General features: G+C 39.4%; 1 protein-coding gene across 2 annotated transcripts; it reads right to left on the bottom strand.

Annotated features, from left to right (window-relative positions):
- Window positions 1-27,531: 27,531 nt before the first annotated feature.
- LOC131241315 (RNA polymerase sigma factor sigE, chloroplastic/mitochondrial) lies at window positions 27,532-50,523 on the bottom strand. Of its 2 annotated transcripts, XM_058240111.1 has the most exons (6): window positions 50,338-50,520; window positions 39,982-40,747; window positions 39,290-39,436; window positions 36,829-37,065; window positions 35,373-35,636; window positions 27,532-27,924 (listed from the first exon to the last, which is right to left on the bottom strand). In XM_058240111.1, exons 2-6 carry the CDS (start codon window positions 40,684-40,686, stop codon window positions 27,727-27,729), a joined length of 1,551 nt encoding a protein of 516 aa, XP_058096094.1. In that variant the 5' UTR covers window positions 40,687-40,747; window positions 50,338-50,520; the 3' UTR covers window positions 27,532-27,726. The 2 variants fall into 2 exon arrangements, with proteins under 2 accessions (XP_058096094.1, XP_058096095.1); XM_058240112.1 differs by lacking the exon at window positions 36,829-37,065 and having other exon boundaries at window positions 50,338-50,523.
- Between the last annotated feature and the right edge of the window lie 21,566 nt (window positions 50,524-72,089).

Raw genomic sequence — 72,089 nt, 5'->3', positions numbered from 1 at the left:
TTGCTTCGTACCAGTCCTCTACCTCTTTTACCTCAAGTGCGGATAGTATCCTGAAAGGATCCATCTATAGAGGAAATGGTATCGGAGAAGTTGCAAAAGCTGTTACTTGCTCGGGTTCGAGAACCGCCGCAGGGGTTGTATCGAATGCAGATAGGGACAAGTACGGAGAAATCTTATAATATGACGGCTTCGGTATCCTTTTAGTTTTCCTTTCATAAACAAGATGAGAAGTGGATGCATTCAATATATTAGCTTTGACATTACTATACAATTGCACATCTAGGTCCCCATGTCCAAGTTCTTTATCTTCAATATCATTTACTTCCCCTCTCTTCCTCAACTCCTCACCCTCCTCCATCATAAAACATCCCCTCCGTGTATGACTATATTCCTTCTTCTTAATAAACTCCTCCCTCTTATTCACTAACTTTTCCTTGTCCTCAAAAAAAAATCCTTCTCCCTCTTCAATTGTTCTTTCTCATTCAGCAACCCCTCTCTCTCATCAAACATTGCTTCTTTCCTTTTCATCTCTTCCCTCTCTTTTCTCAATTCGTCCCTCTCCTTCTTTAATTCCTCTCTCTCCTTCTTCAACTCTTCCCTCTCAATTCGAAATTCCTCCATAAAAACAACATTCTTCATAATACTCCCCCTTAATCCCTCTCCCTCCACGCCTTTCTCATCGTTATCATCTGACTCATCCTCCTCATGATCAGTCTCATTACCCTCATCATCATTATCTTCCTGAGTCTCGGAAAGCTACAAGATGTATAGATGGATATGTAAGAGTAAGGATAACTTTACATTGACAGAAAATTATAGTTCATTTTTCATGACATCTCACCTGGAAACTGTCACACACCGAGCGAACGGCATCCGTTTCCCATTCTCGTAGAGTTGGTTCTAATTTCATTACTACTAATGTCTGAAAAAGAACAAAGAGTAATGTTAAATAATTAAGCGTATACGTCAACTTAAGCAAAGTAAATGCCGAAGATATATAAACTTACAGCTTTACTCTCGAAAATAGCATTTATTCTGTTGTACCTCCAACATTTCCAACCTCGGTATTGAATGAACCGTGGAATTTGATAGGGAACATATGAAACAATACACACTTGTAGGGCCGGAAATGTCTCTACTGCCCATACCTGTTAGAATGAAATTGTATATGATTAAAAATCCATAATTGAATATAGAAGGAAAACGTATAGAAAATAAAAGGTGTTCTTACTTGTAAGGGAAGGACGCAACCACATACAGTGTACCGAGGGGACCTTGATGCGGCAACAGCAAATTCGATTCCTTGCAACATTGTATAGTATCCCAGACTACCCCAGGGATACATATACAAATCATCTAACGAGTCCACCAGGTGAATATAATCCAAGTTGCACATGGTTTTTGGTTCGGTTCCCCTAAGAAAGCACTCTACAACTAGAAGTAGGGCAACCTTCACGACATCCTCATGCTTATTGGTGTCAACTAATCTCTCAAACACATCCATTAGGTGCTTCTTTAAGACTGGATATTCTTTGAAGTATTTATCTCTTAGTGTACTCGTAGTGCAATGATTCTTCGGTACAGTAAGATCTCCAATCTTAAGACCGGTAATGAGGGCGAAGTCCATCTCCGAAAACTATAATCGCCTCCCCCTGATCTCAAATACTGAATCACCTTTATATCTTAATAAAAGAACGTGAAATATAGCCCCTATAAATCTAAAGGATGTAACATGCAATAGAAACGAGAAGGGGGATTGCCTAAACAGATTTAGGCTACTATTGTGCTTTTCCGCTCCACCCTTCACCTTGTCAAACCACCATGTCAGTGTACACCTAGATGTTGGGTTGGAGATTACGGCAGGATATTTGTCGCCTGCAGAAATGAATTGAAAAATGTATCAAACATAAAATTCACAAGATAAACATAGAGTACAAAATTGGAATCATTTCTGAAAATAATGTAGTATTTCATTAATTTGAACAAGCTTCATATGAAATATAAATAGAAAATGAGCAAGGAAATACCAAAAATTGTACAGAGACAAACCATCAACATAAGCTATACATTGATCGGAGCTAACAAGAAATTGGAAATTGAACAGGGCAAGTTGGACATTTTACCAAGTTCAACGTTGGCCAGATTAGTGAACATTTATAGTGGTAGTATTAACAAGAAGATGTTATTTGCAACTAGTTTTATAGTTGGTTAATTGGTCATTAGCGGGGCAAACTGGAAAATCAGCGGGGAAAACTAGAAGATCAGCGGGGCAAACTAGGAAATCAGCAGGGCAAACTGAAAAATTAGCGAGGCAAACATGAAAATGAGTGGGGCAAACATGAAATTGAACAGGACAAATATGAAATTGAACGGGACAAACATGAAATTTAGCGGGGGAGACATTAAAGTCAGCGGGGAAAACATGAAATTCAGTAGGGAAAACATGAAATTGAGGAGGGCAAACTAGATAATCAGCGGGGCAAACTACAGATTCAGCAGGGCAAATCATTAAAATCAGCGGGGCAAACTGAAAAATCAGCGGGGGAAACTAGAAGATCAGCGGGTTAAACTAGGAAATCAGCGGGGCAAACTGAAAAATTAGTGGGGTAAACATGAAAATGAGCGGGGCAAACTTAACAAATAATTTCGTAGCTTGAGCCGAAAAATCTAAACATATCCAATGTTCAAATGGACCACACCACATGAAATTTTGAATTGAACTTCTAATGTTGATCATTTCCTAGGAGCCATAGAAGTTTTGGTTTAAGCTTATAATTGTGTTTTCTATTAATCCATATCTGTATGATCTTATGAAATGGTTTGATAACAAACAAACATCACTGTTGGGCCGACTATGGTTTCGGCGGTAGAAATCATTATGCCCACTGTTTCCCGTGGTATGATCCACTTGATCTTTTGATATGCTTCAATTTGGGGGCTAAACCCCTTAAAATAAATGAAAAAACGGATGGACGGTGTGGATATATTACATACATTCATTGTGGGCCCAACTGAGTTTACATAGTACAATGGGAACGTACTGACTAACTCAATACGCAATCCGATTACGCCTGCTACGACCCATAATGGTGTTTTATTTGTAATACATCATGTTCATTGGATTATGTAATACCCATCCGTTTTCATCGCAATATGTATACACCAAAACCCCATATGTGGAAGGGAACCTAGACATTGAGGGAGGAAACCTAGACATTTAGCGGGACAAACATGAAATTGAACGGGACAAACATGACATTCAGCGTGGGAGACATTAAAGTCAGAGGGGAAAACATGAAATTCAGTGGGGAAAACATGAAATTGAGGAGGGCAAACTAGATAATCAGCGGGGCAAACTACAGATTCAGCAGGACAAATCATTAAAATCAGCGGGGCAAACTGGAAATCAGCGGGGGAAACTAGAAGATCAACGGGGCAAACTAGGAAATCAGCGGGGCAAACTGAAAAATCAGCGAGGAAAACTGGAAAATCAGCGGGGCAAACTGAAAAATCAGTGGGGGAATTAGAAAATCAGCGGGGTAAACCGAAAAATCAGCTGGCAAACATGAAAATCAGTGGGGCAAACTTAACAAATAAGTAAACTCAGCGGGGGAGACATTAAAGTCAATGGGGAAAACATGAAATTCAGTGGGGAAAACATGAAATTGATCGAGGCAAACTTGATATTCAACGAGGGAAACATGAGATTCAGCAGGGCAAATCATTAAATTCAGCGGGGCAAACTGAAAAATCAGCGGGGGAAACTAGAAGATCAACGGGGCAAACTAGAAAATCAGTGGGGCAAACTGAAAAATCAGTAGGGCAGACTAGAAAATCAACGGGGCAAACTGAAAAATCAGTGGGGAAAATTAGAAAATCAGTGGGGCAAACTGAAAAATCAGCGGGGCAAACATGAAAATTAGCGAGGCAAACTTAACAAATAATTTCGTGGCTTGAGCTGAAAAATCTAAACATATCCAATGTTGAAATGGACTACACCACATGAAATTTTGAATTGAACTTCTAATGTTGATCATTTCTTAGGGGCCACAGAAGTTTTGGATCAAGCTTATAATTGTGTTTTCTATTAATCCATATATATATGATCTTATAAATAGGTTTGATAACAAACAAACATCACTGTTGGGCCGACTATGGTTTTGGCGGTGGAAATCATTATGCCCACTGTTTCCCGTGGTATGATCCATTTGATTTTTTGATATGCTTCAATTTGGGGCTCAACCCCTTAAAATAGATAGAAAAACAGATGGATGGTGTGGATAGTAAATTCAATGTGGGCCCAACTGAGTTTAAAATATAAAAGGTGGGGTCCTTACTCTTGCTCGGGTGGTAAACTCTCAGGAGTTTCAACTCCCGGTCAAGAGTTCGAGTGCCATAGGTGGTGAAATTCCACCAGCATGAGTGTGTGGGGTGTGTGTGCAGCGTGAGTGTGTGCGATGTGTGTCTGTGTGTAATAATAATTAAATAATATATATATACCTGTCTTGTGTGCTTTCTTCGCTGGACCCACCATTTCAAGAAGAAAAGACAAAATGCTGATATGGGGCTGACAAAAAGGGTGTTTTTTTGGGTTTTTCTACCGGAAATGCTGTGAGGAAATGGGGGTGAAAACAATGGCAGGGAAAGTGGCAGTAGAAAGGGAGAGGAAAAGCAGAGAGAGGAAATGGAGAGGAAGAGCCGTTTCCGTCATGAGGAGGGGTATTTTTGTCCTGATATTCCGATTCCGTACGAGGAGGTCCAATTGTGTATTCTAGGTTTGTATTGCTTCAAAAAAACCGTTGTATAAAAGGTGGGGTCCACAGTCATAAATTTCTCAAATAAGCTTGATCCAAAACTTCTAATTGTCCCTGTGGTAGAAATGAATGGTAAGTTTTCAATTCCCCCTATTTAATGTGATGTGGTCCACCTAAGTTTTGGATTTGCCTCATTTTTTTGGCTCATGACCTAAAATAAGAGGGAAAAATGAATGGACGGCATAGATCAAGCACACATAAAAGTGGGCCCACTAAAATATCATCACTTCCTTAGTTTCAACCCACTGTCAACGTACACCAAGATCCATAGCAGACTGAACGGAGATACCTCGTTTCAACACTTGACGTCTTGGTATCGATCCCTAGTGGGGGTGGTACGTGGGTGTGTACTAACATGCTAACATGGAGCGTGTGTACTGACATGGGTGTGTACTAACATGCGCACCCTAAAAAAAAGAGTCGGGATCCTCTGTTATCTGGTCAACAGGGATTCCCTGTTACCCTAATGGTTTGGCGTCCGAAGCTTTTTTATTTATTTTTATTTTTTTAGTGAGTGGTGACGTGGACCAATGAGCATTAGGGTATCAGGAAATCTCTGTTGACCAGATAACAGAGGATCCGGACTCAAAAAAAAAACCCACGGTCAACGTTGAGTCACTGTCAAAGGGCAGCCGCGGAAGGTAAATACAAGGGTAAGTAATAATTACCCATTTACACACCGGACGCGGATTTCAAGTTCCTGCGCTGGGAACTCATATGGGGCCCACCATGATGTTTGTATGGAATCCACCCTGTCCATCCGTTTTTTGAGCTTGTTTTAGGCTGTGAGACCAAAATTGAGAAGGATCCACGACTCAAGTGGGCCGTACTAAAGGAAAAGGTGGTTAGGGAAATTCCTACCGTTGAAACCTCCCTGGGTTCTACAGTGATGTTTACACGCCATCCATACCGTTAATAGCGTCATTCCTACTGGGTTGAGCTCAAAAAAAACAAATATTAGAATGATTTAAAACTTCTGTGGCCCACGAATATTTCAACTGTCGAAATTCAATTCTTACATTTTCGGCCCACTTGAGAATTGGGTACGGTTCATTTTTGGCCTCAAGTCCTAAAATGAACTCACAAAATGGATGGACGGAGAGGATTTCTCAAAATCATCACAGTGAGCTCCACCTGGGTTCCCTGCAGGAACTTCCTGCGAAAGGCTTACACACCCATTTACCCCGTTATTCAAAAAACAAACAGGCGGTGACCCAGTTGTAACTGTCCATCTAGAACTGCGTACCATTACTTCAACCTACCCACACAAGCCATGACTTCAACCCACACAGGCGCTCGTGGACACTAGAACCCATGGCTTGAGTTTTAAAATGCATTGCGTCTACAGCTGGATACCGAGCCCAACCGAGTTGAGCTCGGCTCAGTTCGACCACTACCTCAGCTTGAGTTCGGCTCAGCTCGATTTGGTCAGACAGCTCAGGCCGAGCCGAGTTCAATTTTGAGTTTTCAAGCTAAATTTGAGTTCAAGTTTTTGAGCCAAAATATAGAGAGAGAGAGAGAGTTATCGACTCAAGTGCTTAGAGAGGGATGGACGGCCAGACAGGAAAGCTTGAATGCTTGTTCGAGTGCTCAGATAGGGACGGCCAAGCGCTCGGACGGGGAAGAATCAGAGACTGGCCAAACAAGGAAGCAGAGAGAGAGAGAGAGAGAGAGAGAGAGAGAGAGAGAGAGAGAGAGGAGGGGCCAATTGGGTCAATTAGGGTTTTTTTTTTTTTAAAAAAAAGAAGAAGAAAGAAATGGGATCCAGGGCTATACATATTTATATTTAATTTTAAATATATAAAGGTTGAGCTGAGTCGATTTCAAGTAGAGCTTTAAGTCAAATTAAGTCAAGCTTGGCTTAAAATTTTTTTGAACTTTAAAAAAAAAGAAAAAAAAGAAGCTCGACCCAGCTCGAAACCAGCTTTCAATCCAAGGCGGATCAAGCTGACCCAGCCACGTCGAGTGAGTTAACTGAGTTAGCTCGGTTCATGTTCAACTCTAATTAATTGTATCTATGTTGAGCCAGGCATTGAGACAATCATATACCCTATTTTAACTTTACCATTGTGAATATTGACCAATATTTACCTTTGTTTACTTTTGTGTCATTGAATGCCGTTAATAGATCAATGTTCTCATCATTTAGTACTTTTGCTCGAGTGGCAGACTCTCAAGAGTTTCAACACAAGGTCAAGGGTTCGAGTATCCATAGGTGGTGAAATCCCACTATGGCATGAGTGCGTGGGGTGTGTGTGCTTGTGTAAAATAATAATTATTATAATAATAATAATAAATAAAATAAAAAGTATATTTATGTTTTTCAATAAAGTAATTCTTTATCCAATGAGAGAAATTAGATGAACGGTCCTCGATTGATCTGTAACCCTTGCCACTGAGTTGTTGAGAGATGACCTCACCATATTATAGGTACAATGTATGGGTGAGAAATATGAAATTGTATTGCATACTAACTCAGTATGCTTATATTGTACTGAGTAAACTCTATTGAGCCTCCCATGCATATATGTGATTTATCCACACCATACATCCATTTTTCTAGCTCATTTTTAGAGCTAGTGTGTTGAGAATTTTGTATTTGGTTAAATCAAGTAATTTATTTATTTTTTGAAAATCAAAATCAAAATTTAAATATTAGTTTCGCTCCAAAATTATTTTGAAAAATTAGATTTTACTTTGTCCCACATTGCTTAGAGATTGATGGAAAATCTTTTGGGTTTATAAATAGTTTTTGAGAATCACTTGAAAAAGAGGAAGAGAGAGCTAAGTGTGCCACCAGAACTTTGCACATATGCATTAAGATGCTCCCTCACGACCTAACGTGAACAATCATGAGATAATATGAAAGATGGAGAGAGGAGGCGAATTATGCTTTAAGGACAACATATCTAATATGTGTCTTTTCCTTATTCAAAATAATTTTGTAATTTATTTTTCAGTATCCAAATTCTTTATTTATATTTTTTTTTCCAACATTGAGCTCAAAATTGAAGCATACCTACGCTCAAGTGGACCACACCACAGGAAATAACGGGAATAATAATTTCTACGATTAAAACCTTCCTGGGGCCCACAATGATGTTTATTTGTCATCCAACATTTTCATAAGATCACACGGACATGGATATATGAAGTGAAAACACAAATATGATTTTGTGGCCCCTAGGAGACTTTCAATGATAAACATTCAATTCACACTATTTCCTGTCGTGTGGTCTACTTGAGCTTTAAATATGATTCATTTTTTGGCTTAAGCCCTAAAATTTCCTGATAAAATTGATGGACGGAGTGGATAAAATACATAAATCACGGTGGGCCCCATGGGTATTGACGTAAGGAAGGGTGTGATGAGGACAATCACCGTCTTCCTCGAACGATAAACACATTGACTTTGCAAGGTTCTCTTGAATCCACGAGAAAAATAAGGAAATTTTAATTTTAAGATTTTTTATTAAAAATCTTAAAAAAAAAATAAACGAAATTACATGCTTAAATACTCTCAACCCTAAGATGCAATTAAAAAAGACCTAAACAAATAAGGAAACATAAAAATTGAAAAACGTGTAAATTTTTGCATTCTTTCAATCGGATCGTCAATCGATCAAAATGGCGCAAAAACATATAGAGACTAAAACCTATAAAATTGTATTGTTTTGATTGATCGACCCGATCAAACTGAGCAAACAAATGTCCAGTAAGCTTTTGTCTAAATTTGAATTTCCATCAATCGATTGACCTGATTGATCCATCAACTTGTTCATTATGCTCGATCTACTCAATTGACTTCAATCGATTAAAATATGTTGAAATTTTGTTGATTTTCTTTTGGACTTCTTCCCATCCATTTGTGATAGGAATATGCTTGCTCCACATCATACGTAAGTTACTTGGTACGTAATCTGCATCCGAGAAATGTCGGGAAGTAGATAGGTATTGAACAAAGGTAACAATAATAAATTAATAAATAAAATTGACAAGTGGGACTCTCGGACATATGCGGATTGCATACTTAGCCTATTGGTAGCGAATATGAAGCTCTGTGGGCTACCATAATGTGTGTATTTTATCCACGCTGCTGTTGGCAATTTCAAATAGCAGGTGGACCAAATCAAAGGAAATTGTGGTGATTGAATGCTCACCGTTAAAAACTTCCTAAGGCTGTTACTGTGTTTATTTGTCATCCAACCAGTTGATTAGTGCACACAACCTGGATGAAAGGAAAACATAAATATAAGCTTGATCCAAAACTTTTGTGGCTCTTCAATTCTTAGTAGTTGGCGTTCTATGGTATGGTCCACCTGTTATTTGGATCTACCTCATTCTTGGGTACATGCCTTAAAATAATAGTCCAAAATTGATGAATGGAATGGATAAAACACATACATTATCTTGGTGCCCATGGAGCACCGTTTAGTCAAACTAGCAAGGTAACTATAGGATGTGTCAACACCACCTGGCTAAATCATATGATGGGCCACCATGCAATCAACCACTTTTTTTTTTGGTCACACACGCTCTATCTACCGCTGGGACTTGGGTTGGATCCCAATCCACTACCACTTCAAAAATGCTTTGGTAATCCTGTCACTTATGGGTGATGCATGTATTTTATCCACGTTATCCATCAGTTTTTCTAGCTCATTTTAATTTAGAAGCCAAAAATTGAACCATATCCAAAATTCAAGTAGACTATGCCATTGGAAATAATAAGGATTCAACAGCTTAAACATCACTATGGAACCTCGGAAGGGTTTCAATGGTGGACGTCATTATCCTCATTATTTCTTATGGTGTGGTTAACTTAAGCTTCTAATATGCTTTAATATTGAGATCATGGCCTGAAACGAGCAGTTAAGCCGGACACGGTGGGGCTTACATAACTTTGCCACATCAATACACGCCCCCACCATGCAATCCGCCTATTTCAAACGGAAGCGGATTAGGTGCCGCGCGGCCTTACCCAAGATGATGGCCCAGTGGGGTCCAGCTTAATGTATGTATTCTATATCTATCCGGTCCATCCGTTTTGCCGGATCATTTTTGGGCACCAACCCTAAAATGAAGCACATCAAAATCTCAGGTGACCATGCTACAGGGAATAACTGTGATTGAACGCCACACCATTAAAATCTTCCCGATGCCAGCTTGATTGAAAAACTTTTATGGCCCGTCAGATATTTTTAATGGTCAATCACTTATTTCCGATGGAATGGTCCACCAAAGACTTGGATCTGTTTCTTTTTTGGGCTGGTTCCCTAAAATTATTTAGAAAAGCTGATAGATAAGTTGGATTTAGACAGGGGTGTACACGAATCAAGCTAGCTCGGTTAGCTCGACTCAACTCAACTCGAAAAAGCTCGATTCGACTCGGTTTGAAGCTGAGTTCAAGTCAAGTTTAAGCTGATTTTTTAAGCTCAAAAATTTTTTAAACCGTGTTTGATCTTGCCCGAGCTCAACTCGACTCAGATCAAACCCAACTCGAATCGAACTTGGATCGAGCCAATTCGGTGATTCGGTTACTTTGATATTGATGTTGCTCTCCAAGTGTTTGATGAAATGGCTCAACGAAGTATGATTGGTGACAAAGAAGGTATGTATATGAAACAAATACCCTTTTCTTTTATAGATTTTTATGTTGCTTAGAAGGTGTTTAATGAAATATCTGTAAAATCATTGCTGCTGTTTTACACACAATAAGATTTTAAAAGTGTAATCTATATGTTTGTGAAAATGATGTACAGATGAACTGGGCTCGATTTTGGCTCGAATTCAACTCGAACTGGCCCGAGCCGAGTCAAGTTTGAGTTGAGGTCAACTAGTGGCTGAGCCCAATCGAGCTGAGGCCAGCTCGACTCGGTTCTACTCGGTGTACACGCCTAGATAAGGGCCGTGCCAAAGCCTCTCCCCTTTCATATTGCCTGTGCCCAGATGCACAAAGCTATTCCTGTGCCCCTCCTGCAAGAAAGTGTGTGGAGCCCACAAAGATGTCCATGACAAATTCACACCGTCCATCAGGTTTATACGTACGGTTTATCCAATTGGTAATGACCCTTGAATGATTTGGATGGCATATAAATCAGCTATGGTAGACATTTTTATTTCTACTGCACATTGAGTTTTGCATCAGGTTGATTTTTAAATTTTTATACGATGATATTCTTTTAAAACTGATAGATAGAGTGATTCGCTACCGCACAACTTCCAATGAAAAGGAGTAATTGAATATCTGTTTACTCGGCTCACGGGCATTCCACGTCGTTTAAACAAAATTTGTGTGGTATATGTGTTAATCATCATTCGCTGGGCTCAGCTAAATCAGCATCATTCCAGACAAGCTTTGGGTGGGTAGCGGAAGCAGAGGTGTACCAGCCACCACCAACCTGACTAGTGTGTCACTAAGTTCTGTAGGTCCCATCAAAATGTATGTGTTATATCCAAACCGTCCATCTATTTGGCGAGCTTGGCTTAAGACTTGAGCTGAAAAATAAGACAGATCCAAATATCAACTATACCACAATGCAAAAGGAAGATGAGATATAGTTCTTTACCATTGAAACCTTTTGGGGCAGGTAAACCTTTTGGGGATCACAAAAGTTTTGGATCAATATAATATTTGATTTTCCACTTCTTTCAGGTCTGTGTGACCTTAAGAATAGATTGGATGGAAAATAAACTTCATGATGAGCCCTGGGAATATTTTAACGGTAAGAATCACTGTCACATGGCTACTTGTGTTGTGGTTGACTTGAGCTTTGGATATGACTCGATTTTAGTCTCAGTGCTTTAAAATGATCTTGCCAAATGAATAAATGGTGTGGATATAATAAATAAATCATTGTTGGCCACATGTAACTTTGATCTCCTTTTGACCGTTATTACATCTCGAGCTCGAGCTCGTCTTGTCACGTTAGTACCCACATCAGTCACTTCGGTGGTGTGCGGTACACCGGCCATCCCGTGGGTAGCAGTACAACGTGGCTTAATCAAATCCACATAGAGGCAGATTTTTTGCAAAAAGGCTTTCACATGAATTTCATGCGCAAGGATGTTGGGCGGGCAACTGTAATGTTTGTGAGAAATCTGTTCGATTCATCCATTTTTTGAGCTGATTTTAACACTAACGTTTTAAAAAAATGACGTGGAATCAAAACTAAAGTCAGCCGCATAAGAGGAAACCATGGGGATTCAGCAAACACTGTTGAAATAATCCTATGGGCATAAAAGTTTACTCTTGACCTCATACACCCTAATCGATTGCGGAAGTGGTAATTGACTGAAGATATTTCCAGTTTCAATATTGAGGTCTTGGTATCGATTCCCTAACTGGGTAGCTAATAGTGAAGTGTGAACTGACAATGCTGGTACTAACAAGCTAACAAAAAAAAAAAAAAAACCCCTTGACCTTGTAAGCAATTTGAATGGCATGTAAACTTAAAGGTAGGGCATGGAAAAGTTTTAACGATAGGTTTTTTCATCAATCTTTCCTCTGGGCTTTAGTTTTAGACCTACCTCATTTTTTTACAAGAATGTCGTATAATGATTCTGCAAAACGTGAGAACGGTACAGATTTCTAGCAAACATGAGGGTGAGTCCCACCAACATCCTTGCGTAGAATTCCTTGAAAGCCTTTACCGGGAAATCCACGTCCCTTCTCAGACAATGTTTTGTGTGGGGTGAGAGCACCACGTGGCTCAAGTAAATCCTACCACGTGACTCAATCAAATCCTATTATTCCACCTTATCTCTTCCAATAGTCATCCAATCTAATTCTACCAAGTTTTTTATGTGATAAAAGCTCAGGCCAACAACTATACCGTAATGTCTGTACTGACAAGACTTGCACCAATCCGCTACTATTAAGAGGATTATTTGTAAGTTCCCACCGCCTATCTATTCCACCCGCTCATTTAAGGATGTTAGGATGGGAGATTGGAAACTAGAACGAGTACAGAACGAAAAAGACCAGGGAGCGTTTTGCCCGGGATGTTAGGTGGGATTAGGTAGGATAGAATTGCAATTGAGCCGGTGCAAATTCATCCAGCCTTTGGAGAGGAAGGTCTGGGATTACGTGGGATGGAATTACATTAGGCTCTCCTGGACTTACCCGGCAGTGTAGCATTGCTTCCCACTAGTGCTGTTTGAAATTTTTTGAAAAGATTGTGTTGATGTCATCAAGTTCTATGGGTCCCACTATGAAGCATGTGCTATATCTACGCTGTCCATCCATTTTTTCAATATCATTTTAGGACATTTTCCCAAAAATCAAACAGATCCAAAGCTCAAGTGGACCCCACCACAGAAAGCAATGAGAATTGAACACCTACCATTAAAAACTTCTTAGGAGCCACAAGTTTTGGGTCAAGCTGATATTTGTGTTGTCCCTTCATCCATGTCAGTTTGACCTTATGAACAGATTGGGTGGCAAATAAACATTAAGATGGTTCATGGGAAGATTTCAACCGTGGACGTCATTGTCTCCACTACTTTTCGTGTTGTGGTCTATGTATGTTGTGGTCTATGTAGACTCTAAATCTAATTCATTTTTTAAGCCTATACTATAAAATGATGTTGCAAAATGGATGTGTAGTGTGAATATAACACATACATGTTATTTTCAATGGTTCTAAATATTGGTTAGTATATATTTTCAATGGCCAACAAATAATGGATTGAATGCTACCATGACACAAACATGACTTGAATTTATGTTTGTCCCATGATATCACGAAACAATTCCCTGCTATATGTAATAATTATATTTTTCTAATCCCACCAAATATCGTGCGCCAAACGCCTCCTTAGAGATAGTTTAACGTGTTGGATATTATTCCACCTTATCTCTTCAATAGCATGTGATCCAATCAAATTATGACATGGTTGTAATGTAAAAAGGTTTAGGTCAACAATTGTATTATGATGTCTGCATTGCACTAACATCCATTATGACGATTACTTGTAAATTCAAATTGTCTGCGGCAAAGTTTGTGATATTTTATATTCAACCATCTGTTTTGCTACCGCATTTAGGATGTCAGGTTAGGAGTTTCGTGGCTGCATGCTACAACAATTCAGACTTTTTGCGATGAGTCAACTTGTCGCTAGAAACCCCGAACTCGTCGGAAAAGCCTTTTTGCGACAATTATTACTCATCGCCAATTTTGTTGCAAATATGGCATCACAAATTCTATTTAGCGATGAAAACATCAACCCGTCGTCAATGAGTTAATTATTTGCAATTACCTAATAACTTGTCGCAAAATATAGTTAATTAGCAACGAGTTAACATGTCGTCATTACATATTGTAAAACGTCGCTAAACATGAAATCCGTCGCTAATAAAGTTTTTTTTTGTAACAAATCCACTCGTCGCTAAAAATCCCAAACCCGTCGCTAAGGACATTGCTACGAGTGTTGCTCGTCGCCAATCTGTCGCAAATACGGCATCACAAATTCTATTTAGTGACGAAAACTCCAACTCGTCGCCAATAAGTTAATTATTTGCGACGACCTAATAACTTGTCGCAAAATATAATTAATTAGCAATGAATCGACACGTCGCTATTACATAACATAAAAAGTCGCTAAACATGAAACTTGTCACTAATAAAGCTTTTTGCTATGAATTCACTCATTGCTAAAAATTTCAAACCCGTTGCCAAAGACTTGTTGTAACAAGTGTTGCTCGTCGCAAATTATATTTATTTATTTATTAGCAACAAGTAAAAGTCGTCGCTAATAAAAATATTTTTTTCTTTTTATTTATTTGTTTCATTTGAACCAATTAATCTAACAAAATAACCTGTATCAATCAATATTCATCATCATCCATTGAAATATAAAAATAATTTAATTAAATTAAAACAAAATTTATAATTATCTTGAATACAAAAATATGTACACATGTCCAAATTATCCAACAAAAATTAATATTAAAAAAATAAAGCAACGGGCGTCCTTAATAATGCGATGGGGCCCAAGAAGATAGCACCAGTCTGTAGAGAACTCTGCAAAATAATTGAAATAAATTATGATTAATGACTATTCTACACTATGAAATAAATCACAAATAACTCAGATCAATAACATATTTATGATAGAGGGATGACATTTATAATATATTTTTCTTCACCCAAACCAAGATCAATAAGAAATAGCTTCTTCTCATCAATAAGACATACCCAAACCAAGTAAAAAATTCTCTCGCTTCACATCTCCATGCATGTTCTTTTTCTCTTTCTTTTCGTTCCTTCATTTGGGTAGGAATCACTAAGGGCAGGATTAAATAGTATGGAATTGTATTAGTTGGAATTAACACCATTATTGCATAATAATTGTGTGTTCGGAAATTTCATGGTAATTTGACTGTCCAAATCTACATTTGGGATCAAATTCTTCCTTTGAGAGAAACATGATATTAGGTAAAACATGTATTTAATGGACCATGAAATTCCAACCAACAGACTAGACTTTACAATTAACTCTAGCCACCTATACACATATGCAACTTGAATGTCACGTGTAAAGGATACATATATATGAATGATATAGATAAAACACATGCATCAATGTGGAGCCCATAGATATAATGGATTTTGAAATGCACCAAAAATCTATAGTACTATTATTGGGACGGGATAATATGAAACATGGATTAATTCAATCTCCCTATCATTACCAAACAATTAAGGATGAAATTTTCATGGGACCAAACACAATTCCACCCCACCTAATCTCACTTTCCAAACCGGCGAACAGGTTGGATGTTTTATAAACATCATGGTTGGTGGGCATTTCCTTCCCAGCTGTTTCATGTTGTGTGGCTTACTTAAGTATTGGATCTTCTTTATTTGTAGTTTTATACCCTAAAATGAACAGATAAAAGGCTTGGACAAAATAAATATAACACAAATATCAAAACGGCCCCACAGCTCTAAAGGCTACAGGGGATCATGTAACCTGAGGTTAGAGGTAAGTGGTGTTCATCGAGGGTTCTGAAGTACTAGTGCAACGTTTTTGTGAACAAGGATGGGCACCCCCGTGTCTGTCCTAGCTTGGGACAGGCTGAGGCTCGAGGGTCCACTGTCATCTATGAATTTATCCACACTGTTTATTTGTTCATCTGTTTTGTCACATCATTTTTTATTGTAAACCCAAAAACATTTTACATCATAAGCTTAAAAATGAGACAGATTTAAGGTTCAAATGGACCCTATCACAGAAGTAGAGGTGTCTAATGACGCCCATCGTTGAAACGTTCTTAAGGTCCACGTCCCACTGTAATGCTTACTTTCCATCCAACCTGATCAAAAGGTCATATGTACCTAGATGAAGAGAAAGCACAAATATCACCTTGATCCAAAACTTTCGGGGCCTTACAGAAATTTTCAATGGTAGATGTTTAATCCTAGTTGTGTGGTCTACTTGAGCCTTGGTTCTTCCTGTATTTTTTTCTTATAAGCTAAAATGATATGGAAAAATAGATGGACAGTGTAGATAAAACCAGATATAACGGTGGCTCCTCAGGCCTAGCCTGTCCCAAGCATGGTACAGATGGGGTAGTACCCAAGCTGCGTCCCGTTCTTGTTTACTACCGTTGCTTTTTATTATATCTGTTCAGATTGGCAGAATCTTCTGATACATTTATAACTGCGAGGTCTTGGTTCCAGGTATTCGTGTACGATGGAGAGACGGCTGTACCATATTCTGGTTCTTCTGCCTCTACCGTACCATCCCTCCGCTGTGCCTCACAGATTGAGCCACGGACGCCGCTTTCGTGGATCCCTGACTGTGAGACCCACTGTGATGTATGTGCTTTACATCCACGCCGTCCATCCTTTTTGACAACTCATTCGAGGACATGATGCCTAAAACGAAGCATATCCAAATCTCAGGTGGACCACACGACAGGAAACAGTGGTGATTGAGTACCCACCGTTTAAAAATTTTTGTGGGTTACAAGAATGTTTCTTTGCCATCCAACCTATTGATAAGGTCACAAAGGCTTGGATGAAGGGACTACACAAATATCAGCTTGATCGAAAACTTTCTTAGCCCACGGTAAGTTTTTAACGATTAATCACCACAGTTTCCTGTGATGTGGTCCACCTGAGATTTGGATCTGCTTCATTTTTTTTATCATGCTCCAAAATAGGACATGCATTAAGGTGGCCCCACGGGAGCCGCGTCCGGGGCCAGACGAAGCAGGTTTGGACGGACTCGGATTGCGTAGCGTAGCACACGGCACCGTGTTGGTACCGTCTGCTGCTGGAAAAGCTCCAACGTCCATAATCATGTATGTTGTTTATCCACACCATACATCCATGTTGCCAGCTCATTATCCACACCGCCCATCTATGTTGCCACCTTATTTTAGTGCATGAGCTAAAAAATGAGGCAGATCCAAATCTAAGTTGGATCACAATACAGGAAACAGTGGCGATTGAACTCCCATCGCTGAAATCTTCCTTAGCCCACCTTAATTTTTATTTACCATCCAACCTCTTAATTATGTCATACAAACCCTGGATCAAGGGAAAGCACAAATATTATCTTGAGCCAAAACTTTTATAGACCCATGAAGTTTTTTATGGTGGCATTCATTCACCACTTGATCCTGGTGTGGTCCACCTGAGATTTAGATGTCTCATTTTTTGGGCCCATGCCTCAAAAACGAGCTGGAAAATGGATGGCATTGATAAAACGCATACATTATGGTGGGGTCCACAGCTTTTCCAGCATTAGACCGTACCAATTTGGTGTTCTGTGCGTCACCATGTTATAACTCAGAATGCTTTTACTAGATTTAATTTTGTTTCTCAAGCATTATTATTAAAAAAATAATAATAAAAAATCGATCAAACTTAGTGTCAAACAACCATTTACTCCAAAAGCTTAAGCTAACAGAAACTTCTCTAGCTCTCAAGAACTTTTTAATGGTAGACTTTCAATCCCCACTTTGTGGTTTACGTAAGACTTATACTTAGCTAATATTTTTCATCATACCTTAAAATAATATAAGAAAAATGATTAACAGCATGGATTTGAGAGCTTTTTAATGGTAGACTTTCAATCCCCACTTTTTGATTTACGTAAGACTTATACTTAGCTAATATTTTTCATCATACCTTAAAATGATATAAGAAAAATGATTAACAGCATGAATAAAACACTTACAACACTGTGGGCCCCACAGAGCCTGCCCGGACTGATTACTATCCGGGCGGGGTAGGACGCAATCTACAGGTGTGTGTGTCTATATATATATATATATATAGACACACACACCCGTTTGCGCGGGACTCGTGTGAATTTTTGGAGAACTCATAGTACATGATGTAACCCAAAAATCTGAACAGGTGAACAGGCTGGATACTAGATGCGTACTGCGTGGGCCGATAATTCTTAATTCTCATCTTCGTAAAGAAAAAGTAAAAGAGGGTCGTAATGTACGTTTTCTTTTAAAAAGCACAGTCGGGAACATTGGTTCATCGAGGCACTATTTAGTAAAAATCAGAGTGTGGGAGGAATCATGCAGAAAAATACGATTATAATCAGGTAAATTATTTAATCAATTGCATTTTATTAAATAATAATTCCCTTAAATAGCAAAGAAAAATGCTCCAGTATCAAATTTTTTATTAGGCTGACTTTTATGCAACCGATCTTGACTGTCCATGTTAAAGGCCATTGATCAAACGGCCAGTATTGGTCCAATCATGTGGTGTTTGCATGATAGCCCATAAAAACAGTCTAGATCAATGAATCAGACTGTAAGTGCCCTGTTGCAATTAGGAGCACTTAGAACTTATAGTGCACTTAGAGCATTGGAGCATCTCTCAATATAGTAAATTAAATAAATTTATAGTACTAAAATGGAATTTAATGTATGAAAGCTAATCCAAACCCATCTATACATATATAAGATTTTTATGCCTCCAAATTTGGTACAGTACACGTACACATATCACATGTGGCACGTGCATATGATGATCAAACCAGGGATCATGTGAGCTTTCCCATCGATTGGCCATTATTCAATAACTGCTATCATCGGATTATCCTAACCATTCAATAAGTGGGCCTTCACTTATTGAATGTGAGCCATTGCCGACTTTTGTTTTCTAACACCCATTTGTGTGCATAATAAAATGGTTAGGATGTTCCAAACATTCTGACCGTTGGAATATGGCCCACTAAAAGCCTATCAAATAGACGGTTTAGGTCTACTCCGTGCAAATCATGCGTGCCTCCAGTGCCCCAGTGGCACATCCTAGGGCTGGACTTTTATGCTGGTTTTGCACCATCTAGAAATTGGAAATGGTAATGACTCATCCTTTCCTAAGAAGCAGCACTTTATGTACAGCTATCAAAACCTTTCAAATTCCAGGTACCATTGTCAATGGAGCGTGTCATTAAAATCACAAGGATCAAGAATCCTAACCATCCAAGTAGTATCTCCGAAATGGATGGTTAAAAGTGAAATTGTGAGTGATCCAAATTGAAAGGGGCAAAATCAGATGGTTAAAATCATCTTCTCCGTATAATTTTTAGGTATGGTCTCATCCACAGTTGGGTCAGTGATTTGATGGTCTGGATTGTCTAATCATGTTTATTGGTTTCACTATGTTTTGAAGGGAACTGAAATAACATTTCTCATTGTGGAGGAGGGTTTCTGTAAAAAGGTAAAAAAACGGAGAGGTAAGACTTTTTTCGAGGTCTTAGTTGGACAGTTAAACTTGCAAGTGGGCCTCTGTTTCCCTCTGATTTTCTGTCACATCCCAAATCAATGCACAACGACAACACCTGAGGCCATGGTTTTTGTATTGTATTGTGATGTTTGGATTCGCTTTCTCCTTCTCTCTAGAGAAACCTGACGTGTTCAAGGTCTGGGACCCACATGTAATGCACAGAAATCAGGAGAGATGGTGAAATTTTGACCAATTGACTATATTCAGTGTACTTGTGTGTCTCATGAATAGTACGAACCTATCTTTTGAGCCAGGCATATATGTTCCCGATGGGCCCACTAGATGAACGGCTTGGCTCTTCTGACAAGTGGGCCATGATGATCTTTCCTTCTCCTCGCTGGAATCTCATTTGTAGCGCATTTTACACCGCTGTAAATATACAAGAGAGAAAAGCTAAGCCAGAAGAATGGCTTTTAGAGCACCTGAACAATTGAAGTTGTAGCGTATAGCCTACTGAGTACATGTTTCATAATGCCGAGTAAACCTTTTTTTTTTTTTTTTAGTAACATAATCTTATAGCTTGACCTGTCTGGTATCATGCATTTTCGGACCATGTCCTATAAATCATGGTTGCACTACTGACTGAATAAAGGGTGGCAATGGTTAGGTGGCTTGATCCTGTTGGGCCAGGGCTTGGTCTCCAACCCGCTGGCCCGGTTCAATCAATAAACATATTACAGTTATAATGGTTTAAAGACATCTGTTAATGGTTCCATTCAAGAAAATCTGCAATTTAAAGACCATAGTTAAATGTGAGGTCATATTACAGTGATCCAAACCATTTATACGTAGAGTTTATTGAGGATAGCAGGTTTTTTTTTTTTAAATGTAGATAGTTGGTTTCAACCCATTGATAAAAATGTGTAGAAGGTGATTTTTTTTTTTTTTTTTTTTTTATTTTATTTTGTAGAGGCAGATCAGTTTTTATATATATATATATATATATATATATATATATATATATATATATATATATATATGGTGATTACTTAGAAAGAAGGTTTGAAAGGGCCAAAGAGAATCTGACTACTCCTACATATATGCACATATATGGCCTTTTCTTCAGTCCTTTTTTTTTTTTTTTTTTTTTTTTTTTAAAATTTTTTAAAATTATTATTATTATTTTTAAATAAATATTTTCAAGTCCAATCTGCATTAAGCCCAACTTTTTCATTCTCTAAGATACATGAACCTTACATGTATCTTGTTTTTTCGCCATTCGCTAACTGTGATCCACAACTGCAGATTGAAAATCGATTCTGGTCATCACATCGGGCGCCATCGAAGTTGGGTTGCATCACCCCATTTCACTATATCATCCGTATCCAATTAAAGTTTCGGGCCTGATACATTTATAGACCATTACTTTAAACCTTGCCCAAAACATTGCTCGGTTAGTGGCTGCCTTAGATGGACAAAGTCCCAAAAATCACGTAGATGGAAGATCATATATAGAGTTACATCTTTGTTATAGGCTTATAGCTTTTAACTTTTCTTCCATTGAATATAGGCCATTGTTGTTACATCATTGGTGCAATTTTTAACTTCTTTCAGTTGAATGTGAATCCTTGTTGTTTCTCTATTCATATTCATCAGTCACAATTGAACTTTTATATTTTTTACCAAGAATTTTTGGCGGGGATGGTCTATTGCGGTGTAGGACAGATCATGGACATCTTAATGAAAGGTTAGCATTGAAAGAATTATCAAGCTGAGATGGGGCCAACACAGCTTTCAATGGCTGTGACTTTGCAAATAAATATCAAAATCATGCATATGAAGTGTAGTTGGAAAGCTATCGATTAGATCTAAGTTTCATTGGCCCAAATAAGGCAGTTGGAAGTCTAAATTTAATATTTTTAATTACTAAGATTTTGCTATTTTTATTTGTTATAAGGTTTAAAGCGTCCCATTTACTATTTGAAGAAAGTTTCCTATTTTGAGTTGAAGCAACAAAGGCATCTTCGGTCATACAAGCACATCAAGAGCATAATAAACAACATTTTGTTCATCATTCTCAATATTATTGTTCTAGAGATTTTCTACCTTGTAAATTCAAGGATTACCTTATAGAAAGAAGATGACCTTCTCTTCTCCTTCCACCATGCACCCACTATGTAATTAGTTTATAGCAGAGCAAAATCTTTCCTTAAGTTGATATTTTTTTTATAATGGAACGGGTGAAAATAATCCTACAAATAGCGCTTTGGAATCAACCAGTGACTATGATGATAGATTCATTGTAACGAACAACTCACAACTGTCCAAGGGGGTTGTGGTCAGTTAGTTAATGACCCAGAGGGTCCAGCACCCATGCCAAATTGTAAGCCACAAATTAGATAACGATAACTATAAAGATAAGTAATCGCGATGAAATACTATCATCTTAAATGGGAGAATGAATTCTTTTCAAGTGGGGATGACTAATCTAAGATGGGTAGGGACATCCTAACAGAAACCACTATCAAAAGAAATCATGTCGAGATAGCCAACGCAACCATATCTTCAAATCCATGATTTGATATCAAAAGCGCACATATGAGCTGTCGTTGGAAAGCTATCAATGAAATGTATAAATTAGAAAATAACATTGTGTTGGCCTCTAAATTTTTTTGTAAATTAAGGTTGTTTAAGGGTTGTGTTTGTGTTTAAAGTTTGACTTACTATTTTTAGTGATTTATGATTTTATAGTTATTTTAGGTTTTGAAGACTCCTTTGATCACTTGAAGTTTTTGTTTTGAGTCTAATTTTAATTAGTAGGTTTATTATTTTAAACAACTTGATTAGTTTAGAAAAGTTTGAAATTTCTATTTTAAGTTGAATTAGGAATCTATGTGACTCTAATTACATGAGACCTTATTTATTATTTTCAATAATATTTCCTGTTGATGCAAATATCTGGTCATCCCTCTGTATACCTTCGAGTACCTGCATAGGAAGAAGAAAAAAGAGAACCTGGCTATAGCAGGGGACCCTCCGATGCCAAAGTCCGGCTAGGAATTTGGGTCTTATCGTATCGAGGGAGTTTTGAAGAGAGTGTTTTTCGAACCTTTAATCCTTGGAGTCTCTTCTATTTATAAGAGGAGGAGGATCCCGCTGTACGGGGATTCTTCCCCGATCTTTTGGGGATTTAATTTAAGTGATATTTTGATTATGGATGTCTGGATTTATCCACACTGTTTATTTGCTCATCTGTTTTGTCAAAAATTATAAACCCGAAAACATTTTACAATATAAGCTAAAAAATGAGACAGATTTAAGGTTCAAATGGACCCTACCACAGAAGTAGAGGTGTCTAATGACGCCCATCCTTGAAACGTTCTTAAGGTCCACGTCCCACTGTAATGCTTACTTTCCATCCAAGCTGATCAAAAGGTCATATGTACCTAAATGAAGAGAAAACACAAATATCAGCTTGATCCAAAACTTTTGTGGCCTTAGAGAAATTTTCAATGGTAGATGTTTAATCCTAAATGTGTGGTCTACTTGAGCCTTGGATCTTCCTGTATTTTTTTCTTATAAACTAAAACGATATGGAAAAATAGATGGACGGTGTGTCTCCTCAGGCCTAGCCTGTCGTAAGCATGGTACAGATGGGGTAGTACCCAAGCTACGTCCCGTTCTTGTTTACCACCGTTGCTTTTTAGTATATCTGCTCAGACTGGCAGAATCTTCTGATACATTTATAACTGCGAGGTCTTGATTGACATTAAACCCTTCCACGTATTCGTGTACGATGGAGAGACGGCTATTCTGGTTCTTCTGACTCTACCGTACCATCCCTCCGCTGGGCCTCACAGATTGAGCCACGGACGCCGCTTTCGTGGATCCCTGACTGTGAGACCCACTGTGATGTATGTGCTTTACATCCACGCCGTCCATCTTTTTGACAACTCATTCGAGGACATGTTGCCTAAAACGAAGCATATCCAAATCTCAGTTGGACCACACGACAGGAAACAGTGTTGATTGAGTACCCACCGTTTAAAACTTTTTGTGGGTTACAAGAATGTTTCTTTGCCATCCAACCTATTGATAAGGTCACAAAGGCTTGGATGAAGGGACTACACAAATATCAGCTTGATCGAAAACTTTCGTAGCCCACGGTAAGTTTTTAATCGTTAATCACCACAGTTTCCTGTGATGTGGTCCACCTGAGATTTGGATCTGCTTCATATTTTTTTATCATGCTCCAAAATGGGACATGCATTACGGTGGCCCCACAGGAGCCGCGTCCGGGGCCAGACGAAGCAGGTTTGGACGGACTCGGATTGCGTAGCGTAGCACACCGCACCCTGTTGGTACCGTCTGCTGCTGGAAAAGCTCCAACGTCCATAATGATGTATGTTGTTTATCCACACCTACAGTCATGTTGCCAGCTCATTATCCACACTGTCCATCTATGTTGCCACCTTATTTTAGTGCATGAGCTAAAAAATGAGGCAGATCCAAATCTAAGGTGTATCACAACACAGGAAACAGTGGCGATTGAACACCCATCGCTAAAATCTTCCTTAGCCCACCTTAATCTTTATTTTCCATCCAACCTCTTAACTATGTCATACAAACCCTGGATGAAGGAAAAGCACAAATATCATCTTGAGCCAAAACTTTTATAGACCCATGAAGTTTTTTACGGTGGCGTTCATTCACCACTTGTTCCTGGTGTGGTCCACCTGAGATTTAGATGTCTCATTTTTGGGTCCATGCCTCAACAACGAGCTGGAAAATGGATGGCATTGATAAAACGCATACATTATGGTGGGGTCCACAGCTTTTCCAGCATTAGACCGTACCAATTTGGTGTTCCGTGCGTCACCACGTTTTAACTCAGAATGCTTTTACTAGATTTAATTTTGTTTCTCAAGCATCATTATTTAAAAAAATAAATAAATAAATAAATAATAAAAATAAAAATAAAAATAATCAAACTTAGTGTCAAACAACCATTTACTCCAAAAGCTTAAGCTCTCCGAGTGTTGTGTAACAATGTTGGGAGAATAATATATTCGCAAGGCATATTTGCTGTTCTCGATATTTATACATAAGACTTTTTATTTTGATATCACGTTAAACAATTATTTACTCTAAAAGCTTAAGCTATCAAAGTGTGGTGTAACAATGTATACCACGGGACTTTATTACTCCAATACTTAGCCTATCATACATGTATGAAACATGTGAAAGTTAGACTATCATTCTATCTGCGAAAAAGTCACTCATGGAAGGATTATAATGTCCTTTATTAGCTCATTTGATCACATTGTGGATATTTTCACAATAATCCAAGCTTCACGTTTCTCAATACCCGTTTAGCTTACTAGGAGTTAAAGCAACAATTAATCAACTGCCGAATGAATATAGATGGTTTCAATTTTAAATTCAAACTCAAGTCTTGTTGTAAACGTTTACTGTTTTTCCTTTCCTCGTATGAGTTTATATATATATATATATATATAAGAGTCAAGCACTCATCATATATGTCTCTGCAGCCACCCAGCTGTCACCCAGTAAAGTAGGAAAAAGAGAACTTTTTAAGTTTTACCTTTAAACGAAGAGTACGCATAGCATGATGGTTGTACACAGGCACTGCGATACTGTCCACGAGGCCTGCAAGTAACTCATGTAAGATGTCCAAATGGTTAACCCCATTCTAGATGAATTATATATTAAAAGTTGTGATAATTAGATTAATTGATTAATCGATTAGTAGAAATATATCTAGTGTTGATTTCAGCAAATAAATACTATGATGTGCAGAAAGAAACAAATGATATAAAAAAAGAGAGAAGGGAGTTAAAAAGTTAATAGAATGATATCAAGTTATTATATATCCATGCCATGAAGCCATGTTGCTAAAAGGACTTTTGGAATCTGAACCCAATCAAATACGCCCAAATGACCACTTGTTGTACCCATTATTGTTAAAGACAAGGCTCAGTTTGGAGAACATCACTAGTTGAGTCCATTTATGTTTCGAATTCAGCTTCTAAACACATGTTCTCTTGATATTGCATTACTCTCTTTCTCATCAAACTACAAACAAGGCTATTTTTCTATTGTATGATCTTGTTGTGCATTCACACCACTTCTCTGCTAATTCCATAGATCTCAGACAGGGAAACATCATCCAGTTGTGCATATGCTTTCTTTATCTCAAATTCATCCATAACTAGTCACAGTCCCAAACCGACTATTCTAGGCACCTGTCTGGTGTGACTCTTCCTCGAAATTAATATGGACTTCCATTTCCAAGGACCCATGGGTCTGGTAGAACCATGTCATCCTTCGGCAAACAAGATGATGCTTCATCCAACATAACATCCCATGAGATGTACAGGCACCTCCATCCCTTTCTATGACTATCATATCCCATGAAAATATATCTTATTCCTTTCTTGTTAAGTTTTGGCTTGCAAGATGCACAACTGCTCTTTGTTAAACACTTTTAAGCAACGAATTCACCCAAACACTCAAAAGGTGTTTCACCAACAGGTTTGCTTCTATGAAACTTTCCATACATAGAAATAAATTCCAACCGAGATTAATCACATACTACATTGTCACCATGCATTCAAACTTAATACAATTTTCTTATGCATCACGCTCTAACACGTTACCCTGAGATTCTGGTTGCTCCCTTCAATTACTTAGTTCTAATAAGGTGTATTTGCATGAGTTGGCTGCCTTTATATCATGTGCTTTTTGAGACATGTCAAACTCCTTTGACATAAACTCTCTACCATTGTTCAATAGCAAGAAGTGAATTTTGTAACCGACTTCTATTTTGACCATCACACAAAACTCTTTGAATTTCTTAAAGAACTTCAAATCCTTTCCTAGAAAACACAACCATACATGTTTTCGGAAATTATCAATAAAGGCAATCCTATAATGCCTGTCACCATACAATGGATGCTTCACTTTATCGAATGCATCTGAGGGAATTAATTCGCTTTATCGAAAACATCTGAGGGAACTAATTCTAATGGATCCTTTGCTCTCAACTTCAGGAATCCTGAAAAGGCAACCTATGTGCTTCCCTAAACTGACAACTCACATGCATTGTATCAGGACAAACGACAAACGTCCATCTTACGCAACCCTCTATCAAGACTACATTTTGCTTGTGAGAAGCTTATCATAACCCAAATGTGCTAGTCTCACATGCTAAATAACTGTCTCACCCTTGAGGAGTATTAAACAGAAAACGTCTCTGTAGGCATCACGTACTGTTCACCTTTTTACCTTCCATCATATACACACCACTCACCTACAATTCCGTGAAAACCTTCTCATTCTTTGGTCCAAACAACAAACTCTTGGCATGCTTAGTACATGATAGATCTCACGTAGTCTATGATCCTTGCCAATCCTCGCACGGATCTTGGCATCACCCACATGCCTTAGTAGATGCTACATGTTATAGGATATCACAACCACCCGGTTATCACTGTGGACACATGCATAGAAACTTGTTATCATTACCTGTCATATGATTTGAACAATCAAAACTTACAATCAAGTCCTTCATAAAATCGACAGTCGCATAATTCTGTCATTACTTGACAACTGAATTGGCTTCAACGGAGAATTCCATAAATCCTTAGCAGCTGGTGTACCCCCCTCAAATATAAGCTCAGTAGTAAAGGCAAGAATATCATCATCTGGTTTGATTGTTGCAGGTGCTGCTTGAGTCTCCCACTCATCGTCAGATGCTCTCATTTGGATAGGATCTTCCAATCACCGAACAATGTGATTACATTGCACATCATATCCATGACAGAGGAAAGGCTCACCCAAAGTCATCAACACAACATACCTTAAAAATTAGCAAGGACTCTCAACAAAGGCCATTAAAAAGATCAAGTACTCATAAATCTTGTATCATCAATATAAGAACTTCATTATCTTTTTTTTTTTTTTAAGAAAAAAAGAAAAAGAAAAAGAAAATTACAAAGTCATATATTCTGCTTGAGGTATACAAACTAATTATTCGAATATGTTTTAATCGTTGTATGGGCAATAAAAATTCATTCATATAACTTATTGGAACTATGATACAGATCTTTCCTATACAGCAACCACATAGGGAGAGGAGGATTACATCAACATGAGCTGCATGGCTTGCCCATGTACAGATATTAGTCGATGTATCTGCGAAGATAATCAACTCGAGCTGGATGCTTGAGCTTCATCAGGGCTTTCACTTCGTGCTTTCGAACCATCTCTCTTGAGATATTCAAGTTTCCAGCAATCTCCCCCAGTGTCCTGTTGCCTTTGCCATCAAGCCCGTACCTCTGCCTGATCACCAAGCTCTCCTTGGGCTTCAGTGAATCAAGCTGCATAGTGTTCCATGGGAGTTAGTATCAACTGTGTGTTTGGACACAATATTGAATTGAATTGCAATTACCAGTCTACTAATGTAGAAAATGTCCAAAACCAAATTGTGCTTTCCTTAGCATTCATCTTGATAAACTAGGCTCCAAATTGCAGGTACTTTATGGTTTAGTTGGAATTCACTAAATTCCAATTGAGTGGAATAACCACAGCACTTGGTTTTTTTGTTTTTTTGTTTTTTTTCTATTAGAAGAAAGGAGCTTGCTTGATATTTCGGGCCAGTTTGACAGTAGTAATCCAATTACACCCACTCTCTGCATTCCCCAAACAGCAGGGCTTTCAAAGGCACGCACGCCACCACTGTGAATATTGTTCCGAAGGAAAAGGCAACATTACTTTCAAGTGGACTGAAAAGGAATTTAATTGCAGCTCTAGAGCTATTTCCTCGTTCTGAATACTGGGAAACATCTTAATTTTGTTATTTCCTCTTGATCGATGTTGTCAAATCACATAAAATCATATAAGCCATCAGCCTGGGCTGATCGCTTGTGCCATCGCATAATTGCATAAGCAATCGCTCAAGCTGATGGCTTTTTTTTAAAAAAATTAAAAAAATCAAAAAAAGGGTAAAAATAGAAAGAAAAAAATATATATATCTAAAACATTAAGAAAACTATGTATAATTACTACAAGTGATTGGATTGGGTTTATTTACCTATCTCATTGTAGTTTGACTATGAGGCCATCTATATGTTGAGTTATATTATATATATATATATAACAAAACAAATTTAAATAATTAACAAGTTACACTAAGAAAGAATTAATTATTGAAAACTACAAATATAGAAATTGTATTGATAACTTGAATCTTGATGAATAGATGCATCCAATACAAGTTACAAGTTACAACTTATTACAATCTACAAGAAACTTGACTGTTGGCCATTATGCAGCAATTATGCCATCGCATAATCATGGCATACTTCCTACATGGCTTATGTGACCATGGCATCAGCGATCTGAGCCATGGTATGCAATTATGTGATCACATATGACAACACTGCTCTTGATTGAAACGAAAGTTTCCAACTCAACCGATATGTGCATCCAAATGCAGCCTAAAGTGATTTAAATTTATTAGAAGTGACAAAGACCTGCCCATCAGCAAGCATATTGTTTGCTGACACAGAGGACTCTGTACATGTAGGACATGCTTTAATGACTCAAATCTGTTATATGATGGGCCTCACTGTTGATGGGAAACTCACAAAAAATCTCTCACATATTTCAACCTTTTGGTCATTTTGAACAATTTCAAAATTTCCTTTGTAAATGAACCATCACCTCAGTCATCTTCTTATGGGCCATTGGTCGAATGTTTTGAGTTTTCCAACCTCAACAGTTTTCAAGGGATTCACGTATGTCATCAGATCAATGGCTTTGATCACCAAAGTATGGCTCCGCATGTAGGGAATCATGCATGTCAGCAAGCTATGCATTAGTTGATGAGGACAACCCTGCAAGTCATCTAATCTTATATAGTTCATGTCATGACTAACCCATTATCTTCACTAAATGACTAGCTAGGAACATTATGACAGGCAACTAAAAGGACAGCAATTATATGATCCTTAGCCCAAGGATATACATCCTACCTCCACCTAGAGCTTGCATAGGTGGGGCACATGGTTAGGTGACCCATACGATTGACTTATAAAGACCCCACAGTGGATAGACTGTTAGATTTTTTAAATGCAGTAGAAAATAAAAGTTTTCAAAAATTAGATTTTAGATCGTACGGGCCTATGGATCTCCATTCAAATATTCTCTAGTTTCTAGAAAAAGAAAAAAGGAAGCACAAACCCTACGGCTAGGATTTACCTGACCAAGCCACCGAGAAACTTGTTGATTGTCGATGTTGATCCTTCGACTAAGTCTCCTGAATCTATCCTAGATGGAGATAGGTGAGAGCCACCACATCAACCCTATAGCAAGCCTAAGGAAGACACACAGAGCCCTCCACATACGGGTTTCAAGGAGACACTAATTATGGTACTCTACTACCCTACAATCTTTCATGTGCCTAACTAATTGGAATCATGTGATCCTACCTCAACCATGTACCCTACATTTAATTCAATCCCTCCAATGTCATGTTCATACAACCCAATACCCATGCAGATCAAGTGTTGGAAGCCTACATCTAAACCATTAGAACATTATCAAGTGCAATCAAAACGATTTTTATGTTTAACGGTTGAAAACATTTGTAAAACCTTTTAAGTACTGAGCCCATTAGAAAAATCAGTTAATGAATATTTGATTACAAAGTATTTCGGAACGGTAACGGTGGTCGTAACGGCCGCCATCGTTACCTTTACAATAGAGGTTGTAACGACTGTTACAGTCTCTTTTTTTCTTAATTAAAAAAAAAAAAAGAAAAAAAAAAAAGAATTTGTATCAACCCAATAATTAACTGTTATGGCCTTTACGGGGGGCATAATGAGCCGTTACAGGACTAAACAGCCTTTACGGGTCATTTTTCCCATAACGGCCGGTACAGCCTTTACAACCCTATAAGCGTAACAGTTGCCACCATAACTTTTACTTAACGGCCTTTATGACCCCATAACAGCCGTTATGGCATACCATGTCTGATTCCCAAGATCTAAGACACAAATAAGTTCCAAAGGAACCAGTGGGTCCCTGTTTAGATCATATGAGTCTCAACCAAACCTTGATGAAAGCACCCAACAAGGCAGCTACACCAACTTTTGTTAGCCACAAGATGACCTCATAATGAGAGCCAAAGCACACGTAATTAAGACCTTGAACTCCTCATATAGTCTAAAACTTAATTAGATCCAATATATCCTCAAGTTGATGATAGTCCAAGCATGATGGACCTCCCAAACAAGAGACTTAAACTCGATCAACCAATGCAATATCCAATAGGTCCAACATGACGAACCTATTCCCATGGGAACTCACACTCCTATGTGGAGTAAGGCAAAGATACACTAACTCATCGTGATGCCCAATGGTGGAGACCTTCCATTTTGACTCGTCATCAGTCCCCTTGTACAGGATGACCACATAATAATGATAATAACCAAAGATAAATCCTACAGCTGCTACATGGTCATAGTATTGTTGTACCCTATTTCTGACCGCTCTTGAGAAACCTAATTAAAAAGGACACATATTATAGTAAGTGAAAGATATAGCATGCTAAAGATCTTCAAGGATGCTTGGAGTGCTTTTTACGGAATCATAACTGACAGGATGACAACGGGGAGCAATTGAAAGGAATTCAAAAGCAAACTAAGCGGCCGAGAGTCATTCAGGAGGTCGACCGAGCAGCCGAGTGGAATGTAATCAAGTTGGTAAAGAAGCCTGAAGCGGTTATTAAGACAAGTGGCAAATTTAGAAGAAAGTCTCCATAAGGTCATGAAGTGCTGAAACAATTACAATAATCATTAAAACGTAGGATACATCCAGATGGTCAGTTTAAGGCTATAAATAACAATGGAGTTCAGCAAAGCAAATCGTCTCATACCAACTAAACCAAACCAAATCTATCTTACAATTATCAGTCATTTACATTCCTTAATGAAATCACTTATCTTTATCAGTCATTTACATTCCTTAATGTAATCCGTTACTTTACTTGTCATTTACATTCCTTAATGTAATCCGTTACTTTACTTGTCATTTACATTCCTTAATGTAATCCTTTACTTTACTTGCCATTTACATTCCTTAATGTAATATGTAGGTTGTAGCAGTAATCAAGTAGCTATTAACTTTAGCTGTAATTCGAGTCTATGCTCATACGCTGGATTCAATTCGAATATCAAGTGAAGTTCTTTGTCCAAATGGGCATTCTGCAGTTGTTTTTCCCAACTGACTCTAAGAATTTCCTTTAAAAAATAAAAATAAAAAATTATGTTTTATATGTACTGAAGAGAAAAAGTCCTTTCGTATGGGAGGCATATGCATGACCCATTTTCAGAGGATGAACCTCATCCTCTAACTACCGCTTGATCATCTTAAGCAATGTTGTGCAAGTCGTCAAATAGGTGACCAATCTTATCAGAATTCGGTTATATACGGTCAATTTTCGACATATCTGCTTATCTTGACGCTTAGGGTTGTAAGTTGTTCGGTTTGAATTAAACCGTACATTCAATTTTGGCACACTTGCACTAATCACGTGATTGAGATTGAAATAACAGCAACAAGTACTGAGATCCATAGCCCACAACTTTCCCTTGGTCATTGTTATATCCAATCTCATGTTCCCAAGGAAGTGCCCCTTTAAACCCATGTTTATATATGTTTAAACCATTAGGATTGTAACATTTCACATCACACCGCAGTCAACGTCCTCGGCGGCCCACTCTGTGACGGCACTCTAGCCTCTTTTCCAAGTAGCCCTTTCCACATATGACAATAGTACTCTAGTTATCCAAGTAGCCCTCTCCACAATGTGGCAATTTTCACTCTGGTCTAGGTTGTCCTTTTCATAGGTCACCCCTTCCGTGACTCGAACATAGGACATAGTGTTGGCTCTGATACCAATTGTCAAGAACCTAACTAATACACTAAAAGCTCCAAGGCTAATGGAACACGTCAAGTTAGGCTATTAAACTATTGGGATGATAACGTAGACCATACCCCATAGTCTGGTAGGAAAATAAGGGCATTATATACTTAGGCCATGTCCGAATACATGTATTTAAGAAAAGAAAAAGGTAATGACTAAACAATTATTATTTACATAAGCACTATTGAAATGTAGATTCCATTTTTAGGGGGTCATGTTTAGATAGGAAGTTGAAATCTTATATTTGTAAGACAATGATCACTTAGTTTCTTGTGTCAGAGAATCCAAATTATGAAAAAGTGGAATGATTGTTTTGTGGAACCCACCCTTTTCTTTACTATCCAAACAATTCAAACTATCATGTCAATAGAAAACCTTTTCCATTTCCATTGATTTTCATGGAATTGGTTATAGTCAAACATGCCTTTAGATTTCTCCAAAGTACATCAACCCCAATTAGCCTAAACAATGCTTAGATGACGATGATTTGTCCAAAGTATAAGACAGGTTGCTCTACTATTGGAATTTTTTTGCCAATTCCCTTGTCATTTCAAAAGAGGAGTCATCATCATCTAAGCCGTTTACCGATTTGGGGTTGGCTACATGAATCCTATTTCGCCATTCCACTCTATCAACAGCCAGACCTTCAGTGAGACCATAGGCTTAATTAAATAATCTCTAGGTTTCCTGATCTATCATTCTACTCTAACAAGGGCCATAACTTCAGTTAGACCACAGGTCATTAAATCTTTTCTTACTACCTCCACCCACGTCCTTTTGGCCTCCCCCTGCCCTTTTAGAGACTTTAACTTGTACCAACTCACTCTTAACTGGCCCAAACCCCAATTAGTTGAGAAAAGGCTTAGATGATGATGACGATGATATGTTACGGATGTCTTCTTTTTTTTTTTTCCTAATATATGCAAAAAGTAGTTACAATTTAAAATATATATATATATTCTAAAAAAGAAGGAAAGAAATCATGACAAGGAAATTAATCATTTATATTATCATATTATCATCATAAACATGATTGTATTATGGTTATACACAGAACTAGTAAAAGTCAGGTATTAGTTCTTGTGTCAATCCATTAACCTAAAAGCAAATGATCGTCTACAATTTTTGCAGAAGAAACCAAGGTAACTAAATACAAGCTATAGAAGAATTTTGAAGAGATTAACTTCCTTATAAGTGATAGTTTCTAGATATGGGTATTTCAACTTCAGAATCTAATTCAGACAAATTAGAATTTCATGAGCATCATCATTGGAAAGAATTACAACGAAATGTCCATTAAAAAAAAATAAAAATTGCATTATAGCCCATCCATTTGGGGTTGGATTTGCACATCCTATTTGGCCAAATATAACGTTTCAAAAATGATTTTTTTTTTCTTCCTTCTCAAAATATCACATTTGAAATGGAAATTCACAGGACTATTTGGGAAAAGTTTTACAACCAGCTGCCTACATGATGTCAAGCCTACTCCTTCACCCAGGCTTTGGAAAGGCTGGTGCATCACTTCATTGTAGGGCTGCAACTTGGGTTCAGGTCAACACAGAACCCGATCCACCTAACCTGAGTACATGTCAAGTTGGATTGGGTTGTCGAGGTCCTTGGTCAGGTTGGGTTGGAAAACACCAACCCAGTTTGAAATCAGGTTGGATTTGGGTTGAGCGAGTTCGGTTCGAATTAGGTCGGGTTGGGAATAAATAACATGTATTTGGGTCGGGTCGGGTCGGGTTGGGTTTGGTTGGGTTGAGTATAAAGGAATTCGGGTTGGGTCACATTGGGTGTAGGTCGGGTTGGGTTGGGTTTGGGTTGGGCACCTCAGTTGGAATTTGGGCTGGATCAGTTTGCGGGTTGGGTTCTCTTGAGGTCAGGTTGGGCTCAGGTTGACTCTCAAACCGACCCAATCTGCCCAAGTTGTAGCCCTCCTTCAAAGGGATAAACGCTACCATGAGTATATTATGATATGTAAGTAACATTATATATATATATATATATATATATATATATAAAAAAAATCTAGACTCCTATGTGAATTTCTACTGTCTATTAGATGGTGGTGCTCATCCACTATTCAGGTGTGCTACATGTATATCACTCTAGACAGCCAAATAGTAGAGCTGGGCACGAGACAACTCGACTTGTCCTACTCGTTCAGACCCGACTCGATCCGAACCAAATGAGTGAGGTGATCCAAATCAAGTAGACTTTGTCCAATCCAAACTCAAACCGAGTCAGGTTCGGGTCACCCAGTAACTCGACTTGATCCGAAACTCGACTTCGTGTGTGTATATATATATATATAATATTTAAAAAAAAACTTAGATCCGACGTTTCAGATCTGAGATGCCATGTAGCTGATGAAGAGGCTGCAATTCTGGCAAGTGCACCTAGGTTTTGAGTTGTGATTTTAGCTCGTGGATACCCGCTGCACCCGACCTGACTTAGTACCAACTCGACCCGACTCGGTACTTGTGACTGGGTCGGACTCAGTCCGGATTAGTCCAGGCCAGACTGGGACTCAGATCGGGTCAGGCATGCTGGACTCCGTACCGAGTCGGGTCGAGTCCAGGTAAAGTATATTTCAAAACCGGATCAAGTCAAGACAGCCCTAACTCGGTCTGACTCGACTTGATGCCCAGCTCTACCAAATAGTAAAAATACAGACATAGGAGTAACAACAGAGTAGGTAAATCTTTCTAGATTTGACTCAACCAGCTGAGCTGCTCTTAATGGCTGACCAATAGTAAAAAGTGAGAAACCATCAAATCTCATCAATGTAAAGGCAAAACAGAAAGAAAAAGAAAAGTTCAAGGAGATGATTACCACATCATCAAGAGCTAGCCTGAGAAGCGCAGGTTGTCTCCGTTTGTCAGCTCCAACACCATCAATGTCAGCAATCCCTTTGATGAATTCTTCTTGAGTGGTCATATGCCTTGCATTGAGGGAAAATATTTGTTTCGATGCCCTTATGATATCCTGATATCTCTCTGGGGAGATTCCTACTTTGGCAACTATCTCTTCATCTGTTGGTAACCTTCGCAAGTCAAATAACAACTCTAATTTGGCCTTCTGGATCTCCTGTCTAACCTGAAAGATTAAATAGATAAGTTGTTACATACCACTGTTGATCAGAAACAGTTAGTTGGCAGAGCACCGACATACTTCTCAAGAAGCGAAAGAACTAGCAATGCTTCTTCATAGGAAAGATGGAAGTAAGGTTTGCTATAATGAAACAAGAAAATGTAGCATACAAACTTTTAAAGCAAACCAGGTAGGTAATTCAGGCTGAATTTAGAATTGCTTTTGAATTGAAAAGCAATATTTGGTTTGATAAAGTGGAAATGGAAAAAATAGCCATTTCTTTTCTTAAGAGTTCATATGGAGGTATTTGGCTCCAAAATCAGAGTCATGTGTCAGATCTATGTGCGTACAACATGTGTCAGTGATCCAGGCATTCATCAAGTAGGGCGTACTTTTGAATAGGCAGTGTACTAAAAATCAGGGTAGCACACTCATCAAGTGAACCACATGTACATTGAATCTGGACTATCGACCTTTTGTCCGAAGGCCCCTTCTTTTTTCTTTTTTTTTGACAGGTAACATAGGGTCCAACATGAGACCTCAATGTTGAAACACGTGTGTTATCTGCTCGATCTTGGACACATGTCACATCGCCTCACATGGAAGATGATTTATATGATACTCCACCAAGGTACTACGCTTGATATTCGGCACTCAGAAGTTGCATACGTGCAATAAATTTACACAAATAAAACTGACTAAATTGTGGAACTCACCGGTTCTAAGTCACAATCCCAAAATCAGATTGCTTGAATAATCCTAACCTCTGATTTGTGGACATGTTTGTTTTTTTTAATGGGTCAATTGTCTTTTCATGTATATTAACAAACGTGTTTATTTTTGCCTAAGAAATTCTCAATAAACAATTAAGGAATTGTTTATTGTTAATCAACTATGTACTTCCTAGAAGCAACAACAAACGGGCCCTAAGGTTACAATGTGGTCAATTTCCTTTCTATTGAACTAATTATTGCAGTTCAATTTAATAGTGTATCCAATGCAACCTGACACTATTTGAAACATGATTTCAAAATGTACATAATTATTGGAAGGTAATAGAAAATTTTATATTGTCATTGATGCAGCAGAACATGAATCTTGGTGCTTGTCAGGAAGCAAGGGTTGCTTATTATGCACCATCTGCATCACCAAAAGATCCTATAGGAGCAAAAATAGCTTAAGTAAACAACCAGCATACCGATTCAATGCCAAATGGGACACGCGTGAAGCTTGACACTGTCATGGAGCGTATTATACCATGTCGGATCCAAAATAGACCATAGGTTGATAGTCGAAAACCGCGCTTTGGTTCAAACCGATCAATGGCTGTGATGAGACCCTTTGCCCCTGCTTGGCAAAGGTCTTGGAATTTCTGATCATTCGCGATCTCTTGATAATATTTGTTGATTACAAATAAAACTAGCCGAAGATTGTGCTGCAAATAATCGGTGTTCATTTGTCAGTTGTATGAGAACAGCAATTCTATGAGACCCTGGGATAAGACTGTGAGCATTAAATTAGCTATCTAGATTCTCATAGTGGGTTGAATTCAGCGTTAACTGGACACGTGGAATGGATGCCATGTGTCAAAGTGTCACACAAAAAACTCACAAAATAAAGGCAGAGTTACATTTCTGTACACAAATAAATAATATTTTTGTTAAATAAATAGAATAAACAAAAAACAAAAACAAAAAAACAAAAACAAAAATACTATGAAATGATGGAAAGAAATTAGAAAAGAATGTTCATGAAATTCCAATAAAAACCAACTGCAAGTAATCTCAACTAACAAATAATTGACCGACAAAGCATTGAGAATGACACATAATTATCTCAAGAAATAGTAGTTCAGTATAAACATCACTCATTCTCATGAAAAAAAATCAGGGATTCCAAATGAACAAAAATAAAAAGAGCAACAAAGAATGTACTTTTTTTGTTAAACGTCTCATGTTACCTATAATGAAAGATGGAACTAAAATCTACAGATTGAGAAGACTTTCTTATGAGTAATTTCTTCAACAACAACATAATGAAGGCATATTAGCAAGCTTGAGGGCTAGGAGTAAGAGATGTTTGGCTTGACAAAAGAAATTCACATAACAAAAAATAAAGAAAATTGAGTGAAAGGAAAGCTTTGTGAAGAATATGTTTGGACACCTCATTCAAAGTGTCAGACAAATGACACTTTGTAATAACATCACTAGGACACTTCGTGCTTACAGATTTTGAAGTGTCGTGTCATATCCAACAATGTCCAAGCCTCCCTAATGGTGGTATGGCAAAAAACCAGAAAGTAGAGGTGTCCAAGCAGCACTAGTGGAAGTAGTTACACCCGTTTGTTAACAAAATTTATTCCTTGGGGAAATAGAAGATACACAATGCTTGGAAGACTGTTGTTTTACTGGTTCACCCAAATTCTTCATGTCTTAAACAAAAGGAGCGCTTATTAGATGCACATATCATGCTTAATTTATCTGGGTTACTATTACATCAATACATTAGTATTCGGAAACATCTCAAGTAAATCAATTGATGCAAAAGCACATATACAAAATATTCAATCAGTGTATTGGCATACTCCTAACACTTTAATATGTTAGGAGTATTTTTGTATTTAGAATTTGAACGTAGATGTCACTATATGTATGTGCGTGCGCGCATGTAGATGAATAGATAGGTAGATAGATAGAAGGATAGATATGTAGTGAGGAAAATGTAGAGAGAGGTCACAGTTGCAAAGGGCCCTAGACAATGGGTTATCTCCATGTCCAAGATCACAATGTTGACAATGAAGATCAGAACCAATAAGCATAGCGTTGTAAATTAGAGGATATGAGCTGCAGAGTTGGGGACACTGTCACCAGTCTCATCAATCCAAAGACTTTGCCAGGGGCCATCATCCTCGTCGTCGTCATCAGCTAAGCCTTATCCCAACTAGTTGGGGTCCATTGCATGGATCTTGTTATGCAATTCCACCCTATCAATGATTATGCAAGATACTATTTTGGGGGATTCAGTTTACAAGAAAGGAGTCAGCCAAAGCAGCAAATTTAGAACATTGCCAGATAAATGCAGATTATCCAATAGATCAATGGCAAAGTACGTCTCCATTTGTAGGAACCTCACAAAACTTACAAATTGGGAGGATTGAAAACAATATAAGATGTAGTTCTCAGGAGAAGAAGCAAGCAACTCTCAGTTCGTTGAACTGTAGGGAGAAAATCAAGAGTTGAAGCTTTAGCTCTTACAAGAGAACCATGTTCAATGGTGGCAACATTGAAGGAAGAATGCTCAAGGATGTGTTGGACATCACAAGAATATATATCAAGACCCAATTGCAGCTTTCATGGCCATCCATATTAAGCACACAGCGACCTTTTCTTTGATTTTACAGTCCTACATATGAATGGTGACCATTGCATATATAGATCCATTTTTTCTACAACCATTATCACTATACAGGAAGAATAAGGAATAATAGCACCACTATTTCTGTACAATATTTCCATTTTCAGTGTGCTTCTGTCCGTTTTCAGAGATGGTTTCTGTTGTGTGCAACTTGATTAGATACAATCTATGTTTGTCACTCTACTGGCTTGTCAGGAGAAAAGATATCTTGCCCTAGGTGTGGGTAGAGTAAAAGAGAGAGGTACCTTGATTAGCTTGTTTCTTGCAGCTCGACCGACCTCTATGTTTCTTTTCACCTTTGCAACTCTCATATTTGTTGCAGCTGCTAGTTCACCATCAGTAGGCGCCCTACCCAAATCTTTCTGCAGTCCCTCCTTCACTTGAAGCAGTGCCTGAAGTTACAAGAAGCAGGACTGATTAGTCTTTCCATGTTTTGAAAAAAAAATGTCTTCTTCAATTTTAGAGACAAAACATGAACTCTGTGCAATATGTTTGGAATGCATCCAAAGGCACACAAGTAAAGATGTTGAAAACAATACAAATTTGTGACATGTTATCATCATCATCATCATCTAAGCCTTACCACAACTACTTCGGGTCAGCGACACAAATCGTGTTCTGCCATTCCACTTTGTTGGGGATCATATCCTCAGTTAAGTTCGTGACATCTTATGATGTTAAAATTTTAGAATCACACATTGGCTATTATGTTAAGATGGGTTGCACAAGTCTCTCCAAGAAAACAATGGAAGAAACGAAAATTGAAAGTAGTACACAAAAGTAGAAAGCCATCAGAGGCATTGAGACCTTAAATATTCCGTTTGATTCCAGTTGGCTATCAATTTTGAGTGTCTAACTCTTATCAGATCCCGTGAAACAGATCACAACCTGTTAGTGTTTCCTCATCTAAGTGAGAAGGAAAGATAGAAAGGCTCACCTTCATTGGTTGTATCAGCTTGAATAGCCATGCATGTTCAGAAGAAGGGAGAACTGGTGGTATCTTCATCTTCTTCCAATCCAAGCTAACTAAGTCAGTCGCGACAGAATACCCCCTAACAAGCTTATCGACATCATAACCCTTTTCACCATCTCCTCTCCTGAGATTCGAACTGACAGCCTCTCCTTCTTGTTCTTTCTTCTGCATTAGGATTATCCTATTCTCAAGACTCAAACGCTTCGTCTTCCTTCTACGGTTTCTCACCACTTTACCCGCCTCTCTCTCATCATTCTCGTTGCCTTCTCCCATTCTCTTCCTTGTCCTACGACGTTTCTGGACGGAATGATTTGATTCTTCCACATCAGAAACATCCGCTGGGCTGAGCTTATATATGTTCTCAAGCTTTGCTGCAGCTTCGTTATAATCCAAGTCTATAGTGCAAGCTGAAGCTCTATCACTGGAGATTGCTTTTACTCTTTTCGGAGGTTTGCCTCTGGGTCTCCTTAGGCTTTTATGGACATCTTTAGGTGCATCTATGGGTAGAGGAATGGACTCTTGGGGTGCAACCAAAGCTGGGTTCTTGCTTTTATCTGTCTTAAAAGCCAAGAAGAAGGGTCTTCTTGATGCAGAACGATGAGTTGAGAATCTTGTGCCCACACCGAATGGAGTCTGAGAAGCCGAGCTAGAAACAGTCACAACGCCCATAACAAGTCTTTTGAGCACTGAAAAATAGTGGTGAACGAAAGCTCTCTCGGTGATTCAAATCCTGCACAGAGAGTATTAACTCAAATAAAGGATTTAGAATAAATATGTATGAGAATGCATATAAACTGTATACCGAACATAGTGCACGAAGGAAAGCTCTGTCATTAATTCAAATCCGGCATAGATTTTTATTTGGCATGAGTAAAGGGCTTCTGATGGCCATATATATGACAATCAATGAATCATGTAAACCTCCAGTTGGTGCACAGGACCATTGAGCTAGGTATCCAATGAATGTGCTCTTGGATGGATCGCAGTCCAAACTTGAACCAATTGAATCGTTTTGATTATCCAATCAATAGTTTGTCGTTATAACATTCAATTTCCATCCAAAACCGGGGTGTTGATTGGATAGCTACGAACATCCTAACTGTGTAAATGTATATCCTTTTTCATTCTCATTGTTTTTTTTTTGCCATTTTGAAATGGGTAAATCTACCAAACTGAGCAAACAAGCAACAATGACGACTGCAAACATCACATCGAGAATGATAACATTTTCCCACCAACTAAGGAAATCTAAATAAAAGTTTTTCTGAGGTTTTTTTTTTTTTTTGAAAGATACTGATTTATTAAGGGCCAAAGGCCAAAGGAAAAACAGAGAAAACAAAAGGAACAAAGGCAAACTAGAATACAACAGCCTCGCGGCACCCAAACCCAAAGAAATCAAAGAAACCAATCTCTCACTACCGATAACCCCCAAGGAAGAGCTGCCCTCATTATTGAAGCAGTGATCATTCCTTTCCAACCAAATACTTGAGAGAACATAAGTAGTGAGAGATTCCACTTCGATTTGTTATTGCTCTTCCCCCCCACTAACCACTAGCGAAACAAAGCTGCTCCTCTCCCACCACTAACCACAAGTACAACAAAGCGTCGATACAAGCTGGCATAACACAAAGAATGTTGAAGGACTGAAGGATGCTGCTCCAGACCTCCCTAGAAAATGTGGTCCACTGATTCCGCATCCTTGTAACAAAGCAGGCAAACAATGGGAAGAATCATGGATCTTTTGTGGAGATTATGATTATCAACGGTCAGAATACAGTTCATCCCAGCTAACCAGGCAAAAGCAGTCACTTTTGGAGCACCCAACAACCAGACTGACCCCACTTTTGAGGAAGGTTTAGTCATGATGTAGAGCAGGTCGCGGACAGTTTCATGGCCAAGATGGATCAGAAAAGGCCCGGTCGACAACAGAAGTGATCCGGACCATCGGACCTTAGATCGGGCGTATCTCGCAATCCGGAATGAGTTTTCTGACGTAAAATATATGATTTTGGGGTAGAACGAGCTACTTTAGCCAACCAACCCCGCTATGCTGGGTTGCGCAGCTTGGAATTGCGAAAAACCCCTGGATCAACAGTCATTTCCCTGTTTTAATTTCGTTTTTACTATAAATAGTAAGTTTTAGTTTGATTATAACTCTTCATCCATCGGGCTTTATGAGTTGCGCCCAACGTGAAAAGAGCTTAGAATAATTAGGAGAATGGTTTGGTGAAGCCAAATAGGACACTTACTATTTTTGGCCGAAAACCTTGCGCACTAGTAGACATCACGAAGTTTACTATTTATAGTAAGTCGCGGATTCTAGGAGTTTGAGTTGTAGTTTGATTCCGATTTCTTTCTCATTGCTTAGTACCCCTATTTAAAGGGTTGTGAACTCGTTTTTTATTCATCAATTAATCAATTTCGAATTTATTAAAATTTATTTCTATTTTCTGCTTTCTTTCCTCGTGGATTCGAGAAGTCTCTGTGAGGAGTCTAGAGAAGCTCCATGGATTCGGAGTAGTTATCCTCATCACGTTCATCCCAGCGTCAAGTCACTATTTCGAGGAAATCGATTTCTTCCTCTTTTTTAGTTTTTCAAACGGAAGAAACGGTCACATCAAAGGAATTCATTTATTTTTCTAATACATGGGGTGGGTCCAAAAGCTCAATGGTGAGCATATATTTTGTGATCCCCAACCAAACACATTTCTAGAAATGCTAAACAAGAAACACGGAAGTGATTCACTTGAGGATAGATTAATGAAGCAAATAACAGCAGGATCAAGGCAGCTTATGTGTGGCACCTAATTCTTCAATCTCTCTTCAAACAGATGGCACTAGGATGTGGTATTTCACATCCTAGATGATGAACTCTATGTTCAAATATGCACCTTCCTATGAAGTGGTCGATAAGCTTTATAGCCCCCTGACAAACTTTCTAGGTAGATACAAATTCATTCAATTATGTTAATCCATGATTTACCTTTCATGCGATGAGCAATTGAGCATCCATCTACCAGATGCTTAGATGATGTAGAGCAGGTTGCGAATAGTTACATGGCCAAGATGGATCAGAAAAGGCCCGGTTGACGACAAAAGTGATCCAGACCTTCGAACCTTAAATCGGGCGTATCTTGTAATCCGGAATGAGCTATCTGACGTAAAATATATGATTTTGGGGTAGAACAAGCTACTGAAGCCAACCAACCCCGCTATGCCGGGTTACGCAGTCCGGAATTGCGAAAAACCCCCGGATCGACGGTCGTTTTCTTGTTTTAATTTCGTTTTTACTATAAATAGTAAGTTTTAGTTTGATTATAACTCTTCATCCGTCGGGCTTTAGGAGTTGCGCCCAACGTGAAAAGAGCTTAGAATAATTAGGAGAACGGTTTGGTGAAGCCAAATAGGACACTTACTATTTTTGGCCGAAAACCTTGCACACTAGTAGACATCACGAAGTTTACTATTTATAGTAAGTCGCGGATTCTAGGAGTTTGAGTTGTAGTTTAATTCTGATTTCTTTCCCATTGCTTGGTACCCCTATTTAAAGGGTTGTAAACTCGTTTTTATTCATCAATCAATCAATTTCGAATTTCTTAGAATTTATTTCTATTTTCTGCTTTCTTTCCTCGTGGATTCGAGAAGTCTCTGTGTGGAGTCCAGAGAAGCTCCGTGGATTCGGAATAGTTATCCTCATCACGTTCATCTCTGCGTCAATTGCTCCTCCACTTCAAAAGAACTTGTCTTCGAGTTCTCGTCATGTTCTGGTTCATGATACTCGGTCAGGTCCGCGACATTGAAAGTCTGTGAGATTGTCATGTCATCTGGAAGATCAACAACATAAGCGTTGTCATTGATCTTTCGGATGATTGATACCGGTCCAATCTTCTTATTTTTCAACTTGTTGTACATCCCGGTCGGAAATCTCTCTTTGCGCAGATGGACCATAACGTGGTCGCCCACCTCGAACACTTTTTGTCACCGATGCTTGTCCGCTTGTTCCTTGTACTTCTCGTTCGAGGCACGTAGCTTGGTCTGCACTTCTGCATGGATGCCCATGATCTTGTCTGCCATATGTTCTACTGCAATGCTCGTGCTTGGGTTCTTGGGCAGAGGGACCAAGTCAAGTGTGTGGCGAGGCACTCGCCCGTAGATAATCTGGAACGGTGATCTCCTTGTCGAGCAGTTCACCATGTTGTTGAATGCAAACTCTGCTTGAGACAAGGTCAAATCCCACTGCTTCGGTTTTTCTCCTGAAATACAGCGAAGGAGGTTTCCCTACGTGCGATTCACAACTTCGGTCTACCCATCAGTCTGTGGGTGGTAAGCACTGCTGAATTGAAGTCGTGTATCGAATCGATTCCATAAAGTCCGTCAAAAGTGGCTAATGAACTTCGTGTCAAGATCGAAGTAATGGTCTTGGGAACCCCGTGTAGCCGTACGACCTCCCTGAAAAATAAATTCGCCACCTGTGTTGCATCGAGGGTCTTCTTGCATGGGATAAAGTGCGCCATCTTGGAGAAATGATCTACCACCACGAACACCGAATCCATGCTGCGTTGTGTTCGTGGGAGACTAAGCACGAAGTCCATTGATAAATCCTCCCAAGGACCATTAGGCACAGGTAACGGGGTGTAGAGGCCCGTATTCTGAGATTGCCCCTTGGAGGTCTGACAAACATGACAACGTTGTACGGCTTTTCCCACATCGCGTACTAATTGCGGCCAGTAATACCGCTCTCCCACAAGAGCTCGCGTCTTGTCTCGCCCCAGGTGTCCACCGAGGCCACCTCCATGTAGCTCCTGAATAATATGCTCCCTCAGAGAACTTTGGGAGATGTACAATCGATTTCCTTTAAAAAGAAAATCGTCCTGTATATGAAGGTCACTTGGGTGACCTTCTTGGCACTTCATCCAAGAATCTTTGAAGTCCTCATCCTCGGCATACAGCTCCTTGAGACAGTCGAAGCCGACCACCTCGTTGCTCATCGTAACAAGTAGTGATGCACGACGGCTAAGTGCATCAGCCACCTTATTCTGCTGCCCTGACTTATGCTTCAGAACGAACGTGAATTCCTGTAAAAATGCAACCCATCTAGCATGCACACGATTTACGTTAGTCTGACTATTAATAAACTTTAATGATTGATGGTCAGTGTACAAAACAAACTCTTTTTGAATCAGATAATGCCGCCAATGTCGCAGCGCCTGAACAACTACGTACAACTCAAGCTCATAAGTCGACCACTTCTTTCGGGCTTCACTGAGCTTCTCGCTGTAGAAGGCTACCGGCTTACCTTCCTGTGATAATACTCCAATTCTGATGTACAAAGCGTCACACTCAACCTCAAACAATTTGTCGAAATTAAGAAGCACCAAAACCAGTGTTGTAGACAAACGATGCTTGATCTCATGAAAACTCTTGTCAGCTTTATCGGTCCACCGGAACGGTCCTTTTTTTATGCAATCTGTTATAGGCGCGACTATAGTGCTAAAATCTAGCACAAATGGACGATAGAAAGTCGTCAACCCGTGAAAACTCCCCACCTCATGAATATTTGTCGGGATCGGCCATTCCCTAATAGCTCGCACATTTTCATCGTCCACACGAATGCCTGTGGATGTTACAACAAATCCTAGAAACAACATGCTATCAGTTAAAAAACTACACTTCTTCAAGTTGAGGTACAACTTGTTAATTTGTAGGACCTGCAGCACTTGCCTGAGATGTTTCCTGTGCTCCGCCTCATCCTGGCTATATATCAATATGTCATCAAAATATACTACCACAAATCGGCCAGTGAACGGTTTTAGAACTTGATTCATCAAACGCATAAAAGTATTTGGTGCGTTCGATAGGCCAAAGGGCATGACCAGCCACTCATACAACCCTTCCCTGGTCTTGAATGTCGTTTTTCACTCATCACCCGGTCGAATACGAATCTGATGGTACCCGTTCCTTAGATCTAGTTTAGAGAACACCTTGGCCTCTTCTAACATATCGAGCATGTCGTCCAACCGTGGTATTGGGAATCGATATTTGATGGTAATTTTGTTGATTGCCCGACTGTCGACACACATGCGCTAACTTCCATCTTTGTTTGGCATTAATAATGCTAGTACGGCACATGAGCTCATGTTCTCTCTCAAGAGACCCTTACGGATCAATTCCTCCACTTGCCCCTGAAGTATCTCGCACTCCTTCGGACTCATCCGATAATGAGGACGGTTGGGCAGGCTAGCCCCAGGGACGAGGTTTATGTGATGTTGGATGTCCCTTATGGGGGGCAATCCATCAGGTAAATCCTCAGGCCAGACTTCTTTGAATTTGTTTAGCAACAGTCTTAAACTTAGAGGGATGTTTGAGGGTTCCTCTTCCTCGCCCTTCACCACCACAGCGTATACCTCGCCGGTTTCCTTGGATTCCTCCATAAAATCCCGAATGGTCAAGAGGGAACTCCCCTCCACTTTAGAGACTTCAGAGTGGTTCTCTGATGCCATAGGGGCAAGGATTATTTTTCGACTATCTTTGATGAATACGTAAACATTATCTAGTCCCCTATGGATCGCATCACGGTCCGACTGTCAGGGTCGACCGAGTAACATATAACAAGCTTCCATATCGACCACATCACAAAGTATTTGATCCTTATAATTTTTGCTAATTGAAAACGAGATAGTGCATTGTTCAGTTACCTTGGTCTCATTCACCTTTTTTATCCATCCGATAGAGTACGGGGAAGGATGTTTCATCGTTGGTAGCCACAACTTGTCCACCATCACTCTCGAGACGATATTCTCCCCACTACTACTGTCTATGATCACATCACAGACCTTTCCGTTGACGGTGCACCGAGTACGAAATATATTGTGTCATTGTGGATGTAATTCCTTTCGTGGGGCATACAGTAATCGCCTCACAACTAGAAATTCGCCACTATCCTCGCCCGTCATTTCATCGCCACCTGCTATTTCTTCAGTGATTTGTTCATGTTCATCAAAACGATGGTTTTCTTCTACGGCCTCATCTTCAGTGCCCCTTCGTTTATAGTCAAGTGTGCTGTGGGACGTTGAGGACAAGTGTTTGATAAGTGGCCTGGTTGGCCACAGCGGTAACAATGTTCGACCTTGGCCGAGCATAAGGATTTGGAATCTTACTCGGACCCGCTGTTGTGGGTGCTGCACATTGAGGTCTGGATGAGCCGCTCCCCGTATCACGGTTTGCGGTTGTAGGAAGTTGAGGTACTGGGTCTTTTCCTCGTGGCAGCACTGAATCCTGCGTGGGACCCGTCATGGGGGGCCGAGTTGAAGGATATGGACGAGCAGGAGCTCTTGCAAGTTGTGTTTCTGCCCTACCCGCCAATTGAACTGCTTCATCCACAGTCCCGACTGGGTACATCTGAACTCGATCCTGAATTGTCGGTCGCAACCCACCTATAAATCGTGCCACCTTCTATGACTCAGATTCTGACAGATCGTTTCGTGTAGCTAGCCATTAGAATTCTTCAGTGTAATCTGTGACTGTTCGATTGCCTTGTCTGCAATTTTGATATTGTTAGAATAATATCTGCTCATAATCACTGAGAAGAAATCGAGATCAAAGAAGACGTCTCATCCGTGGCCATGATGAGATGGGCGCCTTGTTCTGGCGGGCTCGTGAGAGTTGTAATTGTTCCCACCATGCAGAAGCACCAGATTTTAATTTAAACGCTACCAATTTTACCTTTTTATGATCTGGCACGTCCATGTAATCAAAATATCTCTCTACTTCGACTAGCCAATCGAGAAAATCTTCTATACGTAATAAACCGTTAAAACTAGGAAGTTCAGCATTACCTCGATAGTCTCTTTCAGCACGATCCAGATGATCACCTCCATGGATTGGTCGTCGAGCAAAACCCTCATTAAGGTCCTCGTCGCTAGAACTTAAATCATCTGGTGTAGCCCTACGGTTTGCCACTGGTAGTACTCTACGAAAATCGGGGTTGCGTCGTACAGCAACCATGGGTGGTGGAGCCACCATGGGTGGGGGAGCAACCAAAGGTGGTGGAGCACCGCCTAGGGCTTGGGGCGAGAGTAGCGCATCCGCAAGACGGTCGAGAGTTGCCTGCAGCCCTTGCATGGTCAACTGACTCTCCCGGTGGAAAGCTTCCATTCTTTCTGAAAGATAACGAATCCCTGGATCACCGTCCACAGGATTTTGATTCATACCTTCATTGTTTGTCATCGGCCCAAGGGGAATCCTCGCTTTGATACCAATTGACGCAGGGATGAATGTGATGAGGATAACTACTCTGAATCCACGGAGCTTCTCTGGACTCCTCATAGAGACTTCTCGAATCCAGGAGGAAAGAAAGCAGAAAATGGAAATAAATTCTAAGAAATTCGAAATTGATTGATTGATGAATAAAAATGAGTTCACAACCCTTTAAATAGGGGTACCAAGCAATGGGAAAGAAATCAGAATCAAACTACAACTCAAACTCCTAGAATCCACGACTTACTATAAATAGTAAACTTACTATTTATAGACGGTCGTGATGTCTACTAGTGCGCAAGGTTTTCGGCCAAAAATAGTAAGTGTCCTATTTGGCTTCACCAAACCGTTCTCCTAATTATTCTAAGCTCTTTTCACGTTGGGCGCAACTCCTAAAGCCCGACGGATGAAGAGTTATAATCAAACTAAAATTTACTATTTATAGTAAAAACAAAATTAAAACAAGGAAACGACCGTCGATCCGGGGGTTTTTCGCAATTCCGGGCTGCGCAACCCAGCATAGCGGGGTTGGTTGGCTTCAGTAGCTCGTTCTACCCCAAAATCATATATTTTACGTCAGATAACTCATTCCGGATTGCAAGATACGCCCGATTTAAGGTTCGAAGGTCTGGATCACTTCTGTCGTCGACCAGGCCTTTTCTGATCCATCTTGGCCATGTAACTGTCCGCAACCCGCTCTACATCATTAGAGAACTGATCACCGACCTAGACTGTCTACCATGTGGGCCCATCCCCAATTGCATAAGGCCCCAATGATCCAATCATGTATTGTAGCATTCAAATCTGGGCTGTTAGCAGTCCCTGTATGCCCATGATCAGAAAATTCTAACCGTCTCCATGGTGGCCAGTAAATGGACAGTTGAAAAAAGAACATAACCAGCAGCCACATTCATCATCATCATACCATCATCATTATCTTCGTTTTGTCATCATCATGTGAGCCTTCCCAACTAATCGGGATCAGCTAACTGATACATTTAACAAGTAAAAAATAAATCCACCTGACAGATGGTTAGGATCATCCAGCCCATGGAGATTTTTGGTATTCTTAGTAACAGTGGGGCACTCCAGCCTCCAGGTGTACAGTCTTGCCACCAAATGATCAGTCTCGCATCTTTGATAATAAAAAAAGAAGGAAAAAAAAAAAATACTGATCCACTTCTAGATACATTGTAATCAACACAGTGTCGGTGTGGCTAGAGGACCTTGATAACATGAGCTGAAAACTCATCGGTGAGCAGACCTGTATCTGGGGATATGTACGGGATGCAATGGGCCAGTCCAGGGTTCGCCCTAGCTGGCCCTAATCAGGCAGGAAATGCCTTGGCCCTGCAGGCCAGCCGGGCAAGGCAGGGCCAGGCCCTTAGGAAAAAAGAGTTAAATGATCAGAATGTTTTAAATAGTCCAATCTTTTGTCTTTTTTTTTTTTTCTCTTTTTTTACTGTGTCATGTCCTCCGCCCATGAGGAATCCCATCTTATGAACGGTTCAGATCATCAAAACATGACCCAGATCCAATGAGTGCCTTTCAACTACACACGTCCATTGAATGGAAACCACTAACAAGTGTATTGAAAGTTGAAACCCAATGGATCATTCGTCACTTTTCAAGCCCGGCCTCAACACCAGACCTAGATTTCAAGCCCAGGAGAAGTCTGGCTATCACGCGCCCACTGGCCATTAGCCCATTCCCACACAGCCAGGGGCTTTTCCGTAATTTCACCTACACCTGAATCTATCTGTATCACAAGAATATAATAATAACAGTCGTCATATTCTCAAAAATAATAATAATAACCTATACCAACGCACGTTAGATCTCCCCTCCCATTTCTACTAGGCGATCTAATCAATCTCCACCAAAATGAAGTAGCGTGGAAATCGTCGAAATCTCAGCTACTCTATTTTTCATGACATTACTAAAATGACCCGAAACCAATTTCCACAACGAGGATTCAAAAATCTACCGCTATTTTTTGTTTTATAAAAATTCATTTCGACAGGGCTTAAAATATAATAGAAAATGGATGGATATATTTCGTACCTCTCTCAGAACAAAAATCGGATCCGAGCTTTTGTGCGGATTTTTGGTAGAGAAATTGCTTTTATTTCAGTTGCCGATCCAAAGAGAATTCGAACAGTCTGGAAGACGCGACTAAATAAAAATGCGGGAAATTTCGTGGGTTCCAAACACTCCGTCGAATATCGTCCACACCCTCTGTCTGTCCGAAATCAACGGACGGGCTTTTCTAAGAGTTCGACAAATCGGACGGATAGAAAGGATACGCGTAGGACGCGTTGCGAGTGTAAGTGACTTCCTGAAGGGAGGAGCTGTAGTGACGTGGCCAGTCTGAAGACAGACAAGTGTATGGTTGTGTTGGCGAATCTTACGTGGCAAGTCCCTATTTGGTTTTGGAGATTTCTAATTGGCGACTTGTGGATGATGTCCAAGCGACGTGGGTGGTTGTTACTGGATCTCTTGTATTTCGCATCTTGCGGGGCCATAGTGCTTGGGGTTGCTGAGGACCCCACGTAGCTCCGTTCGTAACCTTTGGAAGCGGAGTAGGTGAGACCCCGTTCCACCCAGGTGGGTGGGACCCCTGACTCCGGGGCTCAAAGTGATGTATTTGTCTTAAATCCAAACCATCCAACCATTTTGAAAGCTCATTTTAGTGCATAATACCAAAAATGAAGCTGACTCAAATTTTAACTGGACCACCCCACAGGAAACATTCTTGATTGAATCCCCACCATTAAAAAATTCATGAATTCCATAAGAAAGTTTATTTTCCATCCAACCTGTTGATAAGGTCACAAAAATCTAGATGAAGAGACCATGCAAATATCATCTTGATCCAAAGCTTTTGTGGCCCACAAGAAGTGTTTGATGCCCAATCACCACTATTTCCTGTACTATGGCCCATCTGGATTTAGAATCATTTTCTGCATCATGCCCTAAAATGAGCTTTGAATACGGATGGATGACATGCATGTAGTCACATACATCACAGAAGGGCCAAGGGTCTCACCTAATCCGCTCCCGTGACCTTTGCTAATCGGTATACTTGACTAAAATGAGAACGTGGATTCACGGTATCCTTGTGAAATCTTCTAAATGTCCTTCCGTTTCGCAAGCTCATTGATGTCAGCCCACACATGAAGAAGATAGAAAGTTAAGTAGGCCATACCACATGAAACAGTGAGGACAGGACGCTCGCCATGGAAACCTATTGGGCCACGGAAGTTTTAGATCAGGTTGATACTTCCTTTCTATTTTTTTTCTTTTTCTTTTCTTTTTTTTTTTCTTTCTTTTTTTAGCCCTTTATTCCGATGGGAATTACTTTATGAACGGCTTACATGGAATATAAACATCAAGGAGGACCCCGAGATGGTTTTCATCCTCAATGTTTCATGTAGTGTAGCTCACTTGAGTTTTGTGCCGGATTCATTTTTAGGTTACATCCTAACATGAGTCGGAGAAACCAATCGGAGTGGATGTCTCATACATACAGATGCTGACGAGCTAATTCATGTAAGAAAGGCTTGAGGTGATCTAAATCATTGATTTGGTTGTAGTTATGCATGGGAGATGCTCCAAAGGTCTTGCAAATTGGATGATCCTCAACCTTTAATCAGGGGCCTAGGTATAGACGATTAAGAAAAAGAATGTACAGAAGGTCCAGAAAAATGGAGAGATATTCGATGGCTAGGATGTTATGATCTGGAATAGTTTAGTGGTATATATGTACTATTCATTATGGCCTATCAGATCAATGGTGCCGGTCAACCTAATTTCACTCAACAAGCATCCAAGAGAGTGGGTTGCTGAATGGGACCACAAGCAACTCTATCCTCGCATAATTGGAACCTTCCATCAGGCGGACAAATGAGCCATCAACCATCGATTACACTGACCAGATGCTCCTAACCATCTTTTGACGACATTGAGATGGATGGTAGAATATGGAAATAAGTAGAGGTGGGCATCGAGCCGAGTCGAGTTGAGGTGGGCCAAGCTTGGCTTGGCTTGTCCATGATGTACTCGAGTTCGAGCTCGAGCTTGAGCTCGGCCTTGAGCTCAACATTGAAGCTTGGCTTGTTTACCAAAGCTATCGAGTCGAGTTCGAGTCGAGTCGAGCTCGAGCTTGTTGGGTGAGAGAGTAATGGATTCTGTTCTTGATCCTCCTCTATTGATGAAAAATTCAAAAATCTTAAGAAAATCAAAGCAAAATTCGATAAAAAAACCAAACAAATCTAAAAAAACCAAACAAATCTATAAAAACCAAACAATATAAAAACCGATCTATTCTTGATCTTCTTCCACCAATAGAAATTCAAGTACTAGCAAAGAAACAGAGCAGAACACAAATCAGAAATCCAAGTAAAGAGCTCTAGCCAATCAATTCATTGGATTTCCTTGAAGCTCTAACAAATCTAAGAAGAACTCATCTCAAATTTCTTGGGTTTCTCACCTAAGAAGTGGATCTCAAGAGATTGAAATCATATTATTGTAAAGCTGAAATGAAAACTGGTGGTGGTGGTCCAGGCAGGCGTGCGGCTGGCAGTAGACAAAGAAAGAGAAGAAAGTGAAAGGGAAGGGTGTGCGTGTGGTCAGGTAAAGACTTTAGGGTTTGTTTTTAATTTTTTAATTTTTAAGTTTAAACTTAAAACTTATATTAATATATATATATATATATATATATATATAAAATATTTAATATATTTATTAATCGAGCCGAGTCGAGTCAGGTTGAAATGTCCCCTGGTCGAACTTGGCTTGAACTCAACTCGAGCTTCAAATAATTAGCTCGGCTAGGCTCAAATCGGCCATTCAAGCCGAGTCAATCCGAGCTGACTCGAGCCGAGTCGAGCGAGCTTTTCGAGCTAGCTTGACTCGTGAACAGCCCTAGAAATAAGCATCCGATTCTCTTTCAATGAGTCAACGTACCGATTATCAGATCATGCGGCCAAAATGAATTTTTAGCACCGTTAACGTTACTCATCCATGCTGGGGCATACTGGGTGAATGGTTCCCACCATCCAACGGGCAGGGATTGGGTACTACCCCCACCAGGACCTAGCTAGAGCTTGACAATCCTGTCAGGGGCTCTGTGGGGTCCACCTTGATGCATATGTTTTATCCACACCGTCCATTCATTTTGAAAAATCATTTTAGGTGATTAGATTAAAAATGAAGTAGATCTAATGCTCAAGTGGACCATACCACATGAAACAGTGGGGATTGAATGCCAACCGTTGGAAACCTCTTGGGGGCCACAGAATTTTTGGATCAAGATGATATTTATATATCTCTTCATCCCGGTATATGTGACCTTATGAACAAGTCGGATGCCAAGTAAACATTATGGTGTGCCCTAGGAAGGTTTCAATAGTGGGGATCACTATACCACTGCTTCCTATGGTGTGGTTCACTCTAGCTTTCTATCTGCCTTCTTTTTGGGCCCGTGCCTTAAAATGATCTTTCAAAATAGATAAACAGCTTAGATGAAACATATATATTATGGTGGGCCCCACAGCCCCTGACAGGACTATCTGTATGTAGCTAGGTCCTGGTGTGGGTGGTACCCAATCCACGCACCTATCTAACCATGAGTGCACCCATCTAGGGCTGGCAATGGGCCAGGTTTCTTGCCGGGTCAAGGCCAACTCAAGTCTGGAAATTTGCTAAATTGTCCAAGAATTCCAACCGGAACGTCACTGCATACTCATTTCCACCCAGTACGCAGGCCTAAGCCCAACCCCAACCTGACCCATTTAATTATAATAAGGTCAAGCTCAACCAACCCACCCGGTCACCCCATACTTGATTTTAGTATAGGGATATGAGGTAAAAGGTATGCTAACCTGTGTCGTAAAAAGAGAAGAAAATTAAAAATAAAAATTGTTGGAGCAAAATCAGAACTTAAAAATCAAAGAAAAAAACAGGGGGGGGGGGGCGGGGATTGTTTGGATATATGTTTATATTCTTTTAATATACAGATTTCTTCTTTACTAAAAAAAAAAAAGAAATGTTAAATATAAAATTTTCTTTTAAAAAAATTGTCTATTTCTTTTATTCTTCTACGATAATAATTATAGAAGGGCAGCTTTCCTGTTATGGACAATACAGTCATAAAGAGAGCACCTGGAAAAGTCCTACAGAAAACTAGTATGCAGGAGGGGAGGGAAAGCCATTTCCAATTTTGAAAAATGCATGCTTGTTTCACATGTGTATATAACTCCACCTTGTTAAAATGGTGGAAGAGTCATAAGAACTTGAACCAAAATAGTAATATATACAAACATACGTCATGACCATGTATCTACTACTGTCTATTGATTTGTTTTAAGTTCCAAGCCAAGTTAGACTGGATCAACAGGCCCAGCCCATTAATAATAATGTTGACAGATCGAGTTAGGTAGGGTTCAACCCAAGCCAGACCTATCTACCTTAGCTGACAGCATTTTCTAACCCTTCAAATCAGTCTTTTCAATCATGGTCTAGACAATGACTACTCTGGTCCAACTAGTTAGATATTTACCTAGAAATTTTTAAAAATAAAAGGAATTAACAATTAATCTATGGCCAGCACATCGGACTATTTTAAGTCTTCGATCCTTTTTATCTTCTTTTGCCTTGAATGGCCAATGTCACCACCTTTTTAGCTTGATTAGATCCGAGGTCGAGCTAGGGATTTGTGTTGTGTAATGTCTTTAGTTTGTACTTGGAATTAGGGGTTTGATCGACCAGATCGACCACTCTAGTTGATCAATTGATTGAACCTCGAATTATACAAATTGGCTTCTGGATAGTTTTGGATAGTTTTGATTGATTGAACTATTAGGTTGATTAATCGGTAAAATTCAGAAAAATCCAATTAACTTTTTGAACACCTTTGTGCATGTTTGATTGATTGAACATGCCAGCTCAATTGATCGATGTCGATTGATCGACGCATGTATGAACGGCACGCACAGTTCTGCATATGTGTGCAATTTATTTCCTATTTCGATTGTAACACTATATGTATCAGGTGTAATTAGAATTAGAGTTTTCTAAGACATCAGTAAGGGTTATAGAAGGAAAAAAACAAAAGAAGCTAGGGTTTTAAATAAATTCAAATGGATTCACATAATTATAAGTACATCTATCTCTTATATTTTCATTTTCACGATGAATCGTTATCGCTTTGTGCCATAATTTTTCCTCATAACAGTTTTCTATGTAAAAATCATGTATACCTTTTTCTTTTTTTTCTTTTTTTGTTAGCTTATTAGTACACCCCAATGTCAGTTCACACATCACTGTTAGCCACCCCAATAGGGAATCGATGCCAAGACCTCAGTGTTGAAACGAGGTATCTTTCACTCAGTCTACCACTTAAGTTATGGATCTGAGTGTAAAAATCATGTATACTTGTGCATACTTTATTTGTGTGCTTTTTCGTAGTGTAATTCGTATCGAAGTTTACTTCCGTGTTCCCCAACACTATAGCTATGAGGAGTAGGGCTTGTCCTTAACTCAGCCCATTGCCAAATCCTAGTAGGGTTGGCATTCAGAAAGAGCCCATGACTCCTCTCAAATTGATTCATAATTATATCTGCAGAAAGGCACCTAGATGCACTTCTCGCACCTCATCATCAGTTTCCGAGCGGTCTTTTTTTCTTGAATCTAAACCTAATAGGGGAGGATTTCCAGCAAAGCCACGGGCAACCAGCTGTAGTGATTGTGGGGCTTCCCGTTCTATGTACAATGAGCACATTGTGGTTGGGTGGCCTGAATTTTCACCTTCTATGTATCAAGTCCCTTGCCTTTGGCTCCAGACACCTTTGATCTCACCCCGGACACATGAATGGGTGGTAAGATAGTTATAGAGCGCCTTGAAATAACCTATCTGCCTTCCTCCCTGTCACACCATATAGTCAATATTTTAAGATTTGGATGACTTGGCCACGACTCGTCAAAATCCACTCCGACTTGGTTGGATGAGATCAGGCTCAACTCATGAGTCGCTTGAAAATACAGAGTTACTCGGTTGAGCCAGACAAGTCAAATACGGTTTGAATGAGTCAGCCTGAGCCACCAAGTCTTAAAACCTTGTTTAGCATTGATTTTATGTGATGTGGAGTTGGTTAGCTTGCATATGCAATGATGCTTAAAAACTGACACAAAACGTAGATTAAGGTCCAAATTCCAACAGAAATATCAGATGGCTAATATTTTCTTCTTGGTGCACCTTCTTAGGTTTTGCTCCATTTGGGTTGGCCTGCCTGGCCTGGCTTTGGGCTGGGCTTAGACGTACTCACTTGGCATGCGAGCTAAGCTTATGTTCCGATCAAATTTATGGTAGGGCTTGGTCTCAGGTCATCTTTGCCCCACTCGACCTGGCCCAACTTCATGTGTAACATATGTTGTATCCTGCAAGTATCCTTTTTGGACATTGGTTAGGCAACACGTGTATTGCATGTATACCATTGACTTTTATTTCTTTTGTGCATATGTGCCCACCTAATCAGCGGAGGAAATTTGAAATTTTCACAAATAGAGATTTTTATAAATGCCTAACCAATTTTTCAGGTTCAGGTCGAGCCAGGCCTTGGGTCTTATAGTGTCTGACTGCCCAGCCCAAGTCTGGCCCATTCCAACCCTACCCTCATCCAGAGTGGGTCAGCTACTCGGACAGTCTAACCATGCCATGTCTACGGTTCAAGCATCTCAACCATTTTATAAGACGTGGAAAACTAACAAGTCTATCCGATTTCCTTGCAATGCCTTTTGGAAGATGTCAGCAGAGGAAGAAGCCTGGGCCAGGGTGTCGTAGGATGGCATTCTCAGTGCCAGATCGGAGATGCGGTACGATTGTTTGAGCAGTGGTGAGTCTGATGTCATGCTAAATGGATAATTTCTCTTTATATTTCATCGAAATGGAGAAGCACTTTACAGAGATAGTACAAGCCTAGAAATAGAACAAACCTAATTTAGAAAATTAATATAAAATCTAATGAGGACTAATTACAAATCAAGAATCTATTTACATATTTTTATATCTTATAGAAGATTTGAAGAGCCAAGTAAGCAACATAAACAAACAAAGTACCGGATTTGTATGAGTCCAATTGGTTGGATCACAAGGTAGGGTCAACTTGGCAAATAACTTCCAACCTGTTTAGTCCTTGTGACATCCAACCGTTCTAAAAGTTTGGCTCGACCATGGGAATCATATAGTGATAAAATCAGCACTTTTTACACATCAAGTGGGCCACACCATAGATAACAATGTATAGCCATTGACAAATAGCAAAATACAAGTGTGATTCACTTGAGGAGTGGATGTAGTTGATTTATATCCTCATGATAGGACAATCTATTGGATGGGTTCGATGCCTCATCCACATGAAATGTTGGAAGTTCTTAGGACACACTGGAACTTATAGTCCACCCAATTGGTGTTGAGACCTCTACAGTATAGGAATAACTTCTATTTGTACACACACCCACATCCATAGCTCATCTGGCAGACCGAGTGGAGATACCTCGTTTAAACACTTGAAGTCTTGGTATCGATCCCTAGGAGGGTGGCTAATATGGCGTGTGTACTGACATGGGCGTGTACTAACAAGCTAACCCAAAAAATAAGAAACTTCTATTTGTACACTAGCAATCTACTATACTTGCTCACATATACACCTCTATCTAAAAGGACGAAATACAGGAAAAATATCCCCGCCGATTCCAAAAGCATTTTATAATAAGAGACTACACGATAAGTGTTGAATGTGAAAAATAAAAATCCCTTATTAAATTCCATCAATGAAATCTTATATAAATTGGCTCAATTCATTCGTTGAGATGTGGTAGAGATGATCCAGAGAGAGGAGAGTGGGAGGCACTGTTTGGGTGATGAGTAGGGGTTCAAAAGAGGTCCAAAATGGGCAAAAAGCTACTATGTAGGTGTCTGCTTTAAAAAAAGAAAAAGAAGAAGAATTTATTACTAAAGAAGTTCACTGAAGTATCCAAATTAGTGTTAGGATTAGAAATATCTGATCATCCCTTCCATAGATATGGGTATCTTATCTCTATTTTCCTTCTCACATTTTATTCCAGCTTATACACTATTTCACACATTTCGTTTTACCTTTTCAGTGTTTACTTTTTTCTAATTTTCCTTTCTTTACAGCTTGTGTTGAGTTAATTGGCTCCATGAAGCAATTTCAAATATAACCTCATTAAAATTTAGTCAAAATTCTCAAAAAAAAATAAAAAATAATAAAAATCTTATAAACTGCACATAATATGAGTGGAAAGCGGTGGCTAATCTCCTTCTTTTTCTATTATCAAGGCCTTTACTTGCAATTTTCAATTGCATATCAATGTAATAGTCACTTAAATGGAAAAAATCTCACGACTCGATCTTAGAGCAACTTTATGATTTCTATCCAATTGTAAATTCTGAACTCCATTAACTATGGCGGCTCCAAACTTACATAAATTATCACAGTAACCATATGATTTTAGAAGCACGTACTATTAATTTTTAGCCACTTAGATGAAGGGTCAAAATAAGCCGATGCTCTAAAATCAACATGCAAATGTCAAATTAATAAGAGGTGCGGATTGCCAATGAACTTAAGCAGGACCACTAATAGGACAGTTTGGATTGATGTAATATGCCTACATTGGCTACATGGGTTGGGTCCGATCCTGGAGTGGCCCATCAGATCAACTTTCCTGAGCATGAAGGCATATTTGCCACGTGCACCATGCATGACTAAGAACCGTTAAGAATTTCTAATTCGTGAGGAGAGAGGATTAGGTGTTACCCTTACCGTGGGGCCCACTGTGCTAATGTGTTGTATATCCACGCTGTCCATCAAAAATTTATGCAAATCTAAATCTCAGGTGGACCACACCATAGAAAACAGTGGTGATTGAGTGCCTCACAATTAAAAATTCCAAAGGGCCCATCGTTCGTAATGTTTATTTGCAGGTTAGGTTGATCCAAAACTTGTAGCCCACGAATTTTTTATTTTTTATTTTTAATGATTATTCACCACTGTTTCTATTGGTATGGTCCATATGAGATTTGAATTTTCTTATTATCTAAGTGACGTCCTAAAAATGAGATGGAAAAACACATGAATGACATGGATATACAAAAATAAAAAAATAAAAAAACATCGAGGTGGGCTCCACACGGTTAGGGTAATACGGGAGCGGATTGGATACTGAACACTTCAGTAGGCAAAACGCTACTGAAGTGACTTGGTGAAATATAATTGGTTGAATATTAATAGCATGTTCCCTTATAATTAATGCTCCTTTCCTTTCAGACGTCTGTCTCCGTTTGCTCATGCACGCACTCGACCACGTAATGGTAAACTTTATTTTCAAGTCTTTTTTGTTTTTGTGCTCCCTGCTGAAGTGACGTCACCATGTATCCACACCGTCCATCCATTTCTTGATATCATTTTAGGGCATATTCCAAAGGGTGAGAAAGATCCAAATTTCAAGTGCACCCCCCTGTAGAAAACAATGGAGATTGAACGCCTACCATTAAAACTTCTCTGGGTCACAGAAGCTTCCGATCAAGTTAATATTTATGCTATACCGTATTCCATGTCTTTTTCAACTTATAAAAAGGTTGGATCTCAAATAAACATCAGGGTCGGCTCCAAGAAGGTTTCAATGATGGCCGTCTCCTCTCACTGTTTTCTATGGTGGGGTCCACTTAAACTTTGGATCTGCCTGATTCTTTTACTTACTCCCTAAAATGATCTCTCCAAATGGATGGATGGTGTTGATACAACACTTACATCATGGTGGGCCCAAAGAACTTAGTGACGTAACATCCGTTTGGTTCAGAAGCCAACCAGCATCCTTTTCCAATACGTTTCCAACTGCGGCCAAGGCCATCCGCATGAACTTCCTTCCACGGCAAAATAGGTGGGGCACACAATGATATTTGTGAGAAATCCACTCTATCCATCATTTTTTTCATATCATCTGATAATGTAGGCTAAAAAATGAGGCAGATCTAAAACTCATGTGGGCCGTACGGCTTGGAAACAGTAAGTGGGGGAATTCTGTGGTTGAAAATTTCCTGGGTCTACCGTGATGTATATATGTCATCCACATGGTTCATGAGGTCATTCCTATTGGGATGAGCTGAAATTAAAAAAATCATTAACATAATCCAAAGCTTTTGTGGCCACTTGAATATTTCAACGGTGGAAGCTTAATACTCACCTTTTCCTATTGTGTGGCCCACTAGAAGTTTGGATCAATATCATTGCTAGGTCTATATTGTAACATAATCTAGAAAAACTGATGGCCGGGATAGATTTATCAAAAACATTATGGTGTGTGCCACCTAGACATGTTACTACTTTTAATACTCATGTGACCGCATTTTTTGTAATTTGCGGAGGATGTGACTTTTAATTCTTTAAATTAAATAGAGTTGGGGCGCAGGTTGGCTACTGAACGAGACGGTAACTATTCTTGTTGCCGATGTCACGTCACCGCGTTCTTTGGGCCCACCATGATGTATGTGTTGCATCCACACCATCCATCTATTTGGAGAGATCATTTTAGGGAGTGATCAAAAGAATTAGGCAGATCCAAAGTTCAAGTGGACCCCACCACAGAAAATAGTAGGAGGTGACTGCTACCGTTGAAACCTTCCTGGGGCCGACCATGATGTTTATTTGAGATCCAACCTTTTTATAAGCTAGAAAAGACGTGGAGTAAGGTAAAGCATAAACATTAGCTTGAGCAGAAGCTTTTGTGGCCCAAAGAGGTTTTAATGGTAGGCATTCAATTTCTATTGTTTTCTATGGTGGCGTACACTTGAAATTTGGATCTTTCTCACTGTTTGCATCATGGCTTAAAATGATATCAAGAAATGGATGGATGGTGTGGATACAATACATACATCATAGTGGCAGCCATGGAAAGTGGTGATGTCATTTTATTAGGGGACAGAAGAAAAGAAATGAGTTGAAAATAACGTTTATCCCTCATTTGGTCGAGTGCGTGCACCGGCAAACGGAGAGAGCCGTCTAACGGAACTCCAAATAAAAGAGCATTAATTGTGAGGGAACACGCTCATGACATTCAACCAACTGAATTTCACCACGTCACTTTAGTAGCGTCTTGGCTACTGAAGCGTTCAGTATCTAATCCGCTCCCGGGTAATACCCATTGAGGTATTATCGGGTAACAGCTAATCCGCTCCCCTCAAATTATCTTTCTCACCTGATGGAATACATATAAAGTTTATATGGTGGGCCCTACATGGTTTGGGTGTTTTGCACAGCTGCATAAAACAGGAGTTGCAGAAGATTTTCAGTCCGATCTGAACCGTTACTTCACGCCACAAGAAGGTAAATGATATTTCAACCCCTAAAGCTGATCGATTGAACCGCATGTAGAAGATCATCTAGACCAACTTACACCTTTTTAGGGTGGAAATATCAATTTCAGGGTGTGGAAATAACACTCCTCTCTAGGAATAATATATAAATACTGAGAAATGATCTGTGTTGGCAAAGTGTACGGAAATCTTCTCATGTACATGGTTGCACTTGGACTCGTTGACATCTACATCTCTTATCCCGAAGGTCCGCTAGGCCCAGTCCAATCTGTTTGCCTAAAAACTAGAAGAATCGGATGATCAAAACCATTCATTCAGAGACATGTACACTGGATGGATGGGATTACTTGAAGAAGATGGGTCTTTAGGACCATCTGCTTGCTGTCGACTTTTTTACAATTTAGCATAAGAAGAGTGGACTGAACATAATAGACGGTCCAGATTGATGATGCGAATGCTAAGTAATCTAAATTTCAACTATCTGTAATAGAAGGCTTCCATACACTCAGCGCAGTATCATTTCTCTTGAATAATGAGACATCTTAATTCTTAACAGGCACCTTCTGGCCTTATCTTTACTTACGGCGCACATTAGCAACCCCAGGATAGCAAATTCGATTTAGTTCATCCAATGAGCGTGTGCCACGTGTCTATACCATCCGATAGACTAGATTCCTCCAGCTTAGCTCCGGAATCCAAAGTTCATCATTCTTAATTAAATGATGATTAAAATAAAGAAAGGAGGGGATTATTACCAGTAACCCACGCCCATTGAGTCCGGATCATCTGTTACCCCTGTTCGGCGTCCGAAGCTTTATTTTGTTTTTTTTTTTAAAACTGAGTGGTGACGTGGACCAATGAGGATTAGGGTAACAGGAAATCCCTGTTCACCAGCTAACAGAGGATCCCGACTCACGCCGATTTGGGGGGCTTGACGTCATATCCCTTCTTTGATAGGACGTCATTAACTTGAAGCACCACTCCTGTGTTCCAGTTGCTACACTTGACATTGTGTATCAGACACCTTCCACCGTCCGTTGGTGGTGGGCCACCAGTAACCTTATTCAAATCCAAATTTCAATTCCCATAATACTTTTCAAAAATATAAAAGGGAAATGTGCACAGGGATTCAAAACTTTAAAATAGACTATGTATAGAGGCAGTAGGTACACAATATGTACACCTAGATCCATAGCTCAATGGCAGATTGAGTGGAGATACCTCGCTTCAACACTGGAGGTCTTGGCATTGAATCCCTAACAGGGGGGGCTAACATGGAGTGTGTGTACCACACATGGGTGTCCACTAACAAGCTAACCCCAAAAAAAAAAGTATATAATCTATTGAGTTTTTTCAAAATAAGAAAAAAAACAAATTAATTTATAAAAGAAAATTTTGGAATAAGGGCTTTAGGTTGAAATTCACACCCTAATATGCATTAGCATTCAAAACCTCTTCATTTGAATTTGAAATGGAGGAATGTCATTGTTAAAAAGACACCACCATTATTGAAAAGACATCATAAGGTGTGAATACTGTCTTAAATATTACGACATCGTAACGTGCCTTAAGTTTATGTTTAAGTGATTCATTTTTTATTTTCCGCCTCAACCCTAATAGAATCTCCTGTACCAATTCTAGTACATTCCATGAGTTTTATTTAGTTTTCCTCAGCAATATGGTGCAACTAGGGTGTTGGGTTGAGTTGATGGCCCGCCCAACCGCACTTCAAGAGAACCTAACTTGCAACATAACCCACTTGAATTCTAACCCAAGGTAACCAACTTAAACCAGGCACAAAGTTCTCTATGCTTGTCTCAACTTGACCTGAATATATATATGTTATTATTTCCGACCCAACATAACCTAACCCGAGTTTGCTCATCTCAAACCTGACCCTAGTTCAAATCGACCTTAATAAAGTAAACCCTAATTAAACAGGCAGATACTACTCCGAAATTTTCTTTGGCTCTTTTCTGGTAGGTTCCTATGATAGGCGGACCTTGCCTCTTTTTTTTGTTGATAGGTCCATCCAAATTTCTCATGTATATTTTCTCCAATTAATATGAATATAAAGAAGAGCTGATTTTATTATTATTATTATTATTTTAAAAAAAGGTAGATACTGCTCCCCAACCGCAGCTCGTCCATTTAGGTGCTGAGTATATAAGCATCTATATATATACTGTATACCTACACAAATAGTTTTTCAAAAGCATCCAACTTTCAATATTTAATGATAATGGCATTTTGGTATTTGAAGGGGGTGGCTATTTAGAAACCTACTGCTAACATTTTTACTTTCAAAAATGCTCATTGTAGCATAGCATGTAGTCACACATGTATGAAATGGCGGGCATGTGGAGCAACCTGCAGTCCTTTTGGTATGGCCTGTCGGTCAGCTAAGATGCGACATGTTGGGCTAGGTTCAAGCCAATGTCTTATGGGCAGGCCATGATAGGACAGACCCGAGTTGGACAATGTCTGATATTGGTCACATATATATCACACTTGCACATGAATGAAATGCTTAATAGACCAAGCCCGGGCTTAATAATCTTTGCATATTTTGATTTAGTGAGGCTCAGGTGCTCAGGTCTGCTGACCCTGACCGGACCCTGCCAGAGCTATCCACACCAGTTTGGATGAAACATAACCATATAATAACGATGTCAAGGCAGATTGAACTGTTTGATTTCCATTTTGATTCTGGATTCACATTTTTTTTCTTTTTAGCCATCCATTTATGGTCACCACTTGGAATCATCTGACAAAAGTGGCATTGCCACATGCCTACTCGGATGGTCTGAATTGGTGTGCATGTATGATTTTTATTTATTTATTTATTTTATTTTATTTTTTATTTTTTAACGGTGAATGAAAAGAAAGGCCTATCCTTAAGTTAGACCATTCCGTCGAAAAATAAAAATAAAAAAATTTCATGAAAATGTTGAGCAGACAATAAGGCTACTTGTGTGGAAAATTCAAATATATTTCATGTGAAAACAAGTACACACCATCAGGGTTGTGAACATGACAGCCACGGAGATTAGGTTTTACAAGTTAATTTAAATATGCTAAGCTAGTTTTTTTTACTTCTAATTTAGTGCCTGTTGTAGTTTATTTTGATTACTATATTGCAAATATCTGTTAACGTGTTAATTACTTAATTTGCTAATGTGAACGGAAACTTGGTCGTTGACAGTGCTCCAAAACTCTTTATCTTAAATGAACCAGTAGCTTCTGAACACGTTTTCGATTGCCGAGAAACAATGCTGGGCATGCGTTGTTTGTTTCATTTGCTACTATATAATAATTTCTATGGTGTTTGGCCCGTCAAGTAATGCCCTGGTGCTTGTTTGGTTAAAAAATTAGAGGAGAGAGAGAGAGAGAGAGAGAGAGAGAGAGAGAGAGAGAGAGAGAGTTCAAAGCACCTGGACCTTGCCATTGCATTATTTGTAATTATATAAGCATATGAAAATGCAAAAAGATTAAGATACATCATTGATTAAGATTAGCAACATGCAAGGGACTATTCCTTTAGGGGCTTAAATGATTAACAAATAACAACCATTTGATCTTGAAGACATGATTTTCACGTGCTAGGGGACCACCTTGCCAAATTGAAAAACTGAGATTGGTTACATGATGGACCACAGAACTAGTAGGCATCTGAGCTTGCATGTCATGCCCTTCAATCAAGTTCAGAAGCGGTTTTAATATTCTCTTGACAAAATAAATGAAAGCAATTCATACTTCTCCAATGACACTTCGGTAAGTGGTCCAGGTTCCAAGAGAAAAAATTAGATGGTTACTACCATCTTCTCAGTATAAGTTTGAATTATGGGCCATCCGAACGGCCTTAATTACGTTACCATAAAACTATGCCATTTGTATGGCTGAACAGTCATCACCACTTTCAGAATGGTGGTTAAACTATCATCAACCCCTTTGATGGGGTATATATAGACAATATCAATGGGAAAATGATATGGTAGATCCAGGACAACCGAATATAGTAGAGTTATTTCTCGACGGTACGGGTGTAGAGAGATGCATGCATGCAGGGAAAAAGGTACTATGAGGTCATCATGTGAAGCTTCCCATGAGGTTGAGCTCTATGGCCCCCACCTTGAACTGCAGCGGAAATCCATCTCATTAATCACATGCACCCTTCCATGATGAGCCATGGGCCTCAAAATCAGGCCAATTCAGGACTTAGGTGAGCCACACCATAGATAACGGTTGAAAATAGATGATCGCCCATTGAAACTTTCCTATCATATATAGGGTCAAGTGAGACATAGATTACAAATCCATCTGATCCATTATGTGTGTCCCACTTGGATGAGAGGTCACACTAAATTTTAGGCCATTTCAAAACTTAGGTGGGCCCCACCAAGTGCTTTAAGATATTTTAAGCATGATTTCTTATGATTTCAGATGCTGTGGCCCACTTGAGTTCTGGATGCGACTGATTTTTGGCAAATCTCATTACCTAAAAGGATCCATCAAATGCATGGCCTAGATTTCCGTCACACATCACGGTGGCTACAGAACTGGACCTCATTGTACTTTTTCCCTATGTATGAATGGGGTGGGTCCGTTCAGTTGGTTCTCTCCATGGGTATAAAATAATTCAAAACAACAATAATCCCAGTAATGCAATCCAACCAATCAGTGTCCTTCAAATCAACGGCAGAGAACAAAAACTGTCAACGAATGAAATGACTATTACACCACAAGGACACATGGTTGCGCATGCACATAAATATATATATACACATAACCCTTTTTAACTCTTTGCAATTTATTCATGAATTGATTTGTTATTTCATGTTTCTCTTTTGGATCACCAACTTAAATTCAAGATAAAAATTTACTAACTTAATCCAAACCATTCAAATCTTGCGGCCCAATATAGTGGGGCACAGCCCTAAATTAATAAGACTGATTGGATAACAGTGGCCCCAAATAAATGTACATCTAATCATTGAATTGGGATCGTTGATTTCTTTCATAGTAACTGTCCAGTTGATCTGCCCCCAAGTGGTAGGTAGGATCCTCTATGGGTTGCGGCAGATTTTGATTGGGCCCCATGTTTTGCGCGTTTTTGGATGAGCTGCATGTAAACGGGGGTAAGTAATCATTCACTCGGACGCGGATTAGATACTGACAGGTTGAGTAGCGAGAGTGGCTACTGAAGTGACGTCACCAAGTTCTGTGGACCGCACCATTATGTATGTGTTCTATCCACAACGTCCATCCATTTGGAGATATTATTTTAAGGTATGAATCATAGAATGAGGCAGATCCAAATATTTAATGGGCCACACCACAGAAAACAGTGGGAAGATTGATTCCCACCGTTAAAACCTTCCTAAGGCCCACCAGTATGTTTTTTCGAAATCCAACCTGTTCAAAAGTTATAAAAGACACTAAAAAAGGTAAAACACAAATATCAGCTTGATCGAAAACTTTCGTGGCCTTTAGAAGTTTTTAACGGTGGCATCACTCTCCCCACCATTTTGTTGGTGGGGTCACTGGAGCTTTGTATGTGACTCATTCTTTGGTTATTACACTAAAATTATCTCTATAGACGTATGGACGGCGTGGATACAAAAAATACATTATGGTGGGGTCCACAGAACCTGGTGACGTCACTTCAGTAGCAGTCTCGCTACTCAACCTGTCAGTAGCCAATCCGCGCCCCATTTCACTCACCTCGTTTTTCTTCTTCGGATGATCGTAGACCACGTCTTGGTGCCTTGACTAAAATGCCCATTTATTGCTGAAGGGGAAATTGTGGGGCCATGGGTATTTTCGTCACTGGAAGATCATCCAGGACACTCTTCAGGTGGGGTCCACCGTGTATGTGAATCCATTAATCTCATCGCCCGATCACTACATTTTGAGCAAAATGACCACCGGTCCACATCCAAGGTACAGGTGTGGCCACCTGATGATTAGACTTGCCTGATTTTGAGCTAGGGCACAAAGAAGGTGGGCCATCCAATCAACGGATCTTCTGGAGAGTAACCACTCGACTGGGTTGCCCCTTAATTAGAACAAGATGGCGATACTACCCTTTGACTAAGGATCGAAAATCCAATCGTATCCGTACAGTGCGGACCACAACATCTTAGTCTCTGGTCAATGGTCAAATAAGAAGAAGATGCGACCATTTGGAACGAGAAAAAAAAATAATAATAATAATGCTTTCTAGAATTCCAGGTACATCACGAGATTTTGATCCGATGCTTAGGCCATTTCCCGATATTTTGACTGGTGGCATTTGATTCGTCTTGAGATTGAAAATTATGTTTGCTTGGAGGGAGAGGATTAGGTGCGGCACCAGCTGGCCTCACCCAAGACGGTGTTGCCCATTGCGCCGGGCGCACCTTAATCTATTTATTCTATACCCACGCGGTCCATCCATTTTCGCCGGATCAATTTAGGACACGATCATACAAATGAAGCAGATCCAATTCTCATGTAGACTATACCATAAGAAGAAAATGCTGATTGACCATTAATGGGTCATATAATTTTTGGATTAAGCTAATATTTGTTTTTTCTCTTCATCTAGATCTATATGGACCATACCATAAGAAAAAGGGTGATTCACTATTAATGAGCTATGTAAGTTTTAGGTCAAGTTAATATTTATTTATTTTTTCTTTGTTCAAACCTTTATCAATTTTGGATTAAAAGAATTTTTTTAAAAAAATTGAAAAATCTATAAAAACTAGTTTTTTCTTTGTTAACTAACTTATGTCAATTGGGTTTAATTTTATTATACATCGGGTAATTTTTAAGAAAACAAAGTTTTTAATAGTAGGGCATTCATTCACCATTGTTTCTTATCGTATGGTCTGCCAAAGATTTGGATCTTCATTTTTTGGGTTCATGCCCTAAAATGGCTTGAAAAAATGGATAGACGGTGTGGATATATAATACAAACATCAAGGTGGGCCCCATGGTAAGGGCCGCACCATCTTGGGTAAGGCCAGGCCACAGCTAAACCAGTCCATTGCTCAAATCCCGATGCACTGGAATTGAATAGGTCAGAAGACTAAGAACTCTAGCAGTTTGAATTTTTTTAATGGACGGAGGATGCCAAAAAACGGCAAATTGAATGTTTTGAACCGTTTAATCATATAAAGGTTGTAGTGACCATTCATGTCCAAAGCAAAACACACAAATTATAGAACCATAAAACTAATGCAATAAATAGCTTTTATTTGTTGAATTTCCACATTAAAAAGTGAGACTCGCCATTTTAGTGATTTAGATCATCTTAAGATGATCCAAATTCACAATCTTAACCATGGAATTGTAACGAGATCGGGATGAGATGGAACATGGATTCCTGCAACCCGTGGAAGTTCCTGCAATCGGAAGGTGGGATTCAATATGATGTTTACTGAGAAATTCACCCCATCTAATCTTCCTGTCAACTTCTGGTAGGACATGAGCTAAAAAAATATGACTGATCAAAAACTTAAGTGGGCTTTCTGTAAGGAAAAAGTGGAGAGGCCAGGAATGCCGACTGTTAAACTTTCTAGAGTCCACTGTGATGTTTATATGATATCCAAACGGTAAAAAAATTACTAAAATACCAGCCTCTGTTGTACCCTATTTTTTAAAACCATTTTTGGAACATCCAGTAAGGAGCAAACATATGTCATTGCAGGAAAAGATATATCATGCGGAAGGTCTTTGATGGGGTGCGCCCAAGATGCTAGGAGTGCAGTGGAGGGATTCTTAGAATGGCCGACATGGCTCGACCGAGAAGCCAATGAAGAATACGGCCCAGAATCCAGCTGCAAGATGAGGCCGAGAGACTTAAAGAGTAGCTGAGAGGCAAGACGCAGCCGAGTTCAAGAGAAGAGGAATGGCCAAAAAGAAAATGTACCAAGGAAAATATTCGTAAAAGTGACATGATTACTCCTTGATTGCCATAACCATCTAATAAAGAAGAGACTTTTGGAGAATAGCTATAGAAGAAATCTCTTAATCTATCTTAAGAATAGTGATAATTTCTTAGTCAAAATGAATGAACGCGGTAGATTTCTCACAAACATAACGATGAGTAGCCACCTTTGCCCACAAATGTCGCAGATAATCCGGTCCCTATAGATGGGCCATGAGAATGATCTCTCCATAGATGGGAATATTCAAGAGGAAGACCAAACATAGATTGCCACGAGAAGATCACTCCATGAAAACTAATCCTAACATCCATTAGTTGGCAAGTCAAACAATGAATTCGTGTGCCTCATAGTCAGGTATCACGCCTATGGCCAATCCACAGTGGGGACTACCTCTTGAATGGTTGTTACATGGCCTTAACCCTAGGAGCAGAACTCCAATTTGTGCTCCTGCTTTTATGTTACAAGTCTCTTAAGAGAGGATGAGAATCCTACTTGGACACTTGCGACTAGAAATATGGTACATGGGCATGATCCAGGCCATCCATCAGCAGGCCCTACCGTGAAAGAGTTTTGGATCAAAATTCTATGTGGTCCACTTGCATTTGGATCGCAGTTGTACATGGAAGAAAATAGACCTCCGGTCACTTTTTTTTGGCTATCTAGTTTTTCCATGCATTGTCCACTCATTGAGCAGACCAGCTGTGTTTTTCATGAGAACCGATGACGGACGGATGGAAGTAGGCTGACTTGTATTCTACCACATCTTTCCTGTCAAACCAGCCAATTTCATAGATCATCCGTACCATTGGAAGGCTAGGCCCCATGATGAAGATAAACTTGTACAAAAAATCAGGCCATTGCACTCATCAAATGGGCTACGCTGATGGGTTCAGTAACTAACCTGGTGGGTCAATATATAGAAGTGGACCACCTTAACTATAGGGGGCGTTTGGTGCATGAGTTTAAATGGGATTTGGTGGGAGTGGGTTTTAAGATCCCATTACATAAGGTATGGGTTGTGAAATCCTTTCTTGGAATCAATGCCGGGTAAGGGTTTCGGCAATCCTACTTTGGGTTTCGTATAGCTAGTGGTTGGTGCTAGGTGGATCCCACCATGATGTATGTATTTTATCCATGCCATCCATCCATTTTGAAATATAATTTTAGGGCTTGATCCCAAAAATGAGGTAGATATAAATCCTGAGTGGACCACACCATGGGAAAATAGTAGTGATTGAATTACACCATTAAAAACTTCCTAGGGCCAACTGTGCGGTCCACTTGAGATTTGGATCAAACTCCATTTTGGGCTTATACCATAAAATGACATGGAAGAATGGGTGGACGGCATGGATGAAACACATACATCATGGTGGGGTCCACGGGGCACCGACCGGTAGTGACAAGATGAGTAGCCAATCTGTTTCCCAAATATGAAGTGGGATGGCCTCCAAGCCATGTGATTATACGACAATCCCTGACACAGTGTAATCATTACATTTTGGTAACTTTATCCCACTTAAACCCATATAATCATATGCTCCAAACACCCCCATAGTTCATCCAAACTGACCATTGTATACGCAACTTTTTACACGGTTTCTTTTTTGAAGAGTCCAAAACTTATCTTCCCAACTTAGACGTTGGACGTATGGACAGAGCATTTGAGGACAAAAATACCCCTACTATATGGGCAACTTTTCACTAGACCAAAATACCCCTACCTTCCTTTCGGAAGTGGATCGGTTGGTGTGCGAAGACGAGCACTGACGCTCCTTGAACTCCGAGTTGTACGAACGGTTCAAAAAGATCAAAGTTAAATGAGCCTCACAGTTATGTATTTATTATATCCACAACGTTCATCCATATTTCAAGATCATTTCAGAGCATTATAAAAAAAAAAAAAAATCATATCCAGAGATCAACTGACCACACCACCACAAATAGCAGCAGGGAAATTGATTTTCACTATTAAAAATTTCGTAGGGCCCACCATAATGTTTATTTTCCATCCAATCTATTCATAAGGTCTTAAAGACCTGGATGAAGAGGAAAAACAAATTTCATATTGATCCAAAACTTCTCTGACCCCTAAAAGGGTTTCAATGGTAGACATTAAATTCCCCATTGCTTTTTACAGTGTGGTCCTCTTGATAGTTAGATCTGTCTTATTTTTCGTCTCAATCCTTAATACAAGCTCACCAAATGGATGGACGATTTGGATATAACACATACCTCATGATAAGAGCAACGCAAACTGAAAATTCAGCAAGGTAAATTGGAAATTAAGCGGGGCAAACTAGAAATTGAGCGGGGTAAACTGAAAATTGAGTGGGGCAAACTCGAAATTGAGCGAGGCAAACTAGAAATTAAGCGGGGCAAACTGGAAATTGAGCGGGATAAACTAGAAATTGAGCGGGACAAATTGGAATTTGTAAAATCATGTTTGGTGGACCATGAAATTGTAATCAACGGACCAAATT

The sequence above is a fragment of the Magnolia sinica genome, chromosome 3, assembly GCF_029962835.1.
Source record: "Magnolia sinica isolate HGM2019 chromosome 3, MsV1, whole genome shotgun sequence".
NCBI classification, from domain to species: domain Eukaryota; kingdom Viridiplantae; phylum Streptophyta; class Magnoliopsida; order Magnoliales; family Magnoliaceae; genus Magnolia; species Magnolia sinica.
This window is presented reverse-complemented; position numbering and strand designations above follow the sequence as displayed.

What these genes read in the sequence shown, in the direction of transcription:
- LOC131241315 (XM_058240111.1), bottom strand. Translation starts at nt 40,686, where the DNA reads ATGGGCGTTGTGACTGTTTCTAGCTCGGCTTCTCAGACTCCATTCGGT. An exon ending in TCCCATTTGGCATTGAATCG is followed by an intron (nt 35,637 to 36,828) that starts GTATGCTGGTTG and finishes TTAATCTTTCAG; the next exon opens with GTTAGACAGGAGATCCAGAA. An exon ending in GGCTAGCTCTTGATGATGTG is followed by an intron (nt 27,925 to 35,372) that starts GTAATCATCTCC and finishes AACACTATGCAG; the next exon opens with CTTGATTCACTGAAGCCCAA.